General features: G+C 40.1%; 2 protein-coding genes across 2 annotated transcripts in view; both read left to right on the top strand.

Annotated features, from left to right (window-relative positions):
- Positions 1-469: 469 nt before the first annotated feature.
- Positions 470-23,991, top strand: UBE2D3 (ubiquitin conjugating enzyme E2 D3). Its single transcript, XM_066549131.1, has 8 exons — positions 470-550; positions 699-1,388; positions 15,491-15,554; positions 15,639-15,670; positions 18,141-18,218; positions 19,041-19,146; positions 20,501-20,594; positions 22,183-23,991. Exons 1-8 carry the CDS (start codon positions 470-472, stop codon positions 22,226-22,228), a joined length of 1,191 nt encoding a protein of 396 aa, XP_066405228.1. The 3' UTR covers positions 22,229-23,991.
- A 12,010-nt stretch (positions 23,992-36,001) lies between these two features.
- The window catches only part of MANBA (mannosidase beta), a 46,747-nt gene continuing 11,334 nt past the window's right edge, over positions 36,002-71,414 (top strand). Inside the window, exons 1-13 of the mRNA XM_066548166.1 lie at positions 36,002-36,197; positions 46,517-46,611; positions 47,098-47,203; positions 49,098-49,268; positions 51,914-52,037; positions 54,450-54,625; positions 57,201-57,311; positions 62,387-62,538; positions 63,650-63,767; positions 65,853-65,939; positions 66,434-66,601; positions 68,550-68,768; positions 70,002-70,166. Of these exons, the coding sequence (XP_066404263.1) occupies positions 36,018-36,197; positions 46,517-46,611; positions 47,098-47,203; positions 49,098-49,268; positions 51,914-52,037; positions 54,450-54,625; positions 57,201-57,311; positions 62,387-62,538; positions 63,650-63,767; positions 65,853-65,939; positions 66,434-66,601; positions 68,550-68,768; positions 70,002-70,166 (1,872 nt within the window). The 5' untranslated portion in view covers positions 36,002-36,017. The remainder of the gene's footprint in view (positions 36,198-46,516; positions 46,612-47,097; positions 47,204-49,097; positions 49,269-51,913; positions 52,038-54,449; positions 54,626-57,200; positions 57,312-62,386; positions 62,539-63,649; positions 63,768-65,852; positions 65,940-66,433; positions 66,602-68,549; positions 68,769-70,001; positions 70,167-71,414) is intronic.

Raw genomic sequence — 71,414 nt, forward strand, 5'->3', positions numbered from 1 at the left:
GCTGTGAGGGGACTAGAGGAAATGGTGTTAAGGTGTGTCAGGGTAGCTTCAAATTAGATATTAGAATAATTCTTTTCAACGTTTAGGTGATCAAGCATTGGAATAGGTTGCCTGGGAAGGTGGTAGAGCCACCATTCCTGGAGATGCCTAAGAGGTGTCTGTAAATGGCGCTGGATGATATGGTTTGGGGGCAATGCCCTGTGACAGTTGGACTTTATGATTTTAAAGGTCACTTCCAATTCTGATGATTATATGACTCTCTTTGATGTGTCTGGCCCTTGTACTGACATTCCACGTCACCATATTTTCCTTTTGGAGATGTTTTTTCCCCTATACCGAGACACTTGGTTTGGTACCCTCGTGTGTGCCGATACGCCACTAAAAGGAAGCGCCCGGGCCCGTTACCCTCAGACCAGGCCCACGCTCTTCCTGGGCAAGAGCAGCGCTTTAGCTTCGTCATTCGCACCGAATGCGGCGAACGCTGCAAAACCCATCGCTCTGGGGCTCCCGCCTTGCTCCGTGCCCAGGCGCTCCCGTCACGGCCGTGTCCGTGGGAGGGCCGGTCCTTCCCAGGCTCCAGGCGGGCCGAGCCCCGCTCCAGCCGCTGGGGCGCAGGGCGGCGGTGACCCCTCCGCGGCGCTGACAGCCAGCTGACGCGCGGAGGAACACCGCGCCGCCGCGTCAGCGGGCGGGCCTAGATCCGGCCGCTGCCGCCATTTCGCGGGGAGGCGGGTGGGGCGGGGCCCGCCGTCAGCGGTGCGCGCCCGCCGCGGAGCCCCGGGGACCACCGAGCTCCGGAGCTGCCGCGACCCCAGGAGCTGCGGGCGGGAAGAGCCGCACAGCGGTCCCGAGGCGGCAACGCCCGCGGGCAGCCCCAGAACCTTCCTTCCCCTGCCCCGCCCGTTCGCCCTCGGCCCCGCCCCCGGAGCCGTTGGCGGCGGCGTGCCGGGCCCGGCCCCGCCTCCCTCCCTCCCTCCCGCGGCGTCCGGGCCTGGCCAGCGGCGGCAGCGCGGGGCTCTCTCGCCCTTCCTTTCTCGCTCTTCCCTGGGCGGGCGACGCCTCTCGGCTCTCCCGGCACTTCGCACTCTCTCCCGGCCGTGACGGGCGGCGGCGGGCGGAGCGCTCCCCCGGCAGCCTCACGGCCCCGCTGCCCGCAGGCAGACAGGACTTCGGGCGGCCGGCCGGTCGGGCGCCCCCCCGGCTGTTTCCGGAGGAAGGAGAAGAGCAGCTGCCCCCTCCCCCCTCTCCGCCTTCCTCCCCGTTCTCCTCCTCCTCCTTCTCCTCCTCCTCCTCCCTCCCGGCCCCCCGAGCGGAGCGCGGAGTCACCGCGGCGCGTAGACGGGCCCGGCACTCGCACACACACAATGGCGCTGAAACGCATCAACAAGGTGAGTGAGCACCGCGGCTCCTCTTCCTCCGCCCTACCCACCCCCCCCCCCTTCACCCCTTCGCCCTTCTTTTTATTGTTATTTTTTGGGTGTTTTTTCTTCCCCTTCCCCCATCGCCTTCCTCCCCCCCATCGCCCCTGGAGGAGACGGGCGGGGGGGGAGAGGCGGAGGCTGAAGAGGCCGGGAAGCGGCGGCTCCTTCCGGCGGGGCAGCGGCCCGGCTGGGGCTGCGAGGCCGCTCTCTCTGGGCCTGAGCTCGGCCCCGGCCCCTTCCTGAGGGCGGGGGCCGGGGGGGGGGGGGGGTCGGAGAGAGGCAGCTCCCGGGGCCGCTCGGATGTCACCGCGGCCCGGGGTCGCTGCCGCTGCCCTTCCGCCGAAGCCGGCCCGGATGGCGCCAGCCCGTGTGTGCCGAGGGCTTTCGGCGCGATGGAGGTGCTGCCCGGGGCAGCAGCCCGGCCCCCAGGCCGGGTTCTCCCCTCTGCTGTGCAACTTCTCTCCCGCATTGTAAGATGGCGGCGGGTCCGCCTGGCCCGGGCGCTTTCCGGGATCCCTCGCGTTCCGCAATAACGCGGCACGGACACACGGAGCAGCCACCGCGGCGCTGCCCTCGCCCCGCAGTCGCCCTTCTCCGCCGCCCCGGGGCCCTCCGGACACCCGGGAATCCATCGCCCGTCCGGGAATAGCTTCCCCCCGCGCCCGGCGGGAGCGCGCATCGCGCCGCCGCCTCCCCCCCGTTGCACAATCAGAGCCGGGTGGAGCAACTTCGCGGCGGCTAACTCGGAAAAAATGCCGAGGTGATGAAAGTTTGTTGGTTTGGGGTTTTTTTTTCTTTTTTTTTTCTTTATTCTTTTTTTTTCTTCTCTCTTTTTTTTTTTCTTTTGTTTGTTTGTGGCGGTGGTTGTTTTTTATTAAACCGCTCCCAGGGTTAGAAGGCTCCCGGCGTGAAATTGCCCCTAAGTAGGTCTCGGTTTTCTCGGCAGGTTTGAGAATTGCTGGGATGTAATGGCAAAACGCGATGGGGAGCGCAGCGGCGTAACCGGGAAGTCGCTGTTGGTCTGTGCTCCTTCTTACGCGAGCTACGTGGAGCATTTACGTGTTTCAAGAGCTCAGAGGAGTTTCTTGGTCATCTCATAGCCTGCCAAGATGGCAGAACGTCAGTGTGTCCTGAAATCGGTGAATTTCAGTGCACAAAACACCTTTTGTAGACAGTGTGTAAACTTCATGCCGCCTGTTAGTCTCGCTTTAATTTCACACAGTGCCTGTGGTCATATTTTAGACAAAAAAGCCCGTTTTTTATAATATTTTTAGTGAATGGATAGTACTGTTTTCCTCTAAAATTTCAATTCCGTTCTGGGTAGCTAGCTCAATGGATTGTCTTTGAATTATGGCTGTGCTCTGGCAAGAATTTCAAAACAATTCCTTTTGAATCTGTCATCAAAACTTCTTCCCTGTATTAGTTGAAACACAGCTAGGATACTCCCTGGTATGCTTTGTCATCAGCTCATGCTTATGAAACACGTTCAGGCGCTGCAGGTAAGAATTTATTGTCAAATGTAAACCAAGACAAACCCCCACTTATGTAGTAATCTGGTGGTCAGAACCTGGAAACGACTCAGCGTGAGTCTTGAACCAGTAAGTCATCTCTGACTTCAGCGTCTTGGCCTGCTGCGTACAGTCTTGTCTTGTATTGGTCCTTACGCTCTATTCCACTGTGTGGTAGGAAGGCTCTTCCTTTACTCTTGCAAGAGTTTAGGATTGGGAAGATAGTTGAGTCAGGGGTTTTTCTTTTTGCCTTTTTTATCTTTTGTGTGTGTTTGGGTTTTTTTTATCACCTTAATCACCCCACACTACATGATACACTTCAAAATTCACATGGAGTTTGTAGTTTTGATTTTTGTATTTGCAAGCCTGGAAGGTGCACTTTATTTGTGAAATGAAACCATTCTTTGCACGTTGGTTTCTTTACTGCTTTCCAGTACAAATGTTTACAGGGGCTGATGGTGACATAAAAAAACAGCAGGGCCAGTTCTGTAACAAAATGGTTGTGAATGTAATTTTAATCCTGTCAACCAGTAAAGCGCAGAGAGAACGACATTGTCACTGATAAGCTGGGATTCCCCATCTTCCAATTGTAAGATCACAGATCAGACCTTGGAACTCTCTGATTCCTTGCAGTAGGTCTTTGTTAGTAGATGACAACAGGCTAAAGAGAAACCAGGACCTCAGAACATTGTAATCATCATAGCTGATTTAGTTTGTGTTATTACTTGTCAGGACTAGAATTCATTGTCTCCTGCAGCAGATGACATCCTGAACGTCCCAGTGAAGATATTTTCAGTCTGTTTGTTTGACTCCCTCTTTGTAGACTTGACATATCAAGCAAAATAACATTCTTCATTCTTCTGAGAAAACTAGACTTTGAGACTCTGTTAGTGTGTGTGTGTATCTTTAATTTGAAGTCTGTTGCACATTCAGAATGCAACCACTCTTAAGGCATAACTGGCAAGTTCTACTTCTGATTTGAAAACGAAAGTAAATGAGTATGTGTTGGGTCGTCTGCTTCTGGAACACCCTGTATAAAGCACTCCCCAAACTGAAGTAGTTGTCAGCTACACAGCCAATCCCAGAAAGATTATTGTTATGCTGGAGTTTGTCATGGCATCAGTGCCATCTGCTCTGGGGGGAGCTTGTGTTCAGTTGGCAAAAAACTCTGTCCTTGATATGACTTGCTTTGCAGTTGTTTTATGATAACAAGCAAGTTCTTTTCCCATAAAATTGAGTGCTTTCTTTCCTGAGGATGAAATTTCCCCCCCAGAATTATCAAGAAATTCACACTGATTTATGAGCATGTATTTAAATGCTTGGTGCATGCTGTGGCACATTGTCTTGGTCTGAAGTGTCAGTGGTGCCTGCTGAAAACACATCCTGTAATTGCTGCAGCATGCTGGAGCTTCCGCTTCAAATGATGATGATGATCTGGTAGCAGGGAAGCGTTTATGTAGGAGTAGGGAATCAGGAATGCATAGAATTTGGAAAACTTGGAAATGTTTCATCATTGGTACGCATCCATTTTATCACTGCTGTACGCATCCATTAAAGTGAGGTAATGTAAGTGGCCTAAGTGATCTTGATAGACTAAAAATAGAATTAATACAGGAGATGTATGCATGAAATGTCTCGTCCATGTAATCCTTAAGAAAGCTTGTGCCTGCTGTGTTTTATGGCCATTTGATTAAGCATAGCACAAGCCAGCATCATTATATTGCAATAATTTATTAGAAAATCTTAAGTGGAGTTGGCATCCTGGAAGCTAAAGGCTGAAGGTGGCAAAACCATTTATTGCTATTTAAGTACAGATAGGCTTCCATTGACAGTGGTGGAGTGGAGACTGAATTAACTATTTTCCTCAGGCTATAGCCTCCAGCACTGTTCCTAGATGTATAATTAATTGCAACTTTAACTCCCCTTCTCCAGATGCTCATAGTAAGAAATGCTGCTAACCCTGGAAATACAGTATTTTTTAGAGATGAGGTTTAATGTGCATTAGTGAGGACTGCATGGAAATCTGCATTAGTTTAACCAAAGTCAAAGAGTTTGAAAGCCTGCTCTTTATTTTTAAACTGCTACTTTTTTCTTTTGAACTTGGTTTGAATTTTAAAAAAATCAATAATAAAGCTGGTTGGAATTAAGTTTTCTTCTCTGGATGAAACCCACAACACTTTTGTGGGCAGTCTTGGGTTTTGTTTACTGGGCTTTCTCAAAGTTGAAGTTAGGTGATTGATCTCACGCTTTGAATGAATGTGTAGAAATAAGTCTGGATTTGTGTGTTTAGGGGCTCAGAAAGTTAAGATTAGCTAGCTAATGAAATTCAGTTGATGGAAGCTTAGTTGAAATGCTTTAAACCTTTGTAAATGCTTTCTCTATGTATTGAATTACTTTTTTTACTGTAATTTCACTTAACTATCGTGAATATCCAGGGCTAGACCAAGGCCCTGCCTTGAGTGGGTAATTCAGCACAACTATTGCACTCGGTGGTAAGAAGGTCACATTGAGCCAGAAGGCAGTGGTTGGTTTTTAAATCATGATATTGCAGTAATGGAGTTTGGGAGGCCCTAGTATTGAAGAACTTAAATGATTTTTAAAGTCAGAATAAAATATTTAGCATTAGATGAAAGCTGTCATCGCTTAAATAATTCTGTTTAAGATTTAGCTTATCCAAAAAGAAGTGACAGTTCTACTATGAAATTAATATCATTAAAATAGAAATAATGTTTCTTAATTGGGTAGGTTTGGTATTGAAGGCCAGCATTTATTAATAAAGTATTGGGTGTGTTTTAAGAACTGGCCATTTTTTAATGGGAGAGGAAAACCTATGCTTCCTTAGCTGGAAAGTTTGGACTGTGATAACTTAAAGATTTCTCTTGTTAAATAAACACAGTGCTTGTGAAACAAGTTCCCAGTCAGCATAGAACTTTAAATGTGTGCATTGGAGTGGGAAGAGAATGGGGATTGTTATCTCACTTAAGTGATTTACAGAACTTCAGAGATCAATATTCCATTAGATGAGTACTTCTTGCATACTTTAAAAAGACTTCTCCAGGTTATCAAGGATTTAGTTGGGATAATATGTACAGAGTAAAAAGGGTGGCCAGCTCTTAGGATCTTTATGATCATTCCAGCTTTTAGAGATCTAGTTTAGAAAATAAGTGTGCTTTTGCTGTTATTCCTAGTGTGGGTTTCTTCTACAGAAGGCCTGATGTGGAACTCTACAGAACGAGCTCCCTTCGACTTCCTGCCCAGTCTGTAACCAGTTCTGAGGCTTTTCTCTGAACTCACAAATAATGGATAAGGGAGTGGAGAAGGATGGAAACAGCCGTAAGCAGCAGCTGTTGGGTACTGAGCAGTGAACTGCCTCTTGCCAAAGGCATCTCTCTATTCCTTGTGGAGCCCAGTTCCAGCCTGGCGTTATGCCCTCCCTACCCGTGGATGTGTTCTCTGCATCCACTGGATTGAAATATTGGAGGAGAGAGAGGATGGAGGTTCTTAACCTTCTCTGAGATATCAAGTGACAGCTGGTAAGGTGGAGTGGGAAAGGGTTGAGCTTTTGTGTCATTTGGATTAGGGCATTGATACACCATCCCTGAGAAGTCTTTCTGTTTCAAATATGAAGGTTTTGCCACTTTAACTGTCTGCCCTGTGCTCTTGTGTAGGTCCCTCCCCTTTGCCTCAGAGCTGGCAGATGGGAACTTGTGGTTTGCACTTCAGCCTTAGGTCTGATCTCTCAGAATAAACTGACTTCTGTTGATGGTTTTAGGTTGAGATGCCATAGCTTATATTGGAAGGGCTGAGTTACAAGCATTCTTTCCTGTGACTGATTTGATGTAGTAATCTAACAGTAGAATATGCAGGAAAAAATTAGGAAATGAAAGCAGCGCTGTGAATGTGTGTGTGTGTGTATATATATAACTGCAGTCAGTAGTGCATTTTTAAATGTGGTTGCTTTTTGCTAAGTTGGTCTTAAAGTCTTAAATTGTGTAGAGTTGCACATGCTTGACAAAGTTCTGTAAACTTTGGAATATAAATTTAATGTCTTAAACTCTAAATTAAAAATGCAGGAGAGTAAAAAAGAAAAAACCGCAACAAAACCAGTTTCTCTTCACTGGTTTTCTATGGGACACAGGTCTGATTAAATTTGTGTTGGGGAAGGTTTTCCAAAAAAAAAAAAGTGAAAATTACATTCACAAGTTTAAATTGGTGTTTATGCCTTTAGCAGCTCTTTGTAAAACACTTAAATGTAGACAGGGTTTAATACTGAAAATAAAGCATTGCAGGATTCAGGGCTGAAAGCTAAATAGATAGGGGAATTTTTACCAACAGTAAACTTCAGTATTAAATTTTTTGTGTAAAGGAAGCCTTTGTTCTGAACATCATCCCTTTGAGACATGTGATACACTAGACATCTTCAAGATCTGCAGTTTTTTCCACTGTAATTGTGATAGGTTTTTGTTATGGTCTTAAGAAAGCAAGATGAGAGGATTGTAGACTGCTTTGCAAAAGTTACAGCCCAGTAGATAAAGGTGACCAACATTTAAACCTTTCCACAAGCGTCTGGACACCAGAGTTGCCAGTTGAACTGCGTGCAGATGCTGAAGTGCTTTAGGTCTTTCTGATGGGGAAGGCACGAAGATTGTATTAAATGTTCAGTTACCTTTATAGTGAGCTTTCTTTGTAACTTGGAGTTAGGTTGGCCAGGTGTTCATCACCTCTGTGAGCTCTTCTAAGTGTCTAATAAATAAAGGCAGTACTTCTCAACCTTTGTTGGCCTATTTGAGTAGTAATGCCAAAAAAATCTCTTAAATCAGATAAATGAAAAATATGTTTTTCCTTTTAGCCTTAGTTGTAATTTTTTTCTTGCCTTGAATAATATACGAAGACCTCCTAAATTACTGTTTGCCACATGAGCAAGACCCCCCTTCTACTCCCTTACTTCAGGATGCAGTCTGCTCATAAAGATGCTTTGAAACGTAAAACTTCCCTCATTTATTTTTTAAGATCTTTCTGTACATCACTATTCTCTGGATAGCTGAGGTGGAACTCGACTGTGAGAGCAGTTGTACTCCAGATAGTTTTGTGTTTTGTTTTGGTAGTGGTTGGTTAGTTGTCTTGGTGTGAGTTGATTTTGTGTGTAACTGTACCTAATCCTATAGACAGGCCTTTAGAATGATTATGAAGGGTAGTGTCAGAAATAGCATAATATGATATATGATGGGTAATTGTACAGTGTAACTAAGGCAGTATAGTCAATCCCACATAGTTGTGTCCATAGGCTACACCTCTGTGGTATATTGTAATAATTTTCACGTGTATCTTTGTATTCATACAAAATATAGACTGGTGAAAGTTAAGACAGTTTTTTAAAAGGAGAGCTGATTTTTAGAGTTTATTAGGTTAAGTAATAAATTTCAGAATAATATCTCAAGCTACTGCTAAACAGTGAATTCACCATGCTGATTACAGACCTGGTGTTACTTGTTAGAATACTAATTTGATAACTCTGTTACAGCGTCCTCATTTTTTTTAGAATATGGATTATTGTTGTAGCTTTTCAGAAGTGCAGACTGACTGATGTTGTTCCCCATTGAGGCCACTTGTCATTTCTACAAAAACTTGTCCTGCACACTGCCAGTCTCCAAACTTGTTGTTTGTGTAGTTTTGGCAAACTCTGGGACTCTTGTGTCCCATGGAGCGCAGGGTGTACGGGTGCCGCTTCTGGTTTTGTGTCAAACGCTGCTCTAAGTTACTGTGCCCTCAACAAGCTGAAGGGCAGCATGTTGGGAGGCTCTTGCATAATGCTGCCAAACTCCTGTATCTAAGGAATAATGAGCCAGCATTGGTGTGAAAATGTCTAGCACAATGTCCAAATTGCATTTCTGAGAGGTAGTCATCAGGACAGAGTGCCTTAGAGTATAAACTTCTTTCCAGCTGCATCAGTTTACATTTGTCTGGACTGAATTTCAGCCTTCCCTTTGTTTCCCAGTCATTCTGTTTTATTTAGCAAGGCACATCTTGGTGTTTCTTGTGTGGCCTTTGTTTATACCACTTACCCTCTTCTTTGAGGGCTGCTTTGTAGTCCTGGGTTATAGAACCAAAGATTACTGTGGTTCTTGCAGGAAAAAACTCCCAAGGGAAAAGTCATGCTAAGTTTCAGTGTCTGATATTCAAAAGCTTGGAGATGGCAGAATTAAAATACCCAACCGTCACTGAATGACTCAGTAGTTAACCAGTGCTTCACTTCAGCCTTGCCCCTTCAATGTACTTTAGCCAATGTGTACAGTCCTCATTCTCCACTGAGCACAGGAGTGTTTTCATAAGCTCTGCTGTTTTCAGGATATGGTAATTGTTATAATAACTCAGAATTTGTGTGTTAAGCAGTCAGATTTTGTTCATCTTGAGTAAGACAGCTTCTGTGGTTTTGGTTAGTTTAGGGGAAACAAACTGTACTTTTGGGTTCAAAGCACAGCTACAGGTGTGTAGTTGCCACCTTTTTTTAAAAGTTTGTTCTGAAAGCCTTTAGGGAAAGGCTGACCAGGAAAGCAAAGTCTGTAACTGCATTCCTTTTCCATTTGGATCTTTCCAGCTACTCTGCAAAACATTGGAATAAATAGAGAGCCATTTTAGTTGCAGTAACTCAGAAATTTCCCAAAAACCATTACCTGCATTGTACACTTTCCAGATTCCAGAACAGATGAGAACAGCTGTAGACAATAGTCTCATTCACAAAGGCCTTGTGTACTGAAAGGTAGAGTCTTTGAAGAGATAGTAGGTAGTCACCTGAGTAGTTTATATCACAGTCCAAGTACACCAAGTGCTTTAATTTCAGTGGCACAGCACTCTGGCATTTCCTTCCTTGAGTGTGAGGCTTAAAACATGAATATTTCAATGTTTGTCTTTTCTTATACCATGATGGTATTACTGCTAGACACTGTACAAACAATATGTGAGGTGTAGGCTGAAAAATCTGGTACTAAGGACCGAAGGGAGAACCATGAAAAAATAGAAGCAGAATAACCAAAATAGGGAGAAATACAACTGTTACAATTTGGCTAGTTGTGTTTTGGGTTTCTTAAAAACCTTTCTGTGCTCATTGTCTTTGCTGTTTTTTGTAATTGTTTTTCATGTGTTTTCTCTGCATAGTTGTTCTTTTTTAATCAAGAGGAACCTATGTCTTTCTGTATCTTGCACTGCCATTACACGTTGCTTTTATCTATTTATTTTTCACCAGAAGGCCAGCTTGTTTGAAACAGATAATTTTCTGCTGGTTACATTTGTTTTGTGATGTCTTTTATGCCATTGCTTTCTTACTCAGCTTAGAAATCCACATTCAGTGTCCTTACAAACTGTTATTTTCTGCTTCCAGGTGTAATTAATTTCCATGCCGAAACGAATGTTTCAAATGTAGGTGTGTGGGATGAGGCAGTAGTTCTTTGCTGCTTGACACTTCTTAATCTTCAAACAGGCTTAAGTGTTCTTCCCCTCCCTTTATAGCTGCTTCCAGTCCTTCCTTCTTTTTTAAAGCTGTTTTCAGCTGTGAGCTAATGAGTAAGACTAATGCAGTGATGAATTTTTGGTTGCCTAGAGTTTGAAATATCCTGTTTGACACATCATTAGACAAGCAGTCAAGTTAATGAATGCTGATTTTTTTGATTGGCCTAAGTGTTCATTTTTCTCTTTGTCCTTTTTTGGTTGGATTGGGTTTCTTTGGGTTGGGGGGTGGGGTTTTTTGGGTGTGTGAGCATCGTGGGTTGTTTGGGTTTTTTGTGTTGTGGTTTGTTGATTTATTTTTTCTTCTGATTTAACTGCATATCAACTTTCATGTCCTCCAAGTTATTTTCTGGAAATTTAAGGCAAACCCCTCTAAATTAACCCCTCTTTACTTTCTTGAGTGCAAACCAGAAAGCTGCAGTATGTCATTTTAACAAATACCTGTGTATGAACCAATACTAAATGTAACTGTGAATTAAGGCCTGTGGAGGACAATCTTCAGTCATTGTGGTTGGAGTGATCTTCTGTCACTGTGTTTAAGTCAGCTGTTAGTATCATTAAAAGGAAGCCCTGGCTATTTCCAGCTTAAACTAAAAAAATGTAGTAGTGCCACAGGGAGTATGGAGTGTGACAAATGGGAAGAAGCCAGTGCAGATGCTGCATTTGGTACCTTGCAAAAAGGCAACTTGCTAGGCACCAGGCTGTCATCTCTTACAGAATTTTCTGGGACCTGAAAACTTCTGTTTTCTTGTTCATGCATATTTGGTTGAGATAGCCTTTGTTAATCTTTAAAATTTCTTCATTCTTTAAATGGCTTCTGTAATCTTTTAAATAGCTGGTAGAGGGGAGTTTTTTGAGGGATTTTTTTAGCAGCTTTTCTGTCAAGAAAAGAAAGGTACTTCTGGTTTTACTATGTAGGATCATAGTCCTGCATTTGCTCTCACATGTCAAAGTTTTGAATCCTTACTTGAAGCTTAAGCCATATTTTTTATGTTAGTTGTGATTATATTGCTGCAAAACAAGCAGGTTAGTTAGCTTTTTTATAAGCATTTTTTCTTGAAAATACTGGTTTGTGGGTTTTTTTGTTAGCTTTCTGATAAATGTATAGTGAAAGAGAAGGGAGGAGATAAAAAATGGGGCTGTTTCACCAGTGAAACTGAATCATGCTAGCAACCTAATGTGAAACTGGCAGAACTGGCAGAGAAAACATGCTGAATTTGTGTTAGAGCAGATCTGTCTGTTGCAGTGATGGGTGCTGCTGTTTTATTTCTATTGATCCCTGTTTTCCAAAACTGTTGCAGAATTGTACACGTATTGCTCCTTGTCTGTGGTACTTTGCTGTTGTCCTCTAACAGAAGCATTGGTCCTTACTCGTTTAACAGTGTTCTAGTCTGTAAAATGCTGAGTGACTAATCATCCTTGTGGAGAAGTAGGAACTATCACACTTTATATTTGGAAACTGGGACAGAGAAACGGTGACATGCTGGAGCTGCGCCAGAAACCTCTGACAGTGGCAGAGACTGCTGGTCACGGTTGTAATTCAAGACTAATCCTTTCCGATAGGTGCATGGTGTGACACTCCTCACCTAATTTGGGTTATTGTTTCTATGTAGTCTTTCACATTTGCTGCTTGGGAGTTATGGTTTGGTTTTTCTTTAAAGTACCTCTACAGTGAAAAACTGTAACAACCGATTCCAGGAAAATGTGGGTTCTGTTTTGAGGATTTTTAAGAAAATTTGAGATGTAGCTTAATACCCCTTGAGAAAGGGAAAGCATTACTGAAACCGTGTTAAAAAAAGAAGCAAAGTTGGAGAAGTAGGTACTATAGAAGGAATAGGAGAAGCAGAAAGCTCTTATATGTATAAATATTTGATTCAATATTTATTTGTTACAGAATTGTTACTCTTGATTGCTAAGCTGAGAAAGTAGGTTTGTATTTATATTGCTGAGTGGGAAGCTTTAAAAAAAAAAAAAAAGCCCCTTCCTTTCCTTGAATAAAATGCTTCACCTGCACTCCAGATCTCACAGCCCACGTGTCTCTGCTTGTTCAGTTTCCAGTTATTCCAGTTTGCTTGTTGTGTTCCCTAGAGTTGTAGCTTTCAGAAGGAGGTGCTTTTTAAAGTTACTCAGAACTTTCCACTCCCTTGTGTAAAAAGCCCTCCCTTTTTATGTAGATGTGAAGCGTCACTCAACAGAGAGGTGAAGTAGGTCTGGTGTTAATGTGAACCAGGGTTTGCTTCATGTTTGCCCAAGTTCTTCCACAGCCCTTCGCACTCTGCTGAAGCAAACAGCTTTACTACAGACTGCTCTGACCATAGTACCCCAGAGAAGCAAATACAAGAGTGTGTGCCACCTCAGCTTTTTTTCCCCCCAAATTTAGTGGGTGAATTACTTGCTTTGTGGGTGAAATGCCAACTGGTATATCATTTGTTCCCAGAATTATCTGTATGTTGAACTGCTTTGATTAGCACAGTTAGGGTGGTTTGTTTTTTTTACTGAGCTTTTTTAGACCAGACAAAACTTTAGTCCTTTTGTTAATGAAGGTCACTGCTACCTTGTTATCTTGAGCAGTTCAAGTAGTTAAAAGGAGTACAGACATAAATTTTGAAATGATTGGAGCCTAGAATATTGAAACTCATTTGTTTTAGCTTTTAATTTTTTTTTAGTATTACCAAAGAGTTTTTTTCACAAATGTATCACTGGAACTTACTAAATTTAATTTATGTCTTACATTTGCAATTACTTTTCCTGGTTGAATTATTGATGTTGAATTACTAATTTTCCTGCTGTGGTAAAGTACCTATTTTTATCTTGAGTACTGAATTCTTGTTTCTCTGAAGATAGTAGTACCTTTTGAAGACCTCTCCAGTCTAACGCACATATCTCTGACAGTCCACTTTATGCTAATCTTTTCTCATCCTTGTCTTCATGCTACTTAATTTTATAATTTTCATATATGGCATGAAGAGTCTTCATAGTTCTTAGTCCCTGTGAGAGTTTTAAAAAAAAACCTTGAGGATCTAAATGTACTTCTGCTATTAAATCCAGTAATAACTGTACAACTGCATTAAAATAACATTTGTGTCTTTCTGCTTATTCTTTTGCTACAGCTTACTTCAAGGGACATGATACCTTTTTTCCTCTCAGATTTTGGAAATGATTGATCATTCTTAGAATTGGAAAATACATTTTGATGAGAAATAAATCTGATTAACAAAACCTGCTGTATTTGTTAAACAGAAAAAAATGCCCTGAAAATGAAACAAGCCTTTCTATCAGAAGCTTCTTGTACATTTATTGTTTGCCTTTACCTGAATAACATAAATCTAGGTTAGCAAATTTTTCTGGAGGATAATGAACAACATATGGAACTAAGAAGTGATATTAAATGGCAGAAAGAAGTCTGTCATCAGGCCTCCCAGTAATATTTGGAGAGTGTAGCAAAATGCATTCTAAATGCATGTACTGTGATGATCTGAAAAGAGCTGTTTCCCACACTTCTACAAACAGCAGCAGTGAAATGAGCTGTACTATTATTAACTTCATTGTGCCGTTGCTTATCAAAACTGATATGGTTTCATTTTGTAAAACACTGTGATGCCAGTGCAAAATTGAAATATTATTAACTGGAAAATTCATCAGAATTAACATGTGTAGGGAGGAGAAACCTGGGACTAAATTTTCTTGGTGTTTGGAGGGAAGGGGATTGTTGTGGGCTTTGGGTGATGTGGTTTTGTTGTTTGGTGGGGGATGTTTGGTTGGTTGGTTGTGATCGGGGGTTTTTTTAGTGTATGGACTTGCACATGTTGAAGTGGTGTTATTCTTTCTGTGTTTGCAGGAGCTATCATCTTACCAAAGAACAAGGTGTTTTATGTTACAAGAAACATAAATTGGGGTTCTTTTCTCATTTTGTGTTGGCTTATACTTAGTAAGTTTTTATGGATTACAGACTTTGTGAAACTTTAAGGATGTCCATTAGGATCTTCCTAGGCAAGAGTTAGCTATCTGGTCCAAATATGCATATATTTCCAGCGTAGTAGATATGCCTGGCTTTCTTAAATGTCTGACAAAGTTCTTGGTTGAATGGCTTGTATAGACTTCCAGGGGAAAAAAAACAACTTGTGTGAAACTGTTAATGTATGAAAGAGGGGCCGAATTGTTTGCCTTTTCTTAAGACTTCTAGATTCGTTGACAAGTGCAGATTAATCTGTAGAAGCTCTTGAAGCCCTTTTTAGAGTCCAGGTAGAGCAGGGGAGAAAGAAGGTGGTTGTTACATGCTTTAACTGAAAGTGTAAATTTAATTTTAAGACACTGTCCAAACAAATGAGTTGTGTGCCATTAAAACAATTTCATGGAGAGCCTCTTTGTTTCCTCACAACAGTATTGTTACCGCACAAGGAATCCTCCATTCCTGTTTCCATTCTTCTGTAGTGGGGGAGGGAGAGAACTATTCCTGCAGTTCAGTAATTTTAATTTTAAAGGCATAATTGTCTTAAATGCAAAGTTTAAAATAAAAAATGCACATATTTTGCCTGATTACAGCACTTGTGAGCCTCTTGAATTTTCCTGTCTGTTTCGATCTTTGCAAGGTAGATCCCTAATGCAGGTAGTGGGTAAAGTGAAACCAAGTTTCTGTGGGGTTTTTTCTTCTGTTCTTAGTTCTAATGTCAGATGTTACATACAGAGTTTTTCCTGTTTCATGAAGACTCATCAGCAGATTTCTCTCCTTCCACTTCAGGCTTCTCTGGACTTGAGTCTTTGTAACTCTCAATCAAAAAGTGATTAGACTTTGCCAGCTTAAGGCTTTGTGTCCTGCTTCTTTCTTCAGCAGGAGTGTTTCCACAGTAGTGACATACATGTATTTGGAAAGGCATAGTCACTAGTTATAGGTGGTTTTGGTGCTTCTTTGTCTGTTATAAATATTTTTGATACTGATATAGTGGTTCTTAGAGTTATAAATTGCACATTCTTCTGTGTTTGTGTATGGAAAAACTGTTAAAAGGGTTTTGCTAGACATGAAGTGAGAATTAAGTATTTTTGTTTGTTTTTGTTTTCTTAAAGGAACTTAGTGACTTAGCCCGTGATCCTCCAGCACAGTGTTCAGCAGGTCCTGTTGGAGATGACAGTAAGTGACTTTAAGTTTTATGTTTTGTTTGCTGACTCAAAGCATATCATGCCTAGATAATAATGCGGAGTTTTTCTTTTGTAGTGTTTCATTGGCAAGCCACAATTATGGGACCTGTAAGTATTCTGATTCTTGTGATGTAATATTAAATGAGTAGTTCCTACTGAGGAGAAAATTCTGGGGTTTTTGGTTTACTTTTGTTAGCTCCTCTTATCTGAGTTCTAGAGGTCTTCATTACAGTAAAGGAAAATGAGGGAGGGGAAAAAACCCACCAGTTATTTTGTTGTGGTGTTTTTAAAAGGACATGTATTTCAGCTGAAATAATCTCTAGAGCAATGTTAGGTATTATTACTAAATATCTAGAAATTTTGTTTGCATTTAACTTTTTCTAAAGTTTTAATCTAGCATGAACTTTGTACCAGGACCTGGTTCTACTGTCAGGAATTAGTTAGGATGTTTTTGTGTGGATCTTAAAAGGGAATCCATATTTGGTCTGGTGTAATGCTGAGATCTTGAATATTTGAAAGAATAGAAGAGGGAATAATCACTGAAATGTGAGGTTTTAGTTATGACTGGAGAAAAATGTCACTGTTGAATGTTCAGTAAGCATCTGAAACCTGAATGGGACTTTTTCCTCCTTAAGGAAGCCAGATGTTTGCTTTTGTTGAAAACAACCTGGAAGCAGTTCACATCTGGAGTTTTCTGGTTACCTGTATTTAAAAGACAAAACCTGTAACCTGTGAAGACAAGCCTTTGGTGAGGCTACAAAGTAGGCATTAAATATCAGTGATGCTGAATTACCATGGCTTTATATATAGCTACAAGTGTGTTATTCGGAGGTGGCTATTAGAGGTTCACTGGACTGAAAAATGTTTCTTCATCCCAAAGTACCTTCTCATCATTGGTTGTAACTAGGTACCTCAAGAAGATAGAATTGTTCAATAGCTATATTCGTGCTTAAATGGCAAGGAGTGTTGTGTACTCCACTGGATATGATGATTCTATGTGGCTGGTGTGTGCATGGTCATGAGGTATTAAGCACTGGTTGAATTTAAATTGGGATTATTATTTTTAGTTTTCCCTTGTGGTTTAATAATGTACAGCTCCTTTTTTCCCCCATGTGGTTTTCGTGGTGTCAGGAGGTCTGCGTTCCTGTTTCCAGATTGGGCAGTACCCTGACAGAAGTGTGTCAGTGTGGTGTTAGTAGTTCTAGTGCTGCTGCCTTTAATAACAGACAGGGATTGTGGAACCAATCATCTGATCTTCACCTCTGCAATAGGATATTGTGATCTTCCTGGATAGGTGTATGAGAGTGTGCTTTGGTTTAACACATTTTAAAGAGGAGTTTCTGTAATTGATAAAATGTATCCCCAGAATATGTCCAGTGAAAGGGTTGGTATTTTTTGGCTCCTTAAGGCCTCATATGGTATCTATTGACCAAATATAAGAGGTTCTATCTTGATCACTAGATTTCATCAGACAGCATAGGCTATAATCTACATGTTGAGGGTTTGAGTCCCCTGTCTTGTGGTGCAGATTTTCATTCTGTGGTATTTAAGTAATACATAGTTACTTCCTTACATTGGTGAAATGTTTTTGCAATTAAGATGAGAATTATATTTACAAACAATGTAGAAGTGTACTGTGTATGCCTCAAATTCATTTTCCCTAGCCCTGAGTCCAGAATTAACAGCAAAGTATTTTTCAGGTTAAACAATGAAATTGTTAGCTCTATTTCAGAAATTTAGTTGTAATTTTGAGTTAAAAGCCTTTTGCTTCTTTCTTCTTGTAACTGCTAACTTAATCCCTATTTAGTCACTCCAGTTTTTTCTTCCTCTTACTATATCTTCTTTTCTTCTTATCTCTTCTTACTATCCTTCCACATGTTGCTTTACTGCTTATAGTTGACACCTGAATGAATTATCCCAGTAATTCTTTCTTTGGAGCAGAGAAATGTGAAATACTCTCTCATAGTAGATTACAGTTAATTTCTAATAAAGAAAGATAGACAAAAGAATAATCATAATTCAAGTGAATTTTTCCTATTTGGTTGTGCTGGTAGAATGGGTGAGATTTTTTTGTTGGGGTCTGTCTGTTTTTTTTTTTTTCAAGGAACAGGGGCCTAGCTGTGTACTCACAGGTTTTCTGCAGGGCTGAAGCTAAGGACAGAATTTAGGAGAGAATGGGAGTCTGCCGCTACTCTAAACTTGGGTGGTCACAACAAATAAGCTCCAAACAAAGAACTGGAGGTTTTTGAGTCTGATGGGACCCCCACTTTGTTAACATTACTTCTTGGAGCTATCTTAGAAGCATTTGAATGCGTCTGCCCTCTAGTCCTGAGTGGATTGTCAGAGCTGCTGGGTTTTATGATGTGTTAGCTTGGAGAGGTCCACATGGAAAATGACGTATGTTCTGTATCACTTAGCTTAGGAAGTAGGAATTGAGTTTTAATTATGTCTCACTTGTATTGGTAGATTAAACATTTTGGTTTAAACAAATTGCCTCTCCATTTATTTAAAAACAAGATCTTCAGTGATATTTAGTCCTAAAGATGATAATAGGAGAATTATTTGTTTGCTTTGACAGAACGACAGTCCATATCAGGGTGGTGTATTCTTCTTGACAATTCACTTTCCCACAGACTACCCATTCAAACCACCTAAGGTAAGTATCGCCATGTCATTTGTGAAATTAGTGATTTTTAAAGAACTGAGCACAGGACAGAAATTGCCAGCCTCTGTATTGTAGTATTGTCAAGTTCTCACTTCTTTTCAGGCATTCTTACCATCTATTAGATGTGTGGGTCCCATTCTGATTACCACAGGAACTGGGTGTATTAGCATATTCTTTATGAGTGAATTCCAAATCTCTTAAAATATTTGTGTCCATTTCTGGTTTTCTGAATTGATAGGAAAACTTCATTAGTTTTGTGTTACTATAATAGAATTATTGCCAAGGAGACTGTCAAGTATTATTGTAGCTGTTTGGATTGGTCTGTAGGAATGTGACACTGTGGGTAGGGATTTACTTGCTGAGTGCCTAAAATCGAGAGAAGGGATTATTTGCTAAGAGTTTGGCAGTAACTGCAAAATATGCTCTTTTTTGGTAGCTTTATCAGCCACTAGCTTTGTCTTCCAATTTTCAGTCAATATGAAGGCCTACCCTTGGGGTCACTGCAGTGTTGGAAGTACTTTAGCTCTGTGACAGAAGTGTTTCTGTGCTTTAGGCACTGCTCTTGGGTGTCTTCATCAAAGGCAGCTGGGATTAAAACTCATACTTGCCCTCTCTCTGTTGGAAATAGTGCCTGGTAGTGGGAGACTCAGAGCTTGTGGTTTGGGTGTGTTTCCCTGAATTTGATGCAGTTTAACTGCTTAATCCTTTTCTTTTAGAGTAAATGGAATTGACTGAGGGCTTGACTGAGCAAAACCGGTGCAGTTACTGTCATAGACCCAAACGCATTATTCGTTTCTTTGTTTTTTGTTGCAGGTTGCATTTACAACAAGAATCTATCATCCAAATATTAACAGTAATGGCAGCATTTGTCTTGATATTCTAAGATCACAGTGGTCTCCTGCTTTAACTATTTCTAAAGGTAACTTTTGTGAAGGAGAATTTTTTCCATCTTGTGCTGAATACTGTGCTTTTAGCTTTGATTGTGTTAAGTTCTTACCCATCTCTGTAATTTTCCCTTAACTTACCTTCCTCATTCAAGCCTGTGTTTTGCCAGTTTGATGATACTGCATTTTTAATGGATTTTTTTTTTCTAACACTTTCTCATATGTGGCTGTTTAAGGCCTTTTCTGGCCATTTACTTGCTTCAGTATTCCTAACAGAGTTTACCAGCTTGGACCCAGAGGAATTTGCTGGTATTTGGATTGAACTAAGCCTCTGTTGGGCTGTTCAAGCTAAGGCTAAGAAACTGCTTGTTTGGAGCTGCCCATGTAGGTACCTATGCATATTAAATGAAAGATTAATTTCAAGTCAGTTTTTAATACTGAAATTTGCATAATTTTTTCATCCTGTCTAGAGTTACATGCATAGTTCTATTGGCATATCTGTGGTAGATGAATAAATATGTTATTGATACATACTGCTTTCTACCACGTTGCACTGGCGTTGCATTGCATTACTTAATGAACTAAGTTTACTGATCCTACTTCATGATAAATTGATGTTGTGTTGCAAGAGAAGATTTGTGGCTTTCCTCATTTTACTACAGTAAATAACAGATAATTCTCAAATATTTTCATGATGATCTATACTTGTTTTGCCTCAAAGCCACTGGTCACTGTGGCTTCAAAAGATCCCTCAAAGTGCCCTTTTGTCTATAGAACTTGTAATTCCTGTCTGTCCGAACAGTCAGTTTGTTATTTGAATGTGGATTCCCTACATTTTAATGCTTCACTGTTTTCTTCTAAAGCATCCGTGAGAGTAGAAGATGAAGTCCTCATAAGTTGCCCGCAACAGTGTTACTGAGATTTTTACAACGTGTGTAGTTTTTATCAGTCCAGACCAGAATATTCTTGCCTTATGTACAATAAATAAAGAATTCAGTCTGATTTAAAAACTAAAAGCTTAAATCCGAGGATTTTCTACTTTTAGTGATAAGAACCATGGATATGCTGTTCATCAGAGTACATAATGTGCTTTTGTGTTGGCTGCTATGTTACATCATAGTGCAGGGCACAACAGTGCTGTTCTCATGTATGTGCTGACAGCTCTAAGTATGGGGATATAGGAAGCAAATAGTTCTTACAAACCTTTAAGTTAGTTTGGGCTTTTTACTTAAGAGTGAGTTATGAATTCATATTGGCTGTTTTTCAGGAAAATACTTCTAGGTTCTGTCCTGTGACGACATTGTGCTGATATAAAGATCTGTGCTCCATTGTTTCTGAGATTGCCATTCCTCTTTCACTATTGAGATTGCTTTTTTTTTTTTTTTGCAGTTCTCTTATCCATTTGTTCACTGTTATGTGATCCAAATCCAGATGACCCACTAGTGCCAGAGATTGCACGTATCTATAAAACAGACAGAGACAAGTAAGTACAGAATTGTGCAAGACTGGTATTTTTACAGTCTGTAAGAGTTCATTGTCAGACAGCAGTTGTGTTCAGTGAGCCTTTTGTGAAGATCTGAGATGGAGAAAACTTGTGTGTCAAAGTGAGTAATGCATAATTTAAAAACAAAGGAGCTTGGCATCTTTGAAGTTTATGGGTGAAAGAGACTTATCTTTTTCTCACATGCATGGAAGTATTTTACAGTATATATATATATTGACTTTGTTTTTGCTTACCATGCATAAATCTAGTTAGAGCTTCATAATGCTTTTTGAACAGCTTTTTGTTGTTTTGATGCCTTCATTTGGCAGCAGCTTGGCCTTAAATTTTGGTTCTTCCCTTGAAAATGGGCAGCAGATTTTTTTCCCCATCTGTGTTGCAATAACTTTATTTTCCTTAGGTATCTTTAACATTTTGCACAGATAGAATTATATGAAGCGGATTTGGGGGGTTTTATATATATTAATGCTAAATATATTTGTCCAATTAGGTACAATAGGTTAGCAAGAGAGTGGACAGAGAAATACGCTATGCTGTAGGGTAAGAATATTTGCAAATTATGGTGCATTTAACAAAATGGAAATTTGTCAGCACTTGGGTGCTGCATGCTCTAAGGCACTGGATTAACTAACAGATAATGAATGCACCAGTTACTGAACGTGGAAATTTAACAGCTTGATCTGTGGTTAGTGTGTAATGTATTGGCTAGTCACTATTTCTCACAGATACTACTCTTGCATGGTCAAAAAAAAAAAGTTAGTATGAAGTAATTACTGAGTTCTGAGCTACGTTGTCAATTTGTTCTGGTAAGTATTTTACCCAGATTTTGTCAGAATTTCATTCAAAATGATGCCCTGTAGTGAGACCTCATATATAGACATGAGTGAATTCAGACAATCCAGATTTCAATTATCTTTAGTCAGCGGTGTCTGTCTTCCACATATAAACTTGGAAATATATGGGAATTATATTCTGCTTGTATAGTTAATTATTAACTTCTTACTGACAAGCATGGAGTTAAGTGTTAACTAATTGTCAGCTCAGTTCCTGTGAAAGTAGTGTACTTTAAATAGTCTTAAAATTTTGAGCAGTATATTTGTGTGAAAAGAATATTCAGTGCAGTGAAATGCTTAGTGTTGTTCTTATTTAAAATTGGAAATTTGACATTTTGTATCTAGTGACATTATTAACCAAATAATCTTTACTTATGGCATGGGACAGGTACTGTAATCTTAACCTAAGAACAGTATGCAAATGAAGTATTTGCCTTTATTCCATCCCAGATAGTCTCTGTTTCTTCTCTTTCAGTAATTTTTTTCATAACAGACTACTTGCAAATTTGCTTGTCTTGAGTTTAAGGCTTTTCTTAAAACTAGAGAATATCTATCCTAATCGGTGTAGGGAGGGAATTGTTCAATTTTTTGAGTTCAAGTATGTCTCAGTACAGAAGGAGACTTCTCGCAGTGTCAAGAGACAGAGAGATGGGATTAAAATCATATTTAATCATAAACTGCTTAGGAAATTGTCATTTTCATGCTGATGTTAATTCAGTTCCTGGTTTTGTCTGCAGGTACAACAGAATATCTCGGGAATGGACTCAGAAGTATGCCATGTGATGCTACCTTAAAGTCAGAATAACCTGCATTATAGCTGGAATAAACTTTAAATTACTGTTCCTTTTTTGATTTTCTTATCCGGCTGCTCCCCTATCAGACCTCATCTTTTTTATTTTTTTGTTTACCTCCTTCCATTCATGCACATGCTCATCTGAGAAGACTTTAGTTCTTCCAGCTTTGGACAATAACTGCTTTTAGAATCTGTAAAGTAGTTACACAAGAACAATTGCCCAAGATTCAGAATTTTTTTTAATGGAGCATGTGTATTATGTGGCCAATGTCTTCATTCTAACTTGGTTATGAGATTAAAAACAAACATTCCTCACTGCTCTAACAGATACTGAAGATACCACCTGAAGGGGGGAGGGGAGATGGATGTTCTGTTTTCTCCCATCAAAGAAGTAATATTGCTGTAGCAACATCCATCTTGTTCCAAACCTTCCAGTGTTAGAGAACTGAGGTTTTATTATATGCTTTCGCTCATAACTGGTGTGTCTGGAGAATTGGTACTGAATCTATAGCATCAGCAGAACAGAAAATGTGATGTATCTTATGCATGTCAATAAAGGAATGACCAGTTCTTGTTTTACAGAGAATGGAAATTGGAAGTCAAACATCCCTTGTATTCCAGAATAGGGTTTAAGAACATTTTTGTAATTCATTTAAATTTTGTTAGGAGGCTTGGAGCTATTAGTTAATCTGTCTTCCAAAACACTGTTTAATATAGCACTGAATAAATGATGCAAGTTGTCAATGGATGAGTGATCAACTAATAGCTCTACTAGTAATTGATTTATTTTCTTCAATAAAGTTGCATAAACCAATGAGTTAGCTGCCTGGATTAATCAATATGGGAAACAAAATCTTTTGTAAAAGCAAAGCTGGTTTTTGTATATACTGTTGGCATTTGCCTCGTTGTTTAACATCAAATAATGATGTAAAGTTCAATAGAGTGACTCTTCTGCCATTTTCAGTTCTAATGCTCAGTCTGTTGCAGGTTGGCACATTGCTCGGCCTGGTGGATGCAGAATTAATAAGCTAACATAGTCGTGTAGCCGTAGTAGGGGGCTGCACTTGGTGCTGGGAGCCCAGCGTTCATGGATGGACTTGGGACCCAGCAGATCTGAAGCGGTGTATTGTGGAGATAATTCCTGATGCACCTGTGTTTGCTGACTGAGAACCTTTTTCTTCAACTTGTACACTTGACAACTGAAAGATCTTAATGTGGGGGTAATGATGAGGCAAAAAAATTATAAAATAAAGTACTGTTTTGATGTGGGAATTGTCATGAGGCTGTGTTGAAGTGACTTTACTATGTGGGATGTTCGTTGCCATTGAAAAGGACTTGTTCAGCCATGCTGCCATTTACATTGATGACTATTTTAATGCAACAGACACTTTCTTCATGTCAGGTGACTAAACGTGAATAAAGACTCATTGCTATTGGATTTTTGTTCTACAAGAAACATTGTCTTGTGCCATTAGTTTCTTTCAGCAACAAGGGCATTATTAAACATCTGACACTTTCCTCCCCTCTTCCTTCATATTTTTCCTTGTTTAATCTTTTTGGTCTCCATTCTTAACATCCATAGCTTCATTTTCTCTAGTCTTGTACTATCACTTTATTGTGCATCTGTGACTTCTCACTGGCACCACTTTTGCACTGCTTATAGTTATGTACATTCTGATTCCTTGTCCCCACATGGATGTGGAAAGCTAGATGTAAAATAAATGTTAAACCTTAATTTTTATAAAAATTTGAACATGTAGTTTGGACATGGTTTGTTCTGGTTCTAAACTATGAGAGTGAACTTGAAATGTTCAAGTTCAGTTGGCTTGGAATTTAGAAACTTGGGCTCTCTTTAGCAGTACATGCTTCAATGATTACTTTCTGAATTCCCTTGGTGAAGTTCCTGCTTTGCTAACCAGCTTATACCATTTTGCTGGAAAATTGGAATACAGCTGCCAGTAGCATTACAACTGAGGTAAAAGTTGATTTTTTTTAAAGCTTAAAAATGTGCTGGTCTCAATTGTTTTTTATACTTGTGTTAATTTGATGCTTATTACTTTGTTCTGGGAGTCACAGCCGCTGAAATCACTTATATGATCAACTAGGAAGATGTTTTGTGAGGTGTAAGACCGCGGGTGTTAGAGAACACAAGGAAGTGTGCATGATGAAGGGTCAGGGAAGAAGAAAAAATAGTAAAATATTACATGGGAGACAGAAGTCTTGTTTGGACCAGTACCTGTTTCTTTTTTGCATCTGTCATGTTCCCAAGGTAATAATTTTTTGTAATTAGCAAGTATAAACTTTGACGAAAGAATGGGGATGGATTGTAGAGGTTCTGGAAGCATGCTGAAGGTCCAAAGTGGGAAATGGGACATGTTTTGTCCTTGAAGCAGACTCAGTCCTCTCTGGTACAGGCTTCTTGTCCTAAAATTACATTTGGGCTTCCTCATCAAGCAGTGGGCGAGGGGAGGAGCTGGTAGACAGGAGCTAATATAGATATGGTGAAGAAGAATTCTAAGACCAAAAAAAAAAGCTTAATTGGTGATTATCTCAGTGAGTACCTACCAAAACCACCGGTAGTCTAAAAACTACATAGTGGATTTTGGTGCCTTTGAAACATAGGGAGGGTGCAAAATTTTCCATTTGAACTTAATGTAAAAAGTGAAGGGTTTGGAAATGTGAGTTTTCCTGTTCTGCTGTGGTAAAATATTCTTTTGTCACGATAAATGCTGTAATAGTTTCAGTGGGGTCAACTTCATGCTAGAAAATTTGGATTAAACAAAATCTATTTCAAAGACTTTTATTTGAGATCGAGTATAGAGAACAAAATGTCAAGCCAAGACATATAACAGGGAAGGAAACTACAGTGTTCTTTCTGAAGTAATTTTTTTAAGATTGCTTGCTGTGTTTAATTGGGGTTTGAATTTAACAACACGATTGCAATCTGTTTTTTACTTTTCACTTGGAAAAACCTTGAGTGGTTTTAAGCACAAAAAAGTCTTTTCAGGATGCAGGAAAAACTTGATCTGTGGCATTGGCTAGAGATTTTCCTGGTTTTTCTGTCTTCTGATGCACACAGCATCTGTATTTGTTACAAAATGAATATACACACGTTTTTGCATGCTTGAGTAAAAACATTTTACCCAGTTGCACCGTGCCATAGTTTTATATGAAGATAGCAGATGATAACTTTTTCTGAAAAACCTGGCTTTAAGCAGACCACAGCAACAAGTTTTTGTTGCTGTGGAGGCATGGAACTAAAGTCTGGCAAATGATTAAAAGACAACCATGGATATGCAGATGTACAGTACCAGTCCTGTTAGATTGGTTAGTTGTTTATGCAGAAGTTAGCATTAATGAGCAGATAACATGAGGGTTTAAATACAGCCAGAAATGTTCTAAATAACTCCATTGTATTTTTTTATCTCCCCCCCCCTTCAATTTTTCTCTCTAGTAATTTTATTTCAAACTCTACATTGCTTTAAAAAATAGTGTTTTAACAGGCATTATCATCTGAAGCAGATACCTTGGGTCCATCAAATGTGGCTGGTCATTTAGAAGTCTTTAGTCTGCATATTCTTGGTAAAACTTAGAACATAATTGGAATTTAGCTGAAGATTTCTTGCTGTGTTTATAGCTGTCCAAAAAACATTAAGGTAGTTGTTTTTCTCTGATTTGTTTGTAGTTTCATACATGAAAATGAGACTAAGACAAAACCCTCTTTATTTAAATTAAACTAATTAGCACTGGAAGAATGGAATGAGATAATGCATCATCAGTAAAAGATCTTAAGGTATGAAGGTTATTTTACTAGAACACAGACTATACTAATTTCTTCAAATGTGAAAAAAAATAAGGTACTGATTTGATTTATCTGCTTTCTGGTTTTTGGTGTCATTGAATGGATGGTATTTTTCCCCAGCACCTTCAATATAAATATTAAGGAGGTATAAATTGAAGAACAGTTGGATTCAGATCATGATCAGCAATTGCATATTTTAAAAGGCAGATTGAATTGTGGCTGAAATACTTCATGTGTAAGGCTGAGGGTTTGTATTTTGGCAACAGTGCAGGAAGGACTAATGCAGAGAAAGCATGGGAACACAGGGAAAATGCATAAATACATGATGTCAAGGGGAGGTGCAGAAGGTAAAGGTAAGAGCTGCCTGTATTACTGTGAAGTGAAAATGGTCTGCTCTCAATTCATGCATTCTAGTATAAAAACAACTAGTTTCAAAATAATCTGGAATATGATAGTTGATAAATTATAATTTTAAGTGTCCGTCTTAGTCTGACAGAATAGCAATTCAGAATAACCTTTAACTGGAAAACCAGTTCAGAGTGCAGACAGAGTTCTTGCAGGTGTATGTAGTGTAGAACAGTTCCTAAACTGATGTTTGTGAAGGTTAGCTGATGCCTGTAAACTGACTTGGCATTCTGGGTTAATGCAGCAGTAAATTCTGCAGTAACTTTGGTCTGCAGTGCATTTAGCACTCAGTCTTCTGCAGGGATAGTTCAAAGTTGTCAGTGTCTTTTTTTCTGTACTGCAGGGGTTGGTTTAATGTCAAGCAGTTGTGGGGGAAGAGTTCAGTAGCTCCCAGATAAGCAGGAGTAAGGGATGTAACTATTTCTAGAGCATCTGTGTGCCTTGGGTAGGTTAGAAGAGGTGACAGGCATAATCTTCACAGTGATAGGTGCCAGAAGTGAAATAGTGAATTTGATAAGACAGCCCTGTGTAAAGTTATACTTGAAAATTTCTCTGGTAAACATCCCTGTTTGCCCAAAATAGCTTTTGTTTGTTTGGGGTATTTTTGCCTATGCATTAGAAGTATTGGTGAGACTTCAGTATCTTCTTTAAACAGTGAAGGATTTTAATTCATGATGGGACAAAGCTTTATCGGGACACACAGTTGAACAGACTGTTTTGGTTTTCAACAGCTTTTAATACTGATCTTTGATCTCTGGGGTTGTTCCTGTGCTCTGGAAGAGTAGGCTCCTCTCCTTAGATGGCTTCTGCTGGGATTGGTTCCCCTTCAGGAACTTCAAGCATAAATACTCAAGCTCTGAGTACTTAGGAGTCCTAGGTTTGGCAGATCAGGTAATTCTGGCTTTTGCCTAAACTTCACTAATCTTCACATTAACTGTGCATTCTCCCATCACAGATTTAACATGGAGAGTAAGAACAGTTGCTTAGAAGATGGTGATACAAGGTTATCCTCACGGGAGGAATGCTAGCTGTAGAGCTGGGCTGGTGGCTTTGCTTCAGCTGCTTTGGCAGACCAGGCTTGTGGAGAAAGAATTTCAAAATGCCTTTAGTTTTATCAGGGATGGGAATCTGACTCAAGTTTAGTCTCAGATATGATCTCATGTTTCATTAGAGGGAATGCAAAAATTAAGCTGTAACTTGTGTTTTGAAGAGCTGCCTAAGAGGTGATGTTCTCTTAGAAAGCATTTGTAGACACTGAGTATGGTAGTTTCATGTATGCTGAGGAGAAGCTGTGCTTGTTTGTAAGTCAAGCCTGTTTTGTTTTTTTCCCTCTGGCCAAGTAAGCCTCAGCACTTCTTATCTTACAGTCTTTGATGCAAGTCAAAAATGAAACTGTTCAGTCATTAGTGGAGGGGGGTGTTTAATTTGTTTTGGTTTTGCTTTGTGGGATTTTCTAGAGAATGTTCTAGAACAGAACTTTGTACTAAATGTGCAGCTCTAATCCTCTTGAGATCTAAAGGAGGAACTGCAATTTGCAACCTTACATAGAGAACTTAATGTGAGTCTGTAATCCCTTCTTCCTGGCAAATTTATGAAGGTAAATAGTGAAGATCTGTCATAGCTCTGGCAAAGATCACTGTTCAGTGTGAAACTGTTAATTCTTTAGGGAAGGATACTCTTGCTAAAACAGACTTTGCACATTACTTGCCATAGTGTTAATCCTGCTCTGACAGTGAATGCTGAAAATTAATTCACAGATACCTCAGTAATTGAAGGATCTATTCAATATAACCATTTTAAAATTCTTTTTGCTATTGAAAGGTTTGGAATGCTTTTGTTGGAGTAAGAGGTCCAGTTCTCTTCATAAGGTTCTAGATTTTGTGTCTCTACTCAGAACAACATTGAGGAGAGGGTCACTGTTAGTGACTGTAGGAGTTCTCAGGTAACAAACCTAGTGGAACATGGCAGTGATATTTTTCTAGAATGGATTAGTGCTAGCTGAAGAATTGAATATAGTATTTGGAACTGGTGGTGTTCAATCTCTGTGTTGGCTAAAGTACTGCACCTCTCAAGCATGTCTGTCTGGTCTAAGCTCAGTAACAAGCTGCCAGAGCACAAGTGCAGATGATGAGTCTAACCAGCATTAAGAGGTAGAACTTTCTTGTGTAAACAAACCATGATACCCTGGTTTTATTGGTTGGTTGTACTAACTGCTCTGTTTTTACAGTTTGAATTGTATTTCATGAGGATATCTCTTAAGTTCTTGTTTACAGCATGATTTATGTTTCCTGAGAATCCATTCAAAATTCACTGAAAGCAGCACTTCAAGGTATCATTCCACAATCACAAGCAATTGAATTAGGAGGTAGGTAGATGGTTGCTACTTAATTTAGCTCTTTTTGTCCTCTCCTATTTCATATGTGCTGCACTTAACACTGAGAATTACCATTTGGTGCAAAGGATGTGAATTTTCATAGCCTTAACTATTTTTTTATAAACTGAGAAAGAAGTAAAAAAAATTATTCTTGGCTTAACTATAAATTATAAAAGAAAAGCTTTGAAAAAATGCAGGTAACCCTGAATCATATTTTCACATATAATATTCTTTCCAATATTGATAAAACTGATGTTCAAAAACGTTCCAAATTTTCAGAGTGGAAACATGAAAAGACAGGTTTGTGGAGAAGCATTGAGCAGTTATCTTGAAATTTCTGGATGCAAAATTTAACTTGAAACAGCCTTTTTCTTTCCCTTTTTTTTTGTTTAACATGACTGGTGTGACATCTTAATATCTTAAACATGCATTATGCTGTGCTTAATGAGGGGTGGGAGGGGAGGAGAAAAGGAAGGTGAGAAGTTGCACTTTGCTGTTCAACTGAAGCTACATCTCTGGTTCCCAGTGCAGAGATCAGATCCAGAAATAGGTTATAGTTGACCAATCAGCCCTCCTAGACTAGGAAACTTCCTTAGGTTTTTAAGTTATGTGAATCCAGGTAAAACAAAGACCATGTATGTATTAAGATTAGGAATCTAGAGTGCAAATGTACAGAGACACAGTGAAGGGTGAAAGCTCAGCGTTGTGAGCCTCAATGAGGTTTTAAAAAGAAGTTCCCATGAAGCATATGCTGACACACACATCATGAATAATTTAGGGTGTGGACAGAGGAGAGGGCAGCCAGCTGTACTTGGTGAGCCAGCTGCAGCAAACTGATAAGCTGTTCTCGGAGTTCTGCTAGGCGGAAGTAGCAATAATAGTTGGTGGTTACAGGATTATGGGTCATTGCCGGGAAGCTGGAAGGATAAACAGTGGCTCAGCATGTTTGGTAATGAGAGAACACAACAAAAGAGGTCTTGAAAAACCTCCAAGTTCAAGCTACCACCAAGATGTTCACTAAACAATGAGTGACTTTCTTATGTCAGCATTAAGCTGTCCACTGCTAACTGTGAGAGCAGGAGGTGGCAGGAGAAGCTTAGCTGCACCCTTCTGTCCTCCAAGTAAATCTTCATGTGTCTGACCAGGTATGGAGGACTCCAAAGGGATTACTGTGGAAAAATTGTTACTTGTCAACTTGCTAGGCATATTGAAGTACTTCATTAAACTGAATTTCCTAAAATATGTGTTTAAAATAGTTTTAAGTATCTTTTTGATGTGATTGAAATTCCTCAGGGCATTTTCAGGCCTTTAAAACTATTTCTCAATATGACCACTGTTGATAAACTGTACTGAAAATATGCTGAGAGAATCAACATAATAGACCCTTTATTGACAGATAAGTACTCAAGATAATTTTGCATCTTGAACCTTCTAAGTGCTTAATAACATTCTGGAGTCATGATAGCTTCGTGTGATGAAGAAACCCTTTCCTCAGAAAGCCATACCTTTGAAAATGGTTGTTTGCTGAATGCTGTTTATTATGCTAATAGGTAAAAAGTGCCAAAAGCTTAGGTGGCTGTTCACTCTTCAACACATTAATTAAAACTTTAAATACCTTCAGAATATTGTGGCACTTCTGTGAAATGTTCTGTTGACATCCAAATGTATGCTGAGTGTTAAATACAAGATTTAGTTGAAGCTATATGGCATCTTTTGTCCTTTCATTAGATCTCTAATAGTTCAGACTAGCTGAAGATCTTTGCTCTTGCTGAAACAATCTGGGAGGAGATTGATTCCAGGCAGTGATCTCCTGTGGTTTTTAGAACCTCTCTGTGGGCTGTTATTACCTTTGTGCTTATCTATAGTCCTCATGGTGAGAAGAGTTCTTCAATGGAACAGTGACATTTGTAGCAGCAATCAAAAGCATAGGGACTAATTTGAGCACCAGATTGTTTGGATCCACTGGGCTGAGAATGTTGCTGTAAACAAAATGTGTGTGAGTAGTATTTTAGCATGGCCACTCCTTGAAAGGGTCCTTCTCTCACCAAGGACTTAGCTGACGAGACAAGGTTCTTTTCACATCCCTAAGGCTCTTTTTTTAATGTTTCTAGCCATAAAACTACTCTCTGCCTTCCCTTTTTCCAGTGCAAATATCAGACTGTTAAAATTCTGACTAATACCAAAACAAGAGATCTAGTCAGACACTGTGAGAGGACACAAAGAAATGGAATGAAGGTGTGTCAGGGAAGTTCCAGTTGGACATTAGGGAAAGATTCTTTACTGAGAGGGTGGTTGGGCACTAGAACAGGCTCCCCTGGGAAATGGTCACAGCATCAAACCTGATGGAGTTCAAAAAACATGTAGATGTTACTCTTAGTCATATGGTTTCATTTTATTCAGTCCTCCAAGGAGATGGGAGTTGGACTTTTGATGATCCTTATGAGTCCTTTCCAATTTGAGATATTCTCTGATCCTTCCAGTACTCTTTGTATACTGCAGTAGTCTTTTCCTTTTTGTTGCCATGAGAATCAAGCACATAATGCTTTTTTTTTAACAGATGGGTGTATATATAAAGTAGTATTTTTAGTGGTGTTTGTGCATGAAGTCATTGAAAAAAAAAATAGAGCCCATATTAAAGTAGGCCTGTTTCATGGATGTGCAAGAGTCAGTTTCTGTAAATGTTAGTCCTGAGACATTTGTACCAGTGCAGCAAGTGATAGGGCATGTAGCGTTATGTACAAGGGTTTTCACTGGAATAATTTAGACAAGTGGATATTTTTGCCTGTGTAGCAATGCTCTTGGCTTATGCTGTTGTCTAAGTAGGGCTTGAGTTGATTTAGTGAGAACTTGGTTGATTAAGAATTCTGAAAATTCTTACAGGTGATGAAATAATCATTAATCTTTCAAGAGGAAAAAAAAGTGTGTCTCAAGTACCCAGAGTATTCAGTAAAGTTATTTTGAATATTTTCTGGTGCTTGCATTAGAGTAATTTTGGTAGAAATAAAAGGACAGAATTTGTCCTAGGGCTGAAGCCAGGAGCATTAGCCACTCTGAAGGTCTGAGAAACAGAGGTCCTGACCTGCCCCAGGGGTTTGTTTGGAGGCACTTAAGTCAGAAAAAGAAATGAAGCTCCCAGCTGTTTCAGCAACTCCAAATCCATTTACATTTACTCATCCAATTTATCAGCTACAAACCTTTGTTGATATTCTCTTAATACTCACCTGCACAGAAAACATTCATTAAAACAGTAGGCTGGACGTGTGCTTCATATGTAGTGTGATCTATCTGGTATGTCCTGCTCTCAGCTGGTCAAGTCCCATGCATATGGGCTCAGTGAAGCCTCTCAAACTTCCATCATGGGGGAGAGTTTGCTACCTACAGATCCCCACATGTTGAGGGATTTCATTTTAGGCATTCGGGGACAAGTTGTACATTGTACTGTGGTCACAGATGACTGTCTAGTTTTAAGCCTCTAAGAAAGGCTATGCAACCTGTTTCATAATGTCTGCATTTGTGGTATTTAATTTCTGTAAGTGCCAGAGAATCTGTTTGCTTTAAGTAAGTTTTAATGAGAATTGAAGGGGAGCTTGGACAGCACTGTGCAAGACAATGATTTTGCTGCCTATGAAACAAAGGGTAAATGGCAATGATCAGTGTTACATAATTTTACAAATGGGATTGATTCAAAATTGTTTATAAAATGAAAAGAATAAAAGCTGTGGGAATTCCACCTTCTAAATAACGTGACTTTAGAAACCTGGCCATGCTGGCTTTGAAGATCCTTAGGCTTTTTTATGCCTGTTCTATGGCAGGTGGTGACCTGTCACTTAAATCTTTGGTTTAAGTGCATCTCAAAGCAAGATGTTATGTAGAGATACAAATAAAGGCTTTCGTCCCAGCATGCCTGATGAAGTTAAAGGTTATACTGAAGGCATCACCTGTCTTTCTGCTTCTGAAATGTTGAAGTTATTATTACGTATTTTTTGCTTTTCCCCTTCCATTACAGCATTTGCCTGGAGCAGTAGCTTCTCTTCTACATACTTGTTTTTAATTACTTGTGATTGTTAGTGTTGGGTAATTTTGTTTGCTAAGGAAATCCCCTTGCAGTGGCCTACAGACTTTGCCGTAATTATGAAAGAAACTCCAGGCCTACCATTTAGATTGTCACTTTGTATTTTGCTCATGATAACCTGCTACAACATTCTCTTCTAGTGATGTATTAATAATGTCTAAAAGCAATCTTATTTCCTCATTTTATTTTTGACATCCTTTTGGATGGAGTGCAACATAAGTACAGAATAATGTCCTTTAGAAATCCATGGCTGGAGAGCTCCCTGTATCATATTGTCTACTCCAGTGCAGAGGGTAACTGTTCTGCACAGTAGTTGTGTTCTGCAGATGCAGTCAGAAAACAGAGGTCTGGTGTTATGTTGAGGAACTGTGGGGCTTTCTTATGAATATTCTGTACTGCCTGAAGGTATTTACATTCATACAAACATGCATACAGTGATATTGCTGCATCTGTAGGAAATTCCCTAAGGTAGATGATCCTTCAGTTCCTTTGCATCTTTGACAAATGGTCTGTGGTGGTGGTGGTATCCTAAGCAGCACACAGTTACCAAAAGAGAGAGCATGCCCTGCTACAGACTGCTGTGAGCACAAGTCCTGTATGGCTTCAGAGGTGTCTACCTTCACCAGAAGAATGGTACAGGGTGGACAGGTGGGGGCAGTAATATCTTGAAGCACTGCATCCAAATCTGTGAGAACCTTTTTGTTTAAAACCTTTACATGAGCTCATTGAACATGAATTTGAAAGAGAAAATAGCAGCAGCCTGTTGTAATGATAGAGATTGCATAGCATTTGGAAACAAAGGACTTCTGGATTAACATGGCAGAATTTAGGCAGCTACAGTGGAATTGGCTCTGAATTTATGCTAATAGAGCCAAAGGCATGGTTTTGCCTTCAGCTTTTTGTCTTAGTTGATAAAGAATATCTGCTTGCAGTATCACCAAATAAGAATTGTAATAACCTCCTAAATTTGTGGTATTTCAGAAAGAGGGTTAATATAGTACACAGTAAAAGAAAGTACTTGGTTTATCTTGTTTTGTGTCTTAAGATTTAAAAAGATTAAACCACAGGCTTTAAAATTCATATCTTGAAACAGCGAAAATGTCATTTGTTTAAAAATACCCTCAAACAAACAAAAAACAAACCCTAAAACTGGGACATGAAAATGAGACATGATTTAACTTAATTATAAACCTTGAACAAGGAAACAGCATGTTCTCAGAATACTTAATTACAGCATTGTTTTTAGGTTGAGATTTTTTGGTGTGTGTGTTGCTCCAGTCAGTCTTAAGCAGAAAGAATAAAAGGCAAAGCACAGAAGTACAGTAAACATCTTGAAATGCAGTTTCCTTCTTACTGGGAACCTATCACATGACTTGCTGGAAAAGATTTACTTAAAAAAAAAAAAGGCAGTTTCTTTTTTGACAGCTGTAAATCTGCTTCTTGAGAAATAATATCCTGTAAGATTTCTCAAGCAGCACTATAAGGTTTAAATGGTTTTAGTGTTGTATCAGTGAATTTAAGGAAAGAACACTGAAATGTTTGATTGCCCTGAAAACATTACTCATTGACAGAGGAGGACAGAAACAGAGTAAGGCTTTATACTATTAATGTATAATTATTTTATAGTCTGGACTCTTAAAGGTGGGAAGATGCTAATTTTGACTGAATTCTACAGTATGCAAAGCCAGTTGGGGTAACTCAGTCTAGGATGATAGCCTTTTTTGGCAATCTCACTAAAAGACAGCTGGGAGTTGAACTGAAATGGGACCAGCATTTCAGTTAGTCAGTGAATTGAATGTGGCTTACTCTGTCTTAAAATTACACACATGGTAACTCTTCCAACAGCTAAGTTTCCCCATGGCCTTCTACTGCCTGAAAGTGTGGGTCCCAGCTATCCCTTTTTGAAGTTGGCAGGAGATATTTTTAAGAGAAAAAAGGATCAGCTACTGTCTTGCTCTTTGAGTCAGTATTTCTCAGAATTGCACCCCCTCTTGTGCTTCCACAGGTGAAAAAAAATTACCTGTGGCTGGATTGTGTACTTTTTATTGAAGGTGAATGGAAGGACTGACATTTTTATATTGCATTGAAACAAAGGGTTGTCAGCTTGAAAGGATTCACATCAAAAATATATAGGCATGTTGACTATGTTCAGTCATGCCTTAAAGAAAAATTTTAGGGTGGATTCCTACAGATGCTCAAATAGGCGTGTGAAAGCCAGGAGCTAAAACAAAACTCTGGTGTTCCTGTTCTTGTCAGTCTGGGGGGACCTGGTGTGAAACATTTCCAGTTCATGGAGGTGAGCTAGAAGCTCCTGCACCCCCTGGTGCAGAGGGAACAGAGCATGAAGCACCATGGATGTTATACCTGGAGAGTAGCTAAGGCCTTATACCGAGCTATTTAAAAACTTGCTAATTCCTGCTTTTGGGCTGTGAATGAAGGGAATTAACCTAGCAAGGGCACACAGGAAAGCTACGGTCTGATTTGAAAACCATACTTCTTGTATGTTTTCTTAGGAGCTGATGCTTCTGTCCTTTTGCAGAGGAATTTACTGTATTTTTATACACTAAATCCACAGCCCTGCTTTATGAGGAAACCACAGTACTTGGAGATGTCCATGACGTCTGTTACAGTTTTATATGCCTCTGTAATTTTATGGGAAAAAGGATGTGGAAGTCTGAGGCCATATAAAAGCCTCACGACTCGAGGGAGCCAATATTGAGAGAACCCACTGCGGTGTTGCCACAGCTCTTCCTCATCCCTTCCCCGCCTCCCTGCCGTTTTCTAGAGCTCCGAGTGCATTTGCTGCATCTGAGCGATTCGGAACCGTATTAGAGCTCCTTTTACCGCTGTTCCGCCGTGCCTCTAGGAGGAAAAAAGAAAACCAACCCGCCCCTTGGCCGCCGTGTCGAGGCAGGGCGGTGCGCTGGGGGCCGGCGCAGCCGGGCTGGGAGCGCGGCCCGGCCGTTGTTCCGCGCGCTCAGCCCCGGGGCAGCGCCGCCCCGGCCGCCCGCAGGCCCCGCGCGCAGCCGCGCTGCACCGCCCTCAGCAGCGCCGCCGTCCTGCCTTCCCTTCCCTCCCTTCCTTCCTTGGAAGCACCGCCCTCACTCGCTGCTCGCCGCTGCGGTCATGGGTCCCGCCGCGGTGCTGCTGGTGCTGCTGCTGCCGCTGGCGGTGGCCGCGGGCGGCCCGGAGGTGCACAGCCTGCGGGGGAGCTGGCAGCTCCGCAACGGGAACGGCTCGGTGTCGCTCCGAGCGGAGGTGCCGGGCTGCGTTCACACCGCGCTGCTCTGCCAGGGCCTCATCCAGGTACGGTACCCCCGAGAGCCGGGCCTTGGAGCAGCCCTTCCCGCCGTGGGCAGCCCGCCTCGGAGGGGAGAACCTAGCCCTCCAAAACACAGCCCCCTCCCGGCGGCTGCCCGGCCACTGCAGGCTCGCTTGGCATCGCCGGGGCAGCAGCCAGGCTTCCTTTGGTGGCTGCAGTGTGCTCAGTCCCGCATTTGGCCGAGGATACAGATGGAAGCTTTGCAGTATGTGAGATTGTGGTTTTGACACGCAGCCAAGGCGCTGACACCAGATACCCGCAATGCCCTCACAGCGTGTAAGTCATGCATACCTATAGTGGTACCTGAAAAGAATGGAAAGTTAAACCCATACTCCTAAAGTTTGACTCGTTGATACAATAAGTTTAGGAAATTCAAGCCATTAAAAAGCCCTTGTAAAACTTGTAGGGACTATCAGAACAGTTGAGGTCATATGAACCCATTCCGCCTAAGGAAAGTATAGTCTGAAACAAGTTAAATTTAAAGGACTAACTCCTGTTTTAACACTTTGAAGAAGCTTTTCTGCTTCTGTTTATACTTGTCTCTATTAGATTTTTTAATTTATAGAAACACAGCAACCAGTTTCTTGGGAAAATTTTCAAAACTGCAGTTGCAGATGGGTAGCGAAGTAATCTGATACTAGCATAAGGTGCCTGAGACTCAGACCTGACAAGAAACGTGGCACTACTAACTGGATCATTGTTGAAATAAGATGCCTTTTTAAAAGGAAACAAGGCAAATGAAACATGTATCTGGAACAAAGAAATAAAACACAGTGAAGTCAACAAAGTCATCTATAAAGATGATAAAGACGGTTCTGTGCTGGAAAATGTACTGTTATATGGTGTGAGTATATGATATTACCCCTCCTTTATTGTGGGCCTGATGGTGCAGTTCTTGTGCATCATTTATTTAAAAACCACATTCTGGATGTATGCATTTTGTATTTTTTATTTCTTGGGTTTTACCCTTCAGCTTATTATACTTTGATTAAAGTTAGAGAAGTATAAGGAGAAAGTGACACCATTTGGGCAGGATAATTTTAGCATTTTCTGTCTTGGCACAGGTTGGGAATCCCAGCACTAATAATAGATTCCAGAGAGTGTCACTGCCAGATACAGAGCATCAACATTGGAGAAAGAACTGTGCTATGAAGGGATAGGCAGATCTATGATGATCTGTTGTTTTAACATCTGTGTGCTAAGTGATGTGACATCTTGGACATTGAGAATTAAGGTTTCAGAAGGGCTCTTTTATAGTTGTCAAATGTGCAGGGGGCAGGGAGACTTTATGTGGAGGATCCGTGAAGGGAACTGTGCTGGTTTCTCTGACGCAGAAGTGCTCGAGGTGACCTGGACGTCTGGGATGTCATGTTTGGTTGTGCTGGGAGGTGTTCCTGCAAGAAGTGTGAATAATCATCAGGAGAAACTGTGACCAATGCACTGATTCAGGCACACAAGACAGTGATGTAATGAAAGACTCACATTTAACTACTCACACTAAGTACACTTACGAACTGAGAAGATGTCATTGCTAATTTAAATGCATTGCTGCAAACTGACCTGTAATTTAGCAGTATATTTGGAAATGAGGATCATGAACTCTCATGTGCCTGGGCAGAATCCCAAGCCTGCACAGAGGCATGAGAGTTTAGTCAGCCAGCTGGGCAGCAGTGGGTGCTTGGCTAATTAAATCCACGATGGTTGGTTGTGGTCACTTAGAACACGTTTGCTTGAATACGAGTAAGAACTTGCTCCAAACACGTGCTGGTACAGCTGGTGGACTGGAAGCTGTTGCCAAGTTGGTGATGCTGCTGTTGAAGTGCTGAGTTAATCAAAATGGTTCACTAGTGTGGTTGCTTGATCTCTGGACTGGACCCAGCTGGTGTCTGGCTAGTTCCAAGCTCAGAATAATGAGGTAACCTGTTTCTATGTATAGATGTGTACAGGTAACTCAAGGCCAGCTTAAACCCATTCTTATTTTAGCAAAGCTCAGCTTACAGAAAGAACCATTCATGCAAATTTGCACTTGGATAACTAAATTGTTTTAAAATCTCATTTTTGTTTAAAAGATAGAATGCAGATCAATGCTCCCCAAAACAGCAGAGCAACCTTAGCAGATTTGAAATCTATTTCAGATGGTGTTAAATGCTTTGCATTCTACAAAGCAGCAAGCCTGGGTTGTTTGACTCTTGGAGGGAGTCAGTGACATCACTCATTATTGCAGTGTGAGGCTTCATGCTCCAGAGGGGGGCTCAGCTGTTTGTCCTGAGGTTTCTTCACTGCAGTGAATGTGACCCAAGGTTTTCAAGTGCAGCTGCCCAAAATCAAGTTCCTATTTTCCTATATTCTTATTTATACAAAAGCACGCACGCTGCCCTAATTGTAGAGGCATAGAGCACTGTTTGCTCCACATTTTCAGAGTTCATTATCTCTGGAAATCAGCCCTTTTTGGTGTTGTGTCAAGTATAGAAGCAGGAGATTTATTATAGATGCCTAAATACAAGTTTTGGTCTTAGGTATTTTTTTTCATTTGCTCCTTTTGCTCTTTGCAATGGAATATAGGATCTTTATTCATCCTAGAGAAGATGTCACTAGATCAGTAACTCAGCTTGTAATCAAAAGTGGAGATTGATCTGAAAAGCTGTACCAGGAAATAGGAGAACAAAGGTAGTGGGAACAAAATCATTCTAGATAGCAGGACCCCTATGTTCAGCGACGTGGTGAAATCTACATGCTGTTTTTCTGTGTGATTTGCAAGTGGCAGATCTCACTGCATCCTTTGCTTTTGTACCTGTGAGATTTTCAATGGGTTAGCACCCAGAACAGAAATTTAAAGCAGAATTTGGAAGGGCCTACTCCAGCAATGTAGCTTAGTGGGCACCTCACAACGAGGGGAAGGAGGGCAGCAGGGGTAGGCTGATGAATATTAAGCCTTCAGAACGTGGCTTAGATTGCAAGACTAGGCTGCAAGCAAATTATATATTATTGTGTGGTTCATTTCAAATTTAGGTCGACACACAAACTGGTTTTGCACAGGGATGCTCTAGCTGATTGCGTGTCTTTAGCCTTACTTTAATCTTCTGTGCAAGCCATACACTTGAATTGAAAAACACCTCTCTGATGCTGAGGGTTCATTACTCATCTCTCTGGATCCCCTTAGCATTTGTTCTAGAGATATCTTTATTCTGGCTCATAAAATATACATTGGACAAACATGTCTTTCTGAATACACCAAATGCACGTGGCTCAAAAAATGCTCTTGGGGAAGACTCTTGAGTTTCTTACCAAAGTATTATTTTCTTTCATATTCAATCAGTGTAGTTCAAATGCTGGATTTACTATGATAAAAGCTCCAGGGCCAGGAGATTGCATCAGAGTATGTGTTTGGCTTGATTGTTTTAATAGCATTTTATTAAGACACTGTAGCTCTTACTACTATTTACATTTAAAAATAAAAAACACATGAGAAATGCAATAGGGAAGGGTAATAGTCACTTGCATAAAGTTAGAGCAAAGCTTTGTTTTGAATGCAGACATTTTACAAACTTGCAGTGAATCTTTTACTAACCCTGCAGCTCCAGGAAAAGATTTGCCAAAACCATTTTGTTTGGAAGTTTTGCTTTTGACCGCCGTCAGTGTAGTATTTTCTTTCAGGCACTGTTCTGGTGAGCCATATGTACCCACAGGTAACTTGCTTATTAAGTCTGTGTGCTGGAAATAAGCCTCCTCTACCACATATTGTCCAGTTCTGCACGATGCCATTTCTTGCTGGCAGGTGACTCCTGTAAATTTCCAGTTCTGAGGAATATGGCTGTTGTAGCTGGATTTTCTCATATGACAGCCATTTGCATTTATACATAAGGCTGTTCTGTCTTATTAGTTGTCACTTAGACTTGTATGGAGTATTATGAGAGGTCTGCAAGTGTGATACTGATATAGGGGCTGGGTAACACTGCATGTTCTGGCCTGTTGGACAAGGGCATACACTGGACAGAGAAGCTAACAATGCTCTTGGTCATATTTGGGTATCAAAACTTACTAGAAGAGACAGAAGTTTATGTACTAATAGCTGGTAGCTCTACATTTCTGGAAAGGGATGTGGTTTTCTGTAGCTTGTTCTGCATTTGTATAAAATATTCTGTTGTTTATTTTCTGACCCTTCATCACAACTTAGAATTTTTTTGGAACAAGCCAGGTAACAATTCCATTTGGTATCCTATAGTTCTGTTCAGGTTAGGTGGCATTCATTGTTGGAATAGTTGATGATTATATTATTTTCCAGTGAAATACAGGTGCTCTGCTGAACTATGAGAACACGTGTGCAAACATTCAAAACCCTTAGTAAAACCTAGCATAAATAATAAAGGACACTTTATTTTTTCTTTCAAAAGCTTGTGATTTTAAAAGAGGTAAGATTTATAGTGGTCTGTTAAATACATCCAAGTGTTCAAGTAATATTAAGCAGTGGGTATTACTGTGTTAACTCTTTAGTCATATTTGGCCTAGTGTTCTGCTGTGACACATCTTGAACATTGACAGTGACATTCAGTTTACTGCTTTCTGAGAGCAGCTACTGAAATTTAGTTACTTTAGGAGGAACTTCCAAAACTCACGCTCCGAGAGTACAATCCATTCATCACTGCTGTTAGTTCAGCCTGACTTCAAGCTGTGAAAATTATATAAATGTCCTGACTGCTATCACTTGTGATGTCAAGGAGCACATGGGTATAGATAAGTAAATATTAACTACTTAGCTTTCATCTGAAGTTGCCCAGAGCAGAATCATTAAACTGTAAATCATGAAACATCACTTAGAAATTTTATTCTGGTGGTTACACCATCAGAATTTTCTTATGGTGTACATGATAAAATATCAGCAGAGTTGATTTATGAGAGAAGTGCATGTAAGGTGACTTCAAATTAGACCATAACAAAAGCAGGGTAAGGCAAAGGAATCTGGTTTTTGTTCTCTTTATTAAATTTCGTTTTACTTCATGCAGATCTTCCACCTGGGTACAGCTGACTCTGTCTGGTGTCATTCAGGTGTTTGTGCCATGCCCCTCAGAACTCCTGGGTCCTGGGTGACCAGGAGGTGTCCTTTCTTTGAGCCAGGGTATGCCCACTCGCTCGCTCCCTTGGGCTTGGAGCCTCACTTCTCATATTTTCATATCTCATCCATTTCCTGCTTAACAGGAGAAGCTCTTAGCTTATATCACCGTGGCTTTTCAATATCCCCTTAAAATCATTGCAAGGAGAAGCTTCCATCTGGGCACTGGCAGGTCCTTCATTGTAGTGCTGCCAGTGCCTTTGAAGTCCTGCTGATGTCCTGCTAGCCGACCTGGAAATTGCTTCCTTTTGATGATCTGTAGCAGAGCTTTTAACCTCCTCTTAGGGGGTGATTTCCTGCTTGCTTACAGCGTTGAGACTGGGAGCAGGGAACAAACAGACAGGCAGCTTGAATACTTCAGATTTTTCCCCCAAATTGCAGGAAAATGCAAGGCTGTTATGTTTGGTGGGATCTAAAAATAGCTATAGTTGACTCCACCCCTCTATGAATTGCTTCCAGGAACATACTGAGCTGGTGAGCTATTGAATGTGAAGTGTATTTAATAGATGTGCAGCCTATTTCCTACCATCTTTCAATTTTTTCCTGTGCCTTTAAGTGGTTTAAATTTGTCTTTTTTTTTTGCATGCACTTTTCTGAAGTAAGCCTTTCATTTTGATGTGAAATGATTTAACGTGGGATGAAATTCTGTTTCAGAGAAATCCAAACAATTTGACTTACGTGATTACATCTTCCAGCACTCAGAACAGTTGTATTTAATAATGGAAAAGTCAATAACCTCACAAGTGTATTGGCAAAGTAATTCTGCTTTCTTAGAGGACTTTGTTTTGATCATGCGTTTCTCCTGAACCTTGAGAATTGTCTTAAAAGCATTGCTTGAACGTTGCCACAACTGATTTTACAACACTCAACATCTGTCATGGTTAAAATGGCTGACCAGCTATTAGCATTTAACAGCTTTTATGTGATATACGAGCTGTCTTACTGGTTAGGTAGCAATGATATCAGTAAACTGTTAACTTTTACATGAAGGTACACGGAACTGTGAGCTTTCCATCTAAAAGGGCCTGTGAGTCAGAAGGGCTAATTTGCACTTCTATGACACCTATTTTAGCAGTCAGTGCATTTCTTGAAGTTTGAAGGCTGTAGACTAGTAAAGAAGAAAGCTCCTTCAGGAAAAAGGATCTTCAGTATATTCTGAGATTTAAACATGTCACTCTGTAAGCTCCTGTAAGAGCCCATTTGGCAATGATTTCTGCCTCTGATAAAATATTCCTGCATTTCTTCTGCTAGACAACCAGTTTTGTATTTTCCAGAAGTCAGGACTTTGTTCATTAGCATCTTGGTATCTGTGCTTTTGTGGGAGAAATGGTACAGGTTTCTTTTGTGCATCTTTGCCGAGGCGCTGATGTTGATTGTTTGACCATTAACCAAATGGCTTTACAGTCTGCTATTGGTAGTGCATTTGCAACTTTCCTCTCACGCCTTTTGTTAAATATTTCACACATACAAGTGGCAAATACTGAAATTTAACATGCACATTTTTCCAAGCATAATGTGAAATAAAATAGTATGTAATGTTAAATACGAATATGTATGCATATGTAAATATATATAAGATCGTATATAATCTTAAAGCAAGACCGTTGTTTAAAAATGTACTTTTAAAAGTACATCTTGTGGGGTTTCACAGTCTCTGACATTCTATGCTAGCCTCTCATTATCTCAGTACAATGATCTCAGTGAAGTTTCTTTTATGAGGCTAAATTTTGCATATTAATATGCGTTTCTTGGCTTTAACTTTTGCATCTCAATAAAAGTCTGAGATATATTCACCAAAAGTAATGCAATGAATGTCTTAAAATTCAGTGATAGTCCTGTAACCTCATGATGACTTAACTTTTAGAGAATACACTGTATTATCAATACAGAAGCCACAGTTTTTCTCAGGTAACAAGGCTTTTCCTTTTTGACTCTTCCCTTGTAGTAAGAAATTTGATAGAGCATGGCATGTAGAGGCAGGGTGGCACCTTTCTCTCTGTATAAGCTCAAGGGATGATGTTTGTATTCCTGTAGGACTCCAGAAGGGTCTGTGCTGCTGAGGAGAGTCACTTTGATGTTATGATTTTGTTCTGCTATGTAAATAGGTTCATGTGTTTATTATGGAACCTGACCCTGTTAGTTGTAAAACAAATATGAGGTACAAGACCTTTTTTTTTCAGAAGACTTCAAATTCCAAATGTTGTAACCATGCATACTGACTCCTGAAATGGGGAGAAAAATTAAGTTCCAGCAAGTAGGAAAGAAAAAAAAAAAAGCCGGGCAGATTTTCTTCAGTGTGATTTAGAATATCCAGGATGGGTAGTTAAGTGTGTTGGTGCTGTTGAACACTCCTGTCAAAGCAAACCCTAACACAGCTCCCCTCTCTCTGAGCCGGGTTGAGTCATGCAGGCCAGAAGAGACTGGCCTTTGTTTGGGGCAGCAGCTCAGCCCTGCAGCTGCTGCAGGGGCTGCAACGGGGCTGGCAGGCTGGGACCCGGGTACTGGCACTGTGACAGGGCATGGGACACTGCCTGTGTGCTCTCTGACAGGGGATGGACACTGCCTGTGTGCTCTCTGACAGGGGATGGGACAGTGCCTGTGTGCTCTCTGACAGGGGATGGACACTGCCTGTGTGCTCTCTGACAGGGGATGGACACTGCCTGTGTGCTCTCTGACAGGGGATGGACACTGCCTGTGTGCTCTCTGACAGGGGATGGGACCCTGCCTGTGTGCTCTCTGACAGAGGATGGGACAGTGCCTGTGTGCTCTCTGACAGGGCATGGGACAGTGCCTGTGTGCTCTCTGACAGGGGATGGGACACTGCCTGTGTGCTCTCTGACAGGGCATGGGACAGTGCCTGTGTGCTCTCTGACAGGGCATGGGACACTGCCTGTGTGCTCTCTGACAGGGGATGGACACTGCCTGTGTGCTCTCTGACAGAGGATGGGACACTGCCTGTGTGCTCTCTGACAGGGCATGGGACAGTGCCTGTGTGCTCTCTGACAGGGGATGGACAGTGCCTGTGTGCTCTCTGACAGGGGATGGGACCCTGCCTGTGTGCTCTCTGACAGGGGATGGGACAGTGCCTGTGTGCTCTCTGACAGGGCATGGGACACTGCCTGTGTGCTCTCTGACAGGGGATGGGACAGTGCCTGTGTGCTCTCTGACAGGGCATGGGACACTGCCTGTGTGCTCTCTGACAGAGGATGGGACAGTGCCTGTGTGCTCTCTGACAGGGGATGGACACTGCCTGTGTGCTCTCTGACAGGGCATGGGACAGTGCCTGTGTGCTCTCTGACAGGGCATGGGACACTGCCTGTGTGCTCTCTGACAGGGCATGGGACACTGCCTGTGTGCTCTCTGACAGAGGATGGGACAGTGCCTGTGTGCTCTCTGACAGGGGATGGACACTGCCTGTGTGCTCTCTGACAGGGCATGGGACAGTGCCTGTGTGCTCTCTGACAGGGCATGGGACACTGCCTGTGTGCTCTCTGACAGGGCATGGGACAGTGCCTGTGTGCTCTCTGACAGGGGATGCACACTGCCTGTGTGCTCTCTGACAGGGCATGGGACACTGCCTGTGTGCTCTCTGACAGGGCATGGGACAGTGCCTGTGTGCTCTCTGACAGGGGATGCACACTGCCTGTGTGCTCTCTGACAGGGCATGGGACAGTGCCTGTGTGCTCTCTGACAGGGGATGGACACTGCCTGTGTGCTCTCTGACAGGGCATGGGACCCTGCCTGTGTGCTCTCTGACAGGGGATGGGACAGTGCCTGTGTGCTCTCTGACAGGGGATGGACACTGCCTGTGTGCTCTCTGACAGGGCATGGGACAGTGCCTGTGTGCTCTCTGACAGAGGATGGACACTGCCTGTGTGCTCTCTGACAGGGCATGGGACCCTGCCTGTGTGCTCTCTGACAGAGGATGGGACAGTGCCTGTGTGCTCTCTGACAGGGGATGGACACTGCCTGTGTGCTCTCTGACAGGGCATGGGGACACTGCCTGTGTGCTCTCTGACAGAGGATGGGACAGTGCCTGTGTGCTCTCTGACAGGGGATGGACACTGCCTGTGTGCTCTCTGACAGGGCATGGGACAGTGCCTGTGTGCTCTCTGACAGGGCATGGGACCCTGCCTGTGTGCTCTCTGACAGGGGATGGACACTGCCTGTGTGCTCTCTGACAGGGCATGGGACCCTGCCTGTGTGCTCTCTGACAGGGCATGGACACTGCCTGTGTGCTCTCTGACAGGGGATGGACACTGCCTGTGTGCTCTCTGACAGGGGATGCACACTGCCTGTGTGCTCTCTGACAGAGGATGGAACACTGCCTGTGTGCTCTCTGACAGGGCATGGGACACTGCCTGTGTGCTCTCTCTGGCAGGGATGGGACCTTTTTGCTGCCTTTGTGTGAGGTGTGAGGCTGTGGGGTGTCAGGTCCTTTAAGCTGGGTGAGGGACATGGTGACCCACTGTAAGGTAATAAATACAGCATGAAGCCAGAAAGGCTGAGGACGTAGCTCAGACCAGCTGTGCCTTCTATGCTTACTAGGTAGTGTGGTTAAAGGGAGAAGGACACCTTTGGTGTAAATGCAATACTATTCTCAAAAGTACTAATTTAGTTTTTTACCAGAATCAGAATGGTGTTGCTTCTCCTTCTTCTCTTTCTCCATCCCTCCACATACAACAATTTAATTTATCCTTACCACAGCAAGTCTAGCTGACAAGGAACAACTGGATTATTTGCAATAACTTTAAACTAGAGATTTGTTCACTGCTGTCCCTAGAGGCCTAAAATGCTGTTTCTCTGCCTTTTAAAATCCTATTAGTCTTACTTTCTCCATAATTATGAGGGTGATCATATTTCTTTTCCTCTCATTAAGTCACAGGCTCTCTGGATTTATTAGTTAATTTCCAGACCAGTAATTTCTTCTGTAAAAACAAATCCTGCTACTTCTAGTTTGAGTGATTATAGCAGACAGGGTTTTGAGCTATATAAATAAAGTCAAATATTACTAAAGCTTTGCTTTCACATTAAATTTTAAGGGTGAAGGACTAAGGAAGGACTAATTAAGGTGGATTTTGCATTTGCAGACTGACTGAAATAAGTGTTCATCTAATGGATATTGTGATGCTTTTAATGGAGTAACACTATAACTAAATAAATAATGCAATTTTCTTTTTGTTGGTCTGTTACTAGGATCCATACTATAGATTTAATGATGTGATGTACAGATGGATCTCACTAGATAACTGGACTTACAGCAGGACGTTCAAAACTCCTTTTGACATCAGGTATGCAGTAAAGATATGTCTAAAATAGTTCTGTGCCATCTTTCATGCAGAATTGCAAGTTAATCCATCCACTCGAAATCTGCTTAATACTTTTGTATCTGATAAATTATGCAATCATGTGCAGCTGTAAAGCTGTTGCTTCAGAACACTTCAATTGTTGCTTTTTTCTTTTTTTTTAATTGATTGTTAAAAATTACTTATGAATTGTCAGCTGAAAAAAGATAGTACTTAATCTAATTGAAAGCTATCCCATCTAATATCTGGTGGGTATGTGAACCTGATGTGTTCTTGAACATGCTGACTTGAGCTACTTCAGCTGTCATCTTAGTTTGACTATTTAAAGGTACAGTGTAGCTACACTGAGTCAAAAGTAGCTGAAGCAACTGCTGGTATAATAGTGATACACATTTTTACATTGTCTGTGCCCTGTGTCTTTTTAACTCTAGGTACTCTGACAGTTTTTCGCATGTATGTTTTCTGTTGTAGAAAGTGGCAGAAAGTGAATTTGGTTTTTGAGGGAGTAGATACAGTAGCACAGATCCTGCTCAACAATGTCACTCTCGGGAGAACAGACAACATGTTCAACAGATATGTAAGTAATGTGTTTGTTTCTATTTATTTCTGCTTCTGTGCTTTCTTCAAAGCCCTTTTGTTCTGAGCACTTCTAGTGCATTCACCTACCCATAAAAGTAGGTGCTTGGATGCAGAAAGTGTTGACTTGAGGACTGCATGTGTAATCAGGTAAATGTTAGGAAGGGGAGTGTACTTACCTTTTCACTAGCAACTGGGTCATATCTAGAGGTGAATGTGCCTTGTCCTAAATGAGAGGACCAATGCAAGAGTATCAATTCAGCTAATAATATAATATATCTTGCTTCTTGGGATCTGTCCCAGCTTCAAGAAAACATAATATTAAATCTGTTTTATTAGCTGTAAATCTGCTTACTAATTGGTATTAGAATGGTTTACATGTCAATACTGCAATGAAAATGCACGTGCTGTAAAGCCTGTGTATATGTTTCATGCTTTTGGTTTTTAAAGACGGTGGTTTATTTTTAATATGGTACTTTGGGTAACATTGTCTTGCATTTTTGAGCTTTGCTTATGTCAGCATGAGAGTATTCGTTATGGAATGATCTTGAGAGTGGCAAAAACATTCAAACTAATTTTATAGCTTTAAAATACAAAATTATTCTGATATTAACACAAGGAGCAATTCTTGCTTTTATCTTAATCAAAAAATCTGAAGAGTTAAAGGAAGATTGATAGTGGAATAACTGAATTACAAATGAAATCTGGTGTCTCCATATCTCAGCATTTACAATTCTGGCAGTTTTTATTGCAGAAGCACTGGACTGAGACATAAGACATTCTGCCACCTGGGTCTGTGTAACCTAGGACAAACCACTTAGTTTCTCTTTGACTTACTTTTACCATCAGTGAAATCAAAAATTTCATAGAGTTTTTATGAAATTGTAATTATTTACTGTTTGGAGAGTATCTAAAGGCTTGTCAGTAGCAGGCTCTGAAAGTCAGAAAAGTGCTATTATTCTGTCCATATTTCTGCAACTTCATTTTGTATCAGATTGTAACAATTCATGAAAACTGTAAAACCAGCATATACTGCATTAAATTGAGTCCGGGGTTACGGTGACCCAGGCTTGTGCCTTGTTCACCTGTTCCACATGGCAACAACATCTGCAGGAAGGACTCTCTGAAGGCTCTGGTTTGGGGAATGCTATTTTCTTTCTAATATCCTGCTGTATGCTACAGGAATAAGTGATTCTAGCTGGGCTGCTCCCAAATTAAAGAAAAATGGCCAAGATTTGGCTTTTCACAAATGTGCACTCTGAGGAATAAATGGGTATTAGCCATTGGAACCACATTGTCGTGATAGCACAGGATAATTCTGAAATGGAACATTTCTTCTGTTCTCCAGCCACACTGAAGGGGATTTTGTGACCTGGTGAGGCAGCCCCCAAATGCTTCATTTGGTGCTGATGTAGAATGTGTGTCTTACATTTGGGGGATTAGAATGCAACTCATTTCATTTGGGGAATGAACTACAGCTTTACAGCATTCATGGACTAGGCAGGTCAGTGCCTTGTGGTGGATGAGCTGGCAGCACAGTGTGAGCTGGAAGCACTCTTGTATGGAGCAGCTCTCTGAGTTGGAATAAGGTGTCTTTCCAAAGATGCAGATGGGTTCTGGATGAGGAATGAGGGTAAAGATTCTCTTGCTGTCGTTGTCCTTCAAGTACTTCTCTGTGCAAGCAAAGTGCTGCAGCCTGCAATGAGAGCTTGATGTGAAGAAAGCAGTTTGCCCAGAAACATCTTTTCTTTCAAAACCAGAGCACGCTGAGACTGTATTTCAAAAGCTTTTGAATAATATATATATATGGTATTAAAATCCCCATGTAATAGTGATTATAAATCTCATAGATAAATGTCAGCATTGTAATGGTTTTGTTCTGTGTTTTGTCCTAGAGCTTTGATATTAGCAGTGTGATCCAGGAGGTCAATTGCGTTGAGGTCCGTTTCTTGTCAGCCGTTTCGTACGCAGCGGAGCAGAGCAGATGTCACAAAGCACACAGCATCCCCCCGGCGTGCCCTCCACCTGTACAGAAAGGAGAGTGCCATGTTAATTTCATCAGAAAGGTAGGGGCAGAATTGTCTGTCTCTGACTTCAGTCTGGGAAAGAGGAATGCACCACAAGCTGTCCTTACAGCTGTATTCTGAAACCTGCAATGTCGTTTTGTAAGCAGGGCATACTTTTCATTGCAGCTTCCTTCTCCCATCCCCCCCAGAAACCTGTACTTTTGTATGTTGACAATACAGGAGGCGTGAGAAGGCCAGGCTTCATATCTAAGTGATAAGAATGTTTAAAAGGCTGTTTTCATCAAAGAGTCAGCAAGGAGACTTGCTGCTAAGAGGGCAGGATAGCATTGGGAAATGTGTAGTCATTCCATTTTGATCCACTGGGTGGGTTTAGCAATGTATGCTGACAATAGAGTTCACTGTTGCAAATACTAGTATGTTATAGCCAAGGCTGTAAAAATCTCATCCAAGCAGCTTTTTGAGTGTTTGCTGTTGCTCATGTGCTGTGCTGTTTATTCTGGGCAGCTCTGGCACGTCCCAAGAAGTGTTATCTAACAGGGAACCTGTTCTCTTCTTATTAGTGTTGTCAAGTGTGACTTATATGTACATATTCAATGGAAACAACAGTGTATTATAAATGAATGAGACTTAGAAACTTTGATTTAAAATATGGCTTCTTTGTGTTAAAACAACTCAGGGCAAACTATCATTTGATTAGCATCTCTTGTATTTCTGATAGCTTTGCAGCAGACAGAGGCAACGTCTAGATGATCATATTTTCTAATTTCTCTTTTTGGGTGTTTTTGCATATTTGTTTCCTCTTAAATGCCTTTCTTGATAATTATTTTCAAACTTTCTAATAAAGTCCTTCTAGAGTCTCCTCAAAAATGACTAGGATTCTGTAAATCTGGTATTTAAACTTGGATATAATTTCCTTTAAAATTTATTAATGTAAACATGGACTCCATGTTGTCCTGGAAAGATCCTTTAGGATTAAGATGCTGCTACTTTAATTTTCTCTACATTTTAGAAAATTTAATAGTTCTTCTGAGTCCACTGTGTTTCTCCGAAATCAGTGCAAGGAGAGGCTTGGAAGGAATAGTGCACTTATACAACTGTAGTCTTATTTATAGAGCAAAAGAAACCTGGAATGATTTTATGCCTCACTGAACTATACCTTTTAATTTGTTAGAAAGTACCTTAGTGCTTTTTCCTCAAATGAATTTTTTGAATTTTCCTCAAATGAATTTGTACTTGGAATTCAAAATGTTTCTGGAAATTTCTGGAGCAGTTTCCAAGTATTGGCAACCACAGCAGCTATGTCACATCTAAAACTAAACAAACATACCAGGACATTGCTATAAGCTGGTTGCTTCCCATCTGAAAGTAATGGAGAGCTATTTACACATTTCAGGTGCAGTATTAAGTGCAGTAAACTTAATCTAAATCTAAATCTGAGTAGGAATTTGTGGCAGAACACAAACCTGTCACTGCTAATGTACCCCAGTGATACAGGCATATTGTTCTTGTGACGTACTGTTTTTGATAGCAGTCTCTGCAGTGTTTTTAGTGAAACCTGTCAGTGATTCATTTGTTTATTTTTTATAATGCAAAAATTATTTCCAATTGGACATGTTTTCTAAGAATATGTTATCCCTGGTTTTCTGTTTGAAGTAGGTGCAGTGTTTGCTTCCTGGAAGGCTCTTTTGCAGTTTGATAGACAGGGAGGCTGACTGGCAACACAAGGGATAGGCCACACTTGTGCAATGTTGTTTGCCCAAATTAGTATGCCTTGGCTGTAAGTTATTAGTCTCTAAATTTAGAACTGTGTGTCACTGTACAAGACTTTAGGAGATCTATTGTATTTGCTTTGGGGGCTGGGGCTGTGTGAAACTTGGAGGGCAGCTGAATAGATGTTGTCAAGGGATTTGTTAAGTAGAGGTCTGACCAGGTTTGAAAACAGCTAAATGGAAATTAGTGTACGTACTTCTCTGCCTGACCAGCATTTTATAATTCTGACAGTTATTCTGATGTTAGTACCAGAACTAAGCTACTTCTCAACCATGTTTTTGTTCCCTTTGTTTTTGTATAAGAGAACTATAAAAAGGGGAGAAACAGTGAACATGACTGAACTACACAAATACTCCAGACATATCCATTTCTTTCCTTGTATTACTCTGTGGTGTTAAAACTAAAAATAGGAGATAAACTATTTCATGTATGGTTTTTAATTTGATACTTTTCTTGTAGAATACTGTAACATTTCTAATTGTCAGTTTTCTGCTTAGTTAGTCTTTTAGGTGTACAATTAAATACTGACATTACAAACTAAGATAATTCACAGCTGAATTGAGAATAATCTCCTGGATTGTTTTTTTTTTATCTTTACTGTTTGGGGTTTTTTTGGTGTTTTTTTAGCGATGCGCTAAGTGTTGTTTTGCTCTTTTGGTAATACAAACTTTCTCCATACTTGGACATTTAATACAAAATTTAATTTTTTGTATAATGCAGGTAGTAGCAGCAAAGTTCTGGTTGTGAAGTAAGAAAAAAATACCTAGGGTCTTCTGGATTTATGGAAACCGGAAAAATTATTTCAGTGCATGTCAGTCTTTTATTCCCAGATAGCAAATGTCTTTTATTTCTGGCAGGGCATCAATGTCTATGTGAAAAACAGGCATTTGTAACATAATCATTCTGTTTTCCAGGAGCAATGCTCATTTAGTTGGGATTGGGGCCCTTCTTTTCCCACTCAAGGAATCTGGAAAGATGTTAGGATTGAGGCCTATAACCATTATCACCTGATTTATTTTTCTATAACTCCTCTCTTTGGTAAGTCTCTTATTTCGTCTTGTTATTGGTTTCACCTTTAGAATACAAACCATTTTATTGGTAAGCCAAATTAACTGTCAGGTAGGAAATGTTCTGTGGGTTTTTTATGACTTTGTATGTAGTTCTTTCCAGAGCACACCTTTATTGGGTATTGAAACAGTACTTCAATACAACAATAACTGTTAAAAGTGTTAGAATTCAGAATCTTTTTTTGCTTAAAATCCCTGAATAACTGCAGAAATAAATGTGGTATAATTGAGATTAGCACCTGTTCTTTGATTTTGAAAAATTTCCTTTCTAATGGCATGTGTTTTCACCAAGACTCCCTGTAAATATGTCTCACTTTCATCTCACTTTCATTTCAAACAAAGGCAAAGCTGCTATGGGAATTTGGTTTTGTGTTGGAAGGACAAATATACAGTGAGCAGAGTTCAAAGAATGCTGAGTTTTCAGGACACAACATGAAGTCTGAGAGAAAAAAGCAAGTTGTGCTATGCAAGGATAATTGTTAAAGCTGCAATTGGAGAGGATAACCTCCTGCATTCTTGTACCTAACTTAACAAACCGGTTTCCTCTCTTGCAGTGGTCTCTGATTTTCCTCTCCTTTGTCCTGAAGATCATTGCAGCTCTGCAAAAGTAGTCAATTTTCCCTTGAAACTTTCTGCAAATGGTGATATTCCCCGTTGTAGACCACCCACATGCTTATTTTCACTGCCTGTTGACCCAGTGGAGTATAGGCTAGCACGTGGGTCCTCTGCAGTGGGGTGAATTTTGGCTCTTGGGACTAAATTTGTTGTGTATGAATGAAAGAGGAAGACATCACTCCATGGCTGCTTTTAAAGCGTCCTGAAATAGCTGCAGGTCCTAAATAGAATTGACGTGACTGGAATTTCCATGGAAAGCCCCAGCACAGACTGTGTGCTTTCTGAAATTTAGTTACAGTAAAAATCTTTTCTGGTCCCTCCCACATTCCCACAACTCCACCTTCTGGTAGGTAAAGTCTTGCTCTCTGGGTAAGTGGAGAGAGCAAACCTCTTTCCTTCAGCAGAGAGTGGCTTGGAACCAGAGCAAGAGCTTATTAGTATTCAAACATAATAACGTTTGAAAAAGGAAGAGTAAATGAACAACCTGAATTTAAGCTGCATATGTACTTTTATTGTTCATCAGATTTAGTGTCATAGCCTTTTGACCACTGAGTCTGTGAAAGATTCATTGTTCTTGGTTTCTCTGTCTAGACCCCACAGTTCAGGCAGTTAGGAGTGGGTTGGAATTTCTGTATGCTTTTGTAAGGGAGGAAGAATGCACTGTAATATCTGACCTTTGTAGGGTGGGTACTTTTAAACCTTTTCTACATTTCAGAGAATTGGTCTTCACTGGGTAATGCTGGGTGTAATATGAACTTGGGAACTCAATCATTGCTCTTCATTCTGTGAAAAACAGTGAAAATCACACCAGGGCTGAATGCAATTCTTTGTTTTTTGGAGTGAGCTCTCTTTCTCTTGTGAAGCAAGGAGAGCTAGACTATATAAATGAAAAGAGAAAGCAAGTTATTAGTAATTTGGGCATACAAAATGTGTCTTAGTTCTAGTTCTCCTTGTTTTCTGTTTTGTTTGCTTTTGCTTATATGTTAATCTGCAATATTTGAAGTATAGGATTAGCCAGGCTGTGTTAGTAGCTAGGCAATTCAACTGCTGAAGTTAGTGGGAAATTTACACATAGATCTTGAGTACCCTTGACCCTGGCTCTCCTTATTCAGTAAGGTCTGTAAAAGGGAGGATGCTCTGTGGTAACTTCAGAGAGCTCTCAGGGAAGTCATTAACTTGTTTCTTTCACGACACATGGGTGGGAGAAGGGACATAAAGATATAGCCTGTCAAGTCTAGACACAGTGGGCCCAATTCATCCCCAGTGTAGCTCCATTCATTTTGTCCAGTGAGTCTGGGATGAATTCAGCTCGTTTTCTGTTAATACTGTTTTTGTTTCATTGACAAAAGTGATTGTAGTGGCTTGTGATTACAATCTTTCCCAAAGAGTACCATGTTCATATGAGTGCTGACTAAAAGCAAATACAATGTCTATGGGAGTTGGTGGGAAAAATTTCCTTCCTAATGAAGTGACTGGTGTCAAGGTCTCTGACTTTTGTACAGAGCTCTGAAAAAAAGCCTGGATGGCTTTTGAATTAAAAAAAAGAGTTAAAAAACATAAATCACATTGCATTGTTCTGTTCCATTAGACTCATATGCCAAACACACTAAATAAGCAGATTAACCGTGTAGGCTGGTTCAGACACAGCCTGAAAATTGTTAAATTTAATCTTAGTTTTTGAATTTTTTCTTTAATGAAAGATCATGTTAACTAATTGGTATATAAACATAATTCTTAAATTCCCATTTTTTTCTCCATCTTCACTTAGAAAAGAGTGCTCAGCAGTGGTGTCTTGAAGTCGAGTCTATTTTTGATGTAGTCAGCTCCAAGCCAATTGCAGGTCTTGTGACTGTGAACATTCCCAAGTTACAAACGCAGCAAACGTTCGGTGTGAAGCTTCAACCTGGAGAAGGCAGCATTGTGCTGCTTGTAAACATCAACAAGGTAAAGAGGTGTGTGTGTGGAGAGCTAGTTCAGCTGCAAAATGTTTCCCCTGGTTTCCAGTGTGACTTTCTGCCTCCATGCCAGTTTTAGGCCTCCTTCCCATTCCTTAGTGTCTTCCTGACATTTAACAACAGTTCTGTATCCCCTACAGGGTAGGAGAACAGTTCTTTTCCTTTCTAAAATGCGATGTCTGTGAAGCTATGTAGCTCACTGCCAAAAGGTGATGAAGCCTTAGAAAAAGGTCACATAATCATTGGCCACTGTTAAATGACCTTTTTTGAGTTATTTAGGTAAATAACCTTTGGGTACCCTGTGTCACTTCACTTCACTGGCAGCAGGTATCTCACATGCTACTGTTTACTGGACTGATTGGGACCAGAATATACTACAGTACATAGGATTCTCCCAGGTGAGAGAGGAAGCATTCCTCAAGCCTCTCAGTAGATATTAATTTACGTTCAGGTAAATAAAAACAAAAGAAAATTTTGTGGAGTAATACTCCTTACATTCGCTTATAGTCCTTTCGATAGGCAAATCTCAGGAGGAATTTTTGACTGGTAGAAGGTGCTCTAATGAGGAGCAAACTCAATTAAAAAATCAGGCTCCAGCCAGTGGGCAGAGTGGGAGCCTTGGCAAGTGTAGCAGGAGCCACACCTGATGAAGTTCTCCACGGGAGCTTCACTGCTGCAGGACACACATTTGTGGGTGGGTGATGTGCTATAAGCAGGAATTTGGGGCTTTTGACAATACTGGCAGTTAATAGCACTAAAGGGTCTGCCCTCAAGCTCTTCTATATTTTACTGGCTCTGCTGTTTTTCTGCACTGCTGTGTAATGCTGCATCTGTTTTGCCAGTTTGACTGCATTGTAGCTGTTTGCATGGAGAGAAAGCAAGCAGGGTGTTTATGTTCCAGTGTGCACACTCTGGCTTGTGTGCTTATGTGTTTTGTTTTATTTTGACACAGAAGCATAGAAACATGCAGGTTTTTTTACTGTTGTCATCTGATATGCAAGTTACATGAGCAATTACCAATACCCAGTTTCGTTTAAGGCAACCATGAGTCTCTGCTTAACCTTTTTAATGGATTACATTAAACAGGCACTGCAAAGTGAAACTTCAAAAATTATTTTTGCCTATTTAGTTGTCCCAGCTTCAGAAGAAATCTGTTAGTGTAGTGCAACTGCAAGTCTGGAAGGAAGCACTTCCTTCAGAGCAGAGGCAGCAGTGTTTCATTATTCTTTGAGCACAAAAGGCTTTGCTGCATGAATTCACATCAGCTGATTTTATGAGAAGCCCCGAAATGTGTTCTCATGTATTGATGAGGCTAACAGAGCACTTACTCTGTTCACAGACTTGTGTGGTGCATGTTAGATACTGAGACCTCACCAGAAATGTATTTTTACTTAAGAGCTTATTGCAGATTACGTTGTGGAGTCAGTAGGTGTTCGAGTGGTGCATATCGCAGAGATGTGTATCAGCCTTCCTGCGGTCGCCGCGCAGAGTGCTGTGCTGCCAACGTGACAGCATTTTGCTTATCAGCTAGTGGTGAGCAGAGGGGTGACATCATTAGTGGCCAATGAGACATCCAGTCGTTCCAGGCAGCTGTGAACACCCCCTTGTTGTCGAGGCTCTCGCTGACTCTGTGCTTCCGTTTGTATCCATGCAGCACAGAGATCAGAACTTCCTCACCAGCAGTTGTGAGAATTCTCTATCAGAGAAGCTGAAAGATATATTCATGATATATTCGTGGTTGTGTCCAAGTATAGCCACAGCAAAACATATTGCTGGGCTGCTTTCTGGCCTCAATTTGTTTGAAAAGATTGAGATACTCCTTGCATGACTAAATTCAGTGCTGATCCCTCCATTGTTTGGTTGCATGCATTATTGATTTCTTTCCACAATTTTTGTGTTATGCACGCAACTGGCAAATGCTGGCAACAGGAATGAGCGGCAGAAGGCTGCTAGAGTGAAGATAAATATTCTGTCATCTTGAAATACAATCTCTTGGAGATTGGAAACATTAGGAAACATATAGAGACAAAGCAAAAAATTACCGAATGAATGAAAGAATTTGACTTAAAAGCTTGACATAAGTGAAGCAGTCATTATGGTCATATAATACCAGAATCACAGTTGGAAAGTGTTACTGCTGTATATTGAATATTGCATGGGATAGGTAAAAGGACCAATGAGAGGGGGTGTATGATACAGAGCTCAGTGAACAATGGCTGCTCCTGACACAGATATTTGGGGTTTGGAGGAATAGTGTGTCAGTGTACCTCAGCTGAGGAGTGCTAGATGTGTGCCTGCGTGTCCAGGTGTGCTCATAGCCTGTTGTGAACACAAAATGAAGTGATAGCCTGGACTTGAGCAGAAGAAATCACACAATCACACTTCTCTCTTTAAATGATTTTTACCTTAGAGCTGCAGCTGGAGAGAATGTTAGCGTGTCTCAGCTGAAGCACAAAACCTCGTTAGGCTTGTGGTAATTCACTCAAAGATATCTGAGCCCAGGTGCATTTGATACCTCTTGTTATACATATTGCTCAGGCTTTTTTCTCCCTTGTGTGTTCAAGAGTGCTGCATTGGAGGCTTGGTGGCCAAATGGACATGGAAAGCAAACTGGATACAACATGACAACAACTTTCATGATGGAGGCAGGATGCCAGATTGAGAAGTTTTCGAAGGTGAGCCCTAAAGTTTAATTATATCTGGCATTGCACTGTTGGTGTTAGGACATCTGCTCTGCATAGCAAGTGTCTAGAGCTCTTAAAAGTTTTGCTAAGTCGTAATATGCATGTAAAAATGCTAATGAGAAATGAGGTTTTTTTAATGTCACAGTGTGTGGCTACCTCTTTTCTGGTAGTCTCACCTTGTGTGGATGCATTTACTTGTGGCTGCAAGATGGTTTACAGTTAAGCAGAAACCTCAGAAGAGAAAACATGTTTACTTCTTAAGTTTTCTAGCTTATGAAAAGAAAACAGCACTTCTAAACTTCATATACCATGCTCTTGGTTTTGTATCATGCACTGAAAAACCCTTTTAGATTTCTGTAAGATTATGCAAAGGTTTATTACTGAGATTTTTTTTTGCTAATTTCAGTTTGTAAAAATTTATGGGATAGACACATTCCTAAAAACCTAACATACATTTATTTATTAGAATGTGGTAGATGTGCTTCAGGCTGAAGAAAAGATAAAGTCTTAAATACGACCATAAAAGTAATATTTGGGTGTTTTTGCATAAGGGTTCCTCTAACACACTGGCTGTTTAATTATCTGTTTGGTTTTACTAAGGAGCCTAGAGGAGGTAATTTCCAACTGTCCATTAGAAATAAAAATCTTAGAGATTAGACTGGCCTCCTTATGTCATGAACATGTGGAAACAACCACATAAATGTATGCATTTATTAGATGTTTCTGGTGTGTACTGCTTTACTAAAAACGAATCTGGTCACCAGGCATCTGAACTGCTATTTGCTGTAACATTTGTTAGTGTGAAAAAAACTTAGGAAAACTAGTAGCTTCTGGTGTTGCATCTTTATAGGACTAGCCCCTAGTTTGATTATGTAGTCATAATAATAATAATAATTTGCTATGATTAGTGTTCTAATTTTGAAACAATTAAAAAACCCACACCAAGTAAACACAGCATGTGTTGCTTGGAAAAAGTGGTGGTAGGTAATACAACTATAAAGCCTCTAAAAAGGAAAATTCTGTTACTGTGTGAAAACCACACAATGATAGGAAAGCTAATAATTTCCATTTGGGTGCTTGTTTCAGAATATTTCATAGAGCTCTGTGGCATGTGATCATGGGGACTTCACGGTCTACAACAGAAGCTTCTTATTTTTTTTTCTCCTTAAGGGGAAAGAGGGGGAAAAAAACCCAAATGCACCACATAGTGGGCATTGTGAATTAACCAGCATATGAAGCCTTTACAGCTTACAGTGTGAAGTCTGGTCATCCTTCCCATGTTTTGTGAATCTCTGTCTTGAATTCTGACAGACACACAGGCACACACACACCTTCACCCCCAGTCAGAGCTGTATGAGTGGAAAAAGGCTCTGTATGCAGTTTTTTCATGTTGTAGCATAATTTTCTCTCATGTCAGCAGGACTCAACAGCAACGTTCATATAGCTTAATAAGAACTTTGAGTAGTTCAGGAGATACAGTCAGGGATTAATGTTCCTGAAAGTTGTTTTGTTGTCAGTTCTGTTGTCCATGTTGTACTGACTGTGTTCAGGAAGAATAAATTTCCTACTTGCATGATTTTTTTCCCCCTCCCAGAAAAAAAGCAGAGGTGAGGCATTTCACAAGTGGTTTGTGTCCCTATGAGTATCTACTTAACTTTGGACAGGAGAAAACGGAAGCATGAGAACTGTACATGTGAGAAAGCACAGCTTGATCTTATGTCAGATTTGGCTATTCCAAACTTGAACTACTTTCTGGATTCTGACATGCTAGAGTAGTCTTCAAAACTTTAACCAATCCTTTGGGAATATTTCTGGGTGGCCTTCCAGTATGTACTTGCAGGAACTCTATAGAGCTCTAGCCAGCAGTGCTGGGAATCTCTTTGGCTCAGAGAAGTACTTACTCATTTCTGTTCAGAGCAGCAGAAAACCAAAGCAGAATAAAAGCCAACATCTAGGATAGGATGTGGTTTGGTTTTGGCTTGGTTTTCCATTTGAATATTTTATTCTAGAGTTTGTTTCTCAGGATAATGTGAAACAAAGTCATATCTTACAGTGACATTGGTTTTCTTGATGGAGGGTCCTGTTTGCTATTGATAAGTTGATTATTTCTTGCCATCCCCACATTTATTACCTCTTTCATTGCCCCATGAAGCATTTGTTTGCTTTTCAGTTCTATTTCCCCATCTTTCTGTGTGCTCATTTCTCCAGCATTGTACTCAGAGTTTTTTGGTTTTTAAGGCTATTTTTGTACTTTTAAAATCTTGGCCTCCAACAGTCTTTCCCTCCATCCCTTTACACACTCTTTTCCCCTCAGGCATTTTAGCATGACTTCCAGAAGTCTTTCTTTCTGGCTTTGTAGTTTTCACACCACTTTCATGCTGTGTTCTAATTTGTTAGGTCGCTGGGTTGTTCTGTGATCTTAGTTCAGCTCTAGGCATCTTCATCCTTATTACTTTTCCTACTGCTAAATATGGGAATGCCAAATGTGATCCACAGGTCACTTAACTGTGTACAAAGCCTTTGTATGTGCTTTAAAAAGGTAGGTATCTGTTTCATAATTATGCTCAGAACCAGCTGATTGGTCTGTGGTGGCTAGAGAGCCCCTTGTGCGTGCCCCAAGGCTGAGAGAAATGCTCAGCCCCCAGGCAGCAAGCTCTATCAGACATTTAAAGGTGGCCAAGGTCTTGGTAGCCAGGAGGGCATGTAGTCAAGCTTGCCAGATGCTGGTTGTCTCCCATTGCCCTTCTTTCACCCCCCAAGGCAGAAGGAAGCTGTATTAGGAGCAGGAAGATGTGCTGTTACCAGCTGGCCCCAGGGGAGCAATGGAGTTGTGCTGAATCTTGGAGGCTTGGGAATGTGAGCTGAGGCTAAGGAGCTTTTTCTCTTGCTCCTGCTGTCTGGGTGGTCCTGGCTGAGTGTTTCAGCCTCTCAGGTTGCCTTGGGTTTGGCCAGTTGCATGAGTTCCACTTGAGCAGGAATAAAGCAATGTCTCATTACTTCTGTTAGTAATAGAAGTGCTCCATTACAAATGCACTCTGAGACAGTCCCAACCTGCCTGATGACGTCTCTTAAGATGACATCCCAAACACTTTGGCAGCTCCAACTGCAAGTCCCATTCCACTTTGTGCCATAAAAATAGAGCCACGATGGAGACTGAGGAGTTTTTCTCCAAGTAATTGAATTCAGTGTAGGAAGGTCAGAACTTTTTCACATACTGTAGTTTCTCTCCTGTAGCCTTCAAGAGTTAGAGTAACTGTGAAAATTGCATGAAACTTTGGCTATTATTTAAATTCAACTTCTCCTGTTAAACTAGGTCTGCAAAAATCTAGGAATGGTTGCTGCCATGATGCAGAGCTGTTTAGGTTGAGCTCAGTGATCTGTGACCTCTGCTAATGCATCTGGTTTGTCACATGCATTGTCTCTGTCCAGGTGTTTGGTTAATAATTGTCCAGTTAACTTAGAGGCACCAAAGAGGAATCAAAAAGTGGTGATTTCCTTTTTACTCTCTACTGCTAGAAATAGTTTTCTGTCTATAGGTGTGACTTTTGATAAGCTGAATGTTCAGAAAACGCAGTCCCATAGTGGGATTAATCATTTCCCTTTTCAATAACAACCATGTCTGGTGTGTGAAATAAAGAGTTGCATTTTGTATTAAAGACAGGTGTATCATTTGCACTTAACTAGGTTAATTTTAGCCTGGTTTAGTGACATATACTTGCCTCAGCTGAAGCTTGTGGCAGAGGGAGAACAGGCTGTACTCTACAAACTGACCTTTTGAAAAGGTAAAGCAAATAGTCATCTGAGAGAGGAGTGGTTGCTATCTAAGGAGTAGTTTAGAAAAAAATTGTTTCCTGCCCTTCTGACTCAAACCTGTTTTGGCTAAAATTTACTGTGAGCTTTCCTTCCCTTTATTTAATTTTCCAGTTTTCTCCCTATGATAATGAGCAACAGGTGCAATAAAGAAAATGTGTTTTCTTCCTGACTTAAGGAAGTTGAACTGGAACAGGGGTCCAGGAGAAGATGTTTAAAGTGTCCCTGAAAGAGCTGTTTTCTGGAAGAGTTTGGAGGTGTGCAGGAGCTGATATGGCAGGTGGGGAAAGCACTGTACAAATAAGGGGTCAGTGCTGTTGCAGTGCATTAACTGCTCCCTCATGGCTGTTTGTGTCAGTGCAGTCAGGATACCCCTCAGAGCAGCATTGTTGCTTGTAGTGAAGTCCTAGAAATCATCTGGAACTATTTCCTGGGAGCTTTAATTCCACCTGCAACAGGAGAAAGGAAGGTTTTCTTGTTTCAGCATCAAAATGCCGTGTATTAGGCTAAAAGAGCAGCTGTAAAAGTTTGGCCTCTGCTTCTGCTTGAGATGTGCTTTATCTTTAATACTTTACTCAGAGTAGTGTTTATTTAGCTGAACTGGTCACTCCGAGTCATTATTGCTGATCGTGCTGTTCCAACACAGCTGTGATGGCCAGAGGGCCTTTCACTTGCAAAGTGCCATTTGTGTTTGCATGGGTGTTTTTTTCTCTGTAAGTGTTACATCTATTTAAAAAGTGTAATTTCAGAGTAGTAAAAGAAGATCTTGCTTGTACTATGTGAATCTCATTCTAGCCATTCAGGGACAAGACTGAAAACTGAGCTGCTATAGTCTCCTGGTAAAAAAATTGCAGATTTCATGGTGCTTCTGATCTGGTGGAACCCCTGCATTCCTCTTTCTGTCCTTCAGCTGGACTTTTGACTGAACTCTGCAAAAACCAAACTTCACGAACTGTCTCTCCTTACATACATGTGTGCACATGTACAGTTGTTTGCTCATGCTTTCTCTTTCTCTCTCTTAATATGATAGCAACTTCAAAAAGTGAACAGGCTTATTGAAAGAATGCTTTCTAGTACTGTTACAGGGTGTTTTCAGCAAGCAGGAATTTAGAGATGAGTCCTTTGTCTTTTGACTCCTTGACAAATTCTGAGCTGTTACTGTTCAGTTGTACATCCCTTTTGTAATGATTTTCTTTATTTATGTTGTTTTAATTCCTTTTTTGTCAGCTTTAAATCGAAGTTTCATGTCTTCACAGGTTTATTTTCGGACAGTAGAACTTATTCAGGAGCCTATTCCTGGCTCACCAGGTCTGAGTTTCTACTTTAGAATCAATGGCCGACCCATTTTTATTAAGGGCTCAAACTGGATTCCAGCAGATTCTTTCCAGGACAGAGTGACCTCTGACACGTAAGCCACATTTGATGTTCTCTAAGGATAAAGGATAATGTTTTCCTCCTCCTGATTCTCTCTACACCCTTTATCAAAGGTTGGCTTTAGTGGGTAAAACTTCCAAGGTAGAACACTAATTGTTGTGGGTGGGAGGGGGAGGCTACAGAATTAGGGCTTAATTAACATGAACAGATTTGAGTGATGTTCAAGGCATGTAGGTGCAGTTGCTGGTGGGAAGGTAATTGCTTGCAGTTCATAGTTACTGGCCTTTTGGGTATTTTTAGGGACGATCCTCAGGCTGTTTGACCCCTGTCTGGACACATCCATTGGTAGTCAGAGGATGTGCACTTCATCCATGTTCTAACCCATATCATGCAGGGTTATGTAGGTCCATGGCAGTCTCTCCCCTTCTCCTGATCTCATCTAAGCTACTTGGATTTCAGTGCTCAGCACCACAGAGATTCAGGTGGGATAGGGGCTGTCCTGTACTTGGACTAAGCTTTGCTCTGGGGTATTGGGGAACCAGGACAGCAGAGCATGCTGCAGTGTGCATTCACATGCAATTTAGAGGCTACCAGTATGATTTAAGGAAAAATGAAGCCTAAAACCCTTAAAATGAGATTCCCAGTCTCAGCATTTCTCCTCACCCTCTCGCTCCCCTATTCTCTCTATGCATTATGGAACTCAGGAAGAGGATATACATTCCTGATTGCATTTAAAGAGAATTTGAATTCAAGTAATTGACATACAAAGCAAGTAATATTGGAGGAGAAAAGACCAACAGGATTAATAAAACATAGTATTTCTAAATTTGGTCCTGCCAAAACTTCTGTAAAATCATTTACACATGTGTCACTCCATCTATTTTTTAAGTGTTAACAGGATCAAGCAATTTTTTCTGTGCAAAAAATTGCTTTTTGAGAGCTCTGTCCAGACATGAAGGTTTAGAAACCAGAGTATTTTGATACTTCCTGTTAGAGTTATAAGTCATAGATTGCCTACTAATGATTTAGATTTGGATGGTTTTTTTGGTAGGGGCATTCATTTCTTCATTTTTTTATATAACCTGAGAAATTCTTAACTAATATAGCTTCACAAAACTTGTATATCTCCTTTTTGTATTTGACAGACTAAGGCTACTCTTGAAGTCTGCAGCAGATGCTAACATGAATGCCCTTCGGGTTTGGGGAGGAGGAGTATATGAACAAGATGAATTTTACGATATTTGTGATGAAATGGGAATAATGGTAAAAACAATAAACACAGAATAATTATTTAAAAACTGACAAGAAATGAAAATCCACTTCAAATTTAAAAAAAGAGAATTAATACATAAGTTCTAACCATCTTTCCAAAGGATACTGTAGAGTATCAACACAAGAGGTCAGATTAACCTGATTTTTTGGTTGACTGGTTGGGGTTCTTTAATTTCTTTGTAATTTTAATGGTTTCTGATTACAGAGGCTGTCTGAATCTGGAAGTGATATTTTGGAGACTTTATTGTAGAAGGTCACCATTAGGTAGAAGGTGGCTATGCTCTTCTCAGCTTTGGAAATGGATTTTATTTATTTTAAAAGTATTTTCTTCTTTTTAACAATAGCTGAAAAGGGTTGGGTAGTTTTGGTTCAAACTTCTCATTTGGTCCAAAGACAAACATGGAAGGCATTATCCAAGGGGCCATTTTGAACAAGTTATAATTGAATATAAGTGTAGCTGTAAGGTGAACACCTGCTGCAATCACTAATCCTAGATGAGTACCTTTGATTATATAAGCTTGGAGGCATGTATTAATAAGTTTTGATGAAGTAGTGACTAGATGAATGAAGGCCAAGTTGCATCTGGTATTAAAAATCCTGACAAGTGTGTTTGGTCTTAGTCTACACCATAAGAGGTAGGGAAACAGAATTCATACCTTGCTGCTTTCAGATGGGTGTGCTTGCAAAAAAAAAAAAAAAGTTACATCTATTTTAGTGATCTGAATAAGTGTCCTGATTTTCAAGGCTTCTGAGCACTTGCAGTTCTTCAATTTTTGACACTAGGCTCCTTAAGTAGGCCACATAGATCTGTGTCTGTACAGTGCTCAGTGCAAGATTTAGATCCTATTTAACAGCCAAAATAGCAAGTAAGTGCAGAAAATCAGATTCTTTTTTGGGAGGGGCAGTGGGGGAGGCTTTTGGTTTTGTTTCTTCTGATGGTCTTGTAAAGGCTGAAAAGTGCATTGGAGTCAAACTGTGCTTAAGGAAAACCAGTGATAGCTCACTGAGAGAAATAGTGAGAAAGTTTCTTTCAATAGAGAGTTTTGACACCAACAGTCACTGAAGGATTATGAGTGATTCTGCAGCAGTAGCTTTGCTTTTTCTGTTCAGTGTTAGGATTGTAACAATTATTAATGGCTCCATTATCCCCCACTGTCCTATTCTTTATCTTCAGTTTCCTTAGGGAATGTGTGCTGAAAAGAGCCTTGGAAAAGCATATTCTCACTGCAATGAAAATGAAATTCTATGAAGAGCTGGTCTCTGTCTCTCAATATGTAGCATGGTGTTAGAAAAGTGGAGTCTTCTACAGACTCCTTTGGGTTAAGGTGCTCCTTCCTAGAGCTCTTTTCCTTAACATTTTAGGCAGACTAGAAGGAGCCTCAAGGTTATGGCAATTTAAAAAATAAAACAGGTAAACAAGAAATCTTATCCATCTCATTGGGCTTCCGTTCCCATTTTTGTAATTCTGCTGCAAGGTACAAATGGAGTTTATTGTTCTTGAATTGAAAGGCTTGCTGTTCTCTAGGAGTATCTACTTGATCTTTCTTTGAAGAGAAAGATTACTGTGTTTTTAGAGCATCTAGTTTGTTTCTGCCCCTCTTACTGGGTAAGATTTGCTGGGTTTTAGATAATTTTGTATGGAGGTGTTTTCTTAACAAGTACACATTAAGGTCTGTTAAGTGTGCTCAGTGCCACATCAGAAGAATTATTGTCTCTTCTCATTAAGTAGTGGGGATTTGGTGTTACACCTGCAGGAATAGTAAATAAATATGAAATTGTTCTGTTCAGCTGCAAATTGCTACATGTTCATGTTTCTGATTATTCTGTTGAAAATCACAGAACTTCATCTACTGAGCAGTATTCCTCTCCTCAATGTAGGCTGTCAGGAGCTGATTCCTAAGGGTAAATATTTTGTAACCCTGATATTGAGGATAACCACAGTGGAGTATGCACATACTTGAGCCCCATGGTCAATGTGATTTGTACAAAGGACTGTGCATCCCAATAGCCATATATTTTGCAAGTATGTAAAGTAACTTGCTGACAGTTTTTTTTAATCTTTCCTTTCCCTTATAGATTTGGCAGGATTTCATGTTTGCGTGTGCACTATATCCAACCAACAGGAATTTTTTAGAATCCGTAAGAGCGGAAGTTTCTCATCAGGTATTTTATCCATGTGTCAAAGCTCTATTTCACATTATCTATTTTTCATTGACCGACTGTGTAAGTTAGCTTTCCAAAAATGGTTGTTTTGAAGTTTTTGTTAGTGTACCTTTATGTAGCAGACACAAAATGTAACCTTGCTAAATCTTATTGAGCTCCTCTGACTGCTTGCAGTCAAGAAGACTGCACAGAATTTATCCTGCACACATGGCTGAGTAGAGGTCCATGGTACATACACGCATAAGACAGATGAATGCCAGCATATTAGAAATTTTCCCTTCTGAAAGTGTATATTACAAAACTTTGAGGCTGGTGGCAAATGAAGGGAATAGTGAACCATGTGGCAAAAAAAGGGAATTGTAGGCTTAGCATATGTAATATAATATACATGTGGACTTGTAATTCAACTGGTAGTAAAGTGATTATTTAAAAAAAAATTCATCGTTAAGATAAATAATTTTGCTTGACTTCTGAAACTGTAAGTTGTATTTCAGGTGCGACGCTTAAAATCTCATCCATCAATTATTCTGTGGAGTGGTAACAATGAAAATGAAGCAGCAATTGCAAGCAACTGGTTCTCCATACCTTATCCTGACATAGGAGTCTATATCAAAGACTATGTGACCCTTTATGTGAAGAACATACGTGAAATAGTTCTTCGTGTAAGTAATCTCAAGAAACTCTAGGAGGATATGGTTTGGCAAAAGGTTTTAGTGTTTGAGCAAGCTGGGATTTCCCTTTTTTCTTTTAATCCTTTTAAAGGGATGAAGAAGAGCATTTTGAGAAACTGCTCTTTCCAAGACCTTCTAAATAACTCTCTAAACTCAAGAGTTATTCTCCAAATAAAAACGTATTTAAAAAATTACTTGTCTTTAACATTTTATGATGTGTAAAGTAAGACCTGAAAGTGTAGTTGATCTTGCTTCTTTTTTCCTTCCTGCTTTTAGTATGTCCATGAGTGCCTTCACTTCTAGTGGACAAAAATTAGCTTGCCCATTAATTAATTTATCTCAATGATCAGGTTTTCTTTATCTAATTTTGTTGAAGAATACTGTGAAAAGCATTCAACAGCCCTCAGATCTTTTAAGAGCAGTTGAAAAAATCTATAAAGATGTTATTTCTTCAGTACGCGACCGAATGTTTTTTGTTCTAAGCAGGTAAAGCAAAAGTGATGCTAAACATTGAACTCATGCTACTACTCGTGTAGTCATTGTATTGATTTTGTAAACAAAATATTGGTATTCTACAGTATATGAAGGCAAAGTAAAATATTTTGATATAAAATTTAAACTGCAAGTATGCAGTCCAGAAACACCTGGCATCCTTAATGAAGTCTAGTGTGATTTTGCACAGGTTTTTAAAGGTTTATTTATCCTCTTAGAAGAGGAGATTCTAGATTTCTGTACTGAGCTGTGTGTAAAGGTGTGCTGTGGTGTTTTTGTGATTAGCTACATGAGTTGGGCAGCCAGTGTGTGTGTGCAACAAAGTGAGGTGTTCTGGCTTGGTACTTGTGCAGCATTGCCATCCAAGATGGACCCATTTTTATTTTAAATCCATAGAATAGCTATTCTGAGTGCAAAAAGGAACCATAGAGGGAGATAACTTCAGGTCCTGCGTAATACAGGCCAGCTGAGGAAACCTGTAACTACCAGTAGTTGGTAACTTGAAAAGACTTCTACCTTTGAGCTAAAGACTTCAGGGAATCCAGGATTTCCTACAGTAAATTGTTTCAGTTAATTATTAATTACTCACACCAAGAAAAAAAGAAAGAAGATGATGTGGGACACAGGATTGTTTCTTAAAATGGGGCAAATGTCAGAGTGCATTGCTGTGTTCGAGTCAATTGCAGTAACTTGTTACTGGTAACTACACTTGGGCCTCTATCTTACTAGAAGTTGGGTGTTGAATGAATTATACCTGCAAAAGGATTCCTTCAGTACTTTGCAGACTGTTGTTAAAAGATTTAGTATTCTAAGTCTACTGAGACTATAAATAAAGGCAGCTCTGAATAATTTGAAATGTAACCCTTCTTGTAATCTCATCTATCTTAGCATGCAGAGCCAGCTAAAATGACAATAACCTGTAATGATACCATGCAAGCATTAAAAGCAGAACACCTTGGATTTGTTAGGACTAAATTTAGGTGACTGTTTAATAAGAAAGGAGAAAATCATGGCCTTGTTCCTGTAAAAACACTGCAAAAGTAATAATTTTCCATAAAGAAGTCATAGTATTCCAATATTAATGTTCCTTGAGTATATGTTTCACAAGGCACACTTTAAATAGCCTTCATTAAGAATTTAGAGGCATATAAAGATAGAAAATCTCTTGATGTGAGGAGAGAATCCCTCAGAAGAGCAGAGCAAGCAGAATCATGCCCAGCTGTCCTCCAAGAACATAAGTAAGAAGCTAATTAAGTAAGTAAAGATGATGAATGTTAGGACATAAAAAGAGAATGTTCCTTAGGTGGTGACTCAGAAATTTGGAAGAAGTATGGTCTCCCTGTCCCCAAGCCCCTCTTTTCAAAAAATAGTCTATGTATTCAGATGGTAAACGTCAATCACTTTGTAAAGGGGTTGTATTTTTGTTTTGTTTTTTTTTATATCCCAGGAAGATAAGAGTCGTCCTTTTGTGACATCCAGTCCCACCAATGGCTTGGAGTCAGTCAAAGAAGGCTGGCTCTCCCACAATCCTTATGACACCCATTATGGTGACACACACTTCTATGACTACAGCAATGACTGCTGGAACTGGACAATGTATCCTAAAACTCGTTTTGCTTCAGAGTATGGATTTCAGTCCTGGCCTTCCTTCAGTACCATTGAAAAGGTAAGGCTGGGCTTCCACACCTTGCTGTCTCCTTTGCTCTCATTTAGTGAGGGCAATGAGTCTCTTCCCAAAAAAACTTCTGCATCCAAACCATAGTAATGTGTTGTTAGGCATGGTATGGCATAAGTGGGATAGAGGTGTGTGCCTGGGGAGGGCAGGGATGGAACCATTCTGTTTCCCTCCTCGGTGTTCAATATACTTACCTTGACGTTGAAAGAGGGACTTGGTTTGGATGAGAGACTATTATGAAACTGTTATTTCTGGTAGTAATTCTATTTAATGTATAGAGGAGAGGAGAAATATGACAAAAGCTGAATTGTGCTGGATTTTAAAATGTTTTGATTTCTATGTATTTATCAGTTTCTTTCATTTAAATAATCTGTTTCTTAAGGTATTGCATGTAAGAAGATTTGGTTTTGTCTCCATTAAATTTAGATATTATATGTTCTGTCTTATTTATCAAAGTGGAGCAGAGACATACCATGACGTTTGTCCGTTTGTCCAGGGAGAGATGTTGATATTCATGCCTGCTAGCAAAAGGACTTCAGAATGTTTCTTTCAATTTGCTGGGCAAAGCCTATTATCTGAAGCATTATCAGAATATTCATCTATATTAATAACAATAAAAATTATTCAATCCAGCCTAAAAGGAAACAAATTTAGATAAGATTGTTTAGAGAGAGTAATTACAATGAAAACTTGGCAATAGATAACTTAATGAGTTATGCTTTGTTGTTGTCTTTAGTTGAAAAAAGCTGGTTTATGATAATTTGTTATCAGAGACAGGTTTTGAAAATATATAGACATATTATTAGAATTTATACCCCTACTGACTTACATAACTTTTATACCTCAATGTGTTTGACAAGATTCTTCCATATTAATGTAGGGTGTTTCTGATTTACTATGAATGTAAGCAAAACTCTGAGGTCCCTTGGCCAACCCAAACCTTAGGACAGTTAAGTTAAATGCCACTGAGCCAAAAGTTGCTCTTCTGGGTTGAACGGCAATGTGTGTTTTCATTTATTTGTACAAGGAGTGTAAGCAAAGGGTGTTAGTGATTAAAAATCTTTGCATGACTGCATGAGGCACTGTAGAAATATACTACCAGTGTTAAGGTTTTGGATGATATCAGTAGGCTGTAATGGATATCCTCTCCTCAATATCCTGGCTGTCATTAAATGTATATTCTACCTTTTCATACAGATACCTTATTTTTGTTTTTTTTTAAAGGTTTCCTCCCCTGAGGACTGGTCCTACACAAGCAATTTTTCTCTCCATCGGCAGCACCATGAAGGTGGCAATATTCAGATGCTTCAAGAGATTGGGCGTCATTTCAAACTTCCCCAGAGCCCAGATCCTGTAAAGCAGTTCAAGGATATGATTTACCTCACTCAGGTAATAGTGATTCTTCCATAGAAGTAGCTGTCAGTACTTGTTCCATTAAATTCTGTCAGCGGTTAGAGCTGGACCTGGTCCCTTCAGGAGTGTTTCATCATACAGGAAGTTTCCATTCTGAAGAACTGGAGAGTCCAGTTTGGTTTGGAGCTAGCTTGTCTCTCTTTTATTGTAGAGAGACTCCAGTTCCCATGATAGAAGGGCTGAAATAATCAGGGAGTTACCCAGAAACTGGGAGAAAGTCTGTCTGAAAGTATGTGCTGCCTTGGTCTTTCTCCCCAGCTGGGCTCACGTAGCTGGGGGAGGATGCAGGGATGTGCTGGGCTTCCATGGTACAAGATTATTCCCAGTGCTGCATGTTACTCCCTGTTCCAGGGTGGGGATGTTTTGCTCTTCATGTGGCCCTTGTAGGCTCACTGCTTTGATTCTTCCCACATGGAAAACACAAGCTTTGGAAGCAGTATTTTTTTCCAAAGAATGTAGTTCTCTATTAATCAGAGAATTTTATTTTGTTATGGACTCAAATATTGATATTTTAGTAAATACATTTTGAGGTTTTTCCAAATCAGAAGCATGTATTTTGCTTTTCATTCATAGTAATTCAACATCATGCTTGCTTCTTTATTTGTGATTTCTGTGCAATTTTTAAAAGATGCTAAGTAACTTTCTAATGCTATTATGCAAATTGAAAGTGCTGTTAATTTTTGGTGTGTTTCAAGAATTTTAGAAACACTCTTGATAGAAGTAACTGCACACTCACTAAGTTTCTAATGTTTGAGAGCTGCTGTCAGCAGGTTTTATATAAAAGCAAAATTGCTTGAGCATTTCTGGCACTCTTGACAAGAGAAAAAGGATAGATGATGCTGTGAAATTGAAACCAGGGTAAAGCTTTCACCATGAGGTCCTGACTCAAAAAAGCTGAGAGAGTTTCTGTAAGGCCAAGTCTGTCAAGGCCTTATTAACAGGTTAAACAATTTAATACCAAAATAAGGATAGCAAAAAGGATGAAGAAAGCAAACTTGCTTTAGTGGTTAACTAGAAGTAATATCTTTACCTTTAGGGCTTTTAACTTTATTTTAAGAATTTCTTTATATTTCCCCAGCCTAATAATAAACTGTGTGAAGAACCATATCAGTCTGTTTAGGACCCATTGAGAACTTGGCCAATGAAAAATTCTGAAAAGTGGTTTTTAGATGTCATGAAGAAGGAGAAAAAGAGTGGAAGTGCAACTGAAAAAAGGTTGCTTTT

The sequence above is a fragment of the Molothrus aeneus genome, chromosome 4 (assembly GCF_037042795.1).
Source record: "Molothrus aeneus isolate 106 chromosome 4, BPBGC_Maene_1.0, whole genome shotgun sequence".
In the NCBI taxonomy this organism is placed as follows: domain Eukaryota; kingdom Metazoa; phylum Chordata; class Aves; order Passeriformes; family Icteridae; genus Molothrus; species Molothrus aeneus.

What these genes read in the sequence shown, in the direction of transcription:
- UBE2D3 (XM_066549131.1), top strand. Translation starts at nt 470, where the DNA reads ATGCGGCGAACGCTGCAAAACCCATCGCTCTGGGGCTCCCGCCTTGCT. An exon ending in CTCCCGTCACGGCCGTGTCC is followed by an intron (nt 551 to 698) that starts GTGGGAGGGCCG and finishes GGGCGGGCCTAG; the next exon opens with ATCCGGCCGCTGCCGCCATT. An exon ending in ACCCATTCAAACCACCTAAG is followed by an intron (nt 18,219 to 19,040) that starts GTAAGTATCGCC and finishes TTTTTGTTGCAG; the next exon opens with GTTGCATTTACAACAAGAAT.